The 72,089-nt window shown below is 35.0% G+C and overlaps 1 protein-coding gene and 1 pseudogene across 1 annotated transcript; both read right to left on the bottom strand.

Moving 5' to 3' along the window:
• Positions 1-32,520: 32,520 nt before the first annotated feature.
• On the bottom strand, positions 32,521-43,166 carry LOC145119255 (protein argonaute MEL1-like; annotated as a pseudogene).
• Positions 43,167-51,576: 8,410 nt separating this feature from the next.
• Positions 51,577-57,559, bottom strand: LOC145156859 (protein argonaute MEL1-like). The gene is made up of 20 exons (XM_079076090.1): positions 56,973-57,559; positions 55,745-55,935; positions 55,503-55,655; positions 55,275-55,405; positions 55,082-55,188; positions 54,908-55,011; positions 54,690-54,828; positions 54,498-54,614; positions 54,285-54,395; positions 54,129-54,200; positions 53,930-54,049; positions 53,651-53,819; positions 53,451-53,572; positions 53,201-53,338; positions 52,915-53,120; positions 52,772-52,835; positions 52,556-52,691; positions 52,403-52,476; positions 52,211-52,337; positions 51,577-52,121 (listed from the first exon to the last, which is right to left on the bottom strand). The coding sequence occupies exons 1-20, from the start codon at positions 57,459-57,461 to the stop codon at positions 51,931-51,933; spliced, it is 2,961 nt and encodes a 986-aa protein (XP_078932216.1). The 5' UTR covers positions 57,462-57,559; the 3' UTR covers positions 51,577-51,930.
• Between the last annotated feature and the right edge of the window lie 14,530 nt (positions 57,560-72,089).

The following is a 72,089-nucleotide window of genomic DNA, read 5'->3' as shown; positions in this document are numbered from 1 at the left end:
ACCTGGGAAAATGTTGCCACTTGTGTAAGTGAGATTCTTGTCAAATGCTTCATAGGGAAGAAGCGTGTGTGATGCCACTTTTGAACTACAACAAATATGTTAAATGTGACTTGAGAATTTGGAGCATTTGGAGCACTTAGATCTCAAAGGAGCACTTAAGGTTCATGTTACAAGTGACAAAGGAACGGATCGTCTGAGATGGCTTTGGATCATCTGACAGAGGAACGGATCAAGTGACAAAGGAATAGATCTTCTAAAAGGGGGTTTGGAGAAACTTGGAGTGGCTTGGAGCAACTTGGAGCACTTGGTGCAACATGGAGCACTTGGAGCACTTGGAGCACTTGGAGCAACATGGAGCAACATGGAGCACTTGGAGCAACATGGAGCAACATGGAACATCATGTTGCACCATTTAGAAGGAAGTTGCACCAGCCTTAGGGACGTTGTGCCAAATGATAGCATGATGCACCATCATGTCTGAAGTTGCGCCAAGGAGATGTTGAGCATGAAGATGATGTTGTCACATCAAGAAGGGAAGTTGTGCAATGGAGTATATGTTGCGCCATCATGGACCATCTTGGTACATGCTATGCCATCTTGATTCCTTTGTTGTGCCATATTGATCCACATATGCTTAGAATATGATGATGCTCGAGAAATACACCATGTTGTGCCACCATGATGGATGTTGGGCCATTAGAGAGAGAAGAGAGAGAGAGAGAGAGAGAGAGAGAGAGAGAGAGATGAGCTTAAGTGTGTGTATTCTAAGGTGTTCTAGAGAGAGAAAGGAGAGAAGGTGCAAGTGTGTGTGAATCTTGTGTATTGTTCATCATTCCAATCTTGAATACATCATAGATTCATATTATTCTTCTTCTCTTTCTTCTTCATTTTGATCTGGCATCATCCAATTGATCGGGATTTCGCACCATCAATTGGATCTGATTGATACACAAGCAGATTTGGGACTTACAATTGGTATCAGAGCTTCGATTGTATCAATCAATTTTTCCAGATCTGGAGCGTATTTGATCTTATTTTTGAAGGATTTTTGCGTTTTTGGATAGATCTTTGAAAAATAGGGGGTTTGTTCTTCGTGTTTTTGATAAAAACAAGTTTTTAATCGAGTTTTGGAGCAAAAAGAGGTGAAAAACGCTGTTTTTCACGTAATCTGCGAAGGGTTTACGGCCAGTTGAAGGGTTTACGGCCAATTGAAGGGTTCACGGCCGTAATCAGTTTGCGGCTAGGGTTTCTCAGCGGCGGCCGTAATCACGAATTAGGGTTCCTCGGAGTTCACGGTCCTCGGTGTGCCGCCAGCCTCGCACGTGTTCGGTCAGGCGAGTTTGCGGTGGAGCGTCTCGTACACGGTCTCGCACGTTCCCGATCAGCCTTGTTCTCGACCCAGCCTCGTTCCCGGTTAGCAGGAGTCCTCGCATGCGTCATCCTCGCATTCGCAGCTGCCCTTATTAAAAAAAAATTGGGGTAGAGGAGGATCGAACCCGGATCTCCTGCCTACTCAACCAACACGCCTTCCAGTTGATCTAGCTTAACACACGTTACAAGCCTTCGTGATTTATCTCAAATATCATATCTTCGATCTTATTTTCGCATTTTTTACACTTTCAGCCGAAAAAATCAATTTCTTTTATTTTTAAATTTTATTTTCAACCGAAAAATTTTAGTTTTTAATTTTTGACTTTTATTTTTGACCTTTGACCTCAAATTTTGACTTTGACTTTTCAAGTTTGACCTTTGACTTTCTCGTTTAACTTTCAAATTTTCAAATTTAGCTTTTCGGTTTGACTTTTAAGTTTGACTTTTTAAATTTGACTTTTAAGGTTGAATTTTGAGTTTTCAGTCAAAGGACACTTTTGATAAAAATGAGTTCTGCATCCCTCCCGGTCAATGACGTTTCATGTACTCCATCTTGTGAAACTACTATTAAGTTTCTTCGTGAACAAATCGATTTATTAAAAAAAGAAAATAAGGAACTTAAATATGAGGGGTACCAACTTAGGAAAGGCCAGAAACCATTGAAAGAACAACTAGAGGCCAAGACTAAGGACTTTAGGAAATTACAGGCAGAGTATAGTGACAAGTGTGTCCATTATAGATATCTTAAGAAAGATTTTGATGTTGTGACTGCCGAGCTTGACACATTGAAAAACAAATTTGAAAATGTAGATTTTAATTTCAGAAAATATGATGTGTCAAGTGAGGTAGTTGCATCCATGATTGAAAAACAATTAAAATTTAAAGATAATCAAAATAAGGGTCTTGGGTACCATAGTGTTCCACCTCCCTTTAATGACAACTATAACCCACCCCTTGAGACCAACGAGGAAGAGACACCTGCTCAGTTTGGCCCACTCCCTAAACCAGCTTCAGTTAAGACTAAACTAGCTTCAGTTAAGACTGAACCATCTGGGCCTACTGAGGTTATTAAGGTGAATGTTTCTGATGCTTCTACTTCATGTGCAGGTAAAGTAGTAGAGGATGAGGACAAGGAGAACAGAACTAATTCTAGTGCTGCAAATTCTGTTGACTGTCAAACCAATGACTCTTTGAACTCTGAATCTGCTGCTTCTAACTCAGTTACTTCTAAACCTGCTGTTGGAAAATACAAGCCACCAAAACAAGCGAAACCGGCGACTTGTTGCAAGTGTGCTTGTGGGAACAACCAGAAAAGAGGCAAGAGCACGCCACCAGGGGCAGGAAGAAACAACTTCCCAGTGAAGAAAAATCCATTTTTTCACTGTGGAACACCTGGAAACAATGCCATACATTGTCCGAATCGCGCATACATTCCCTACTACGCACATGGCTGGCAGAACGCACCAAGAGGGAGATTTTCCAAAAGAAATCCCTCAAGGTCACGTTCAGACAATGGTGACTGGAATGCCACGAAGGGTAAGAGTTCAACTCCCAAGGCCAAGAATCCACATCCCAAAGTCAAGAAGGGAATGCCATCCACGAAGACCAATCCAAGAGATACTCCAGTGAAACAAAGACCGGCTAGATCAAAGTCATGTCAACAGCCGACATCAAGCTGAAAGTCAAGTGCCGAGGCACCCAACCGCTCGAACAAGAAATGGGTTAAACCCAATTACAGATGGGTACCAAAGATTCAATCTCCCAAATCACCTAATGCTTCTAACTTTTCTTCATCTTCTGTTTGTGATAAGCAGGACATGTCGTGGGAGAGAGTACCTTGCGTATATGAAAAAGGTCAACCTAGTTTCAAAATGGACTGGGTTCCTAAGACCAACTGATCCCGCTCTGTGTCGGAGCAGCTATGGAGGCATATCATCAGACTTCGGTTTGTTGGTAGTGGCTGTTCCAGCAACATTATAGGAGGCATCTCTCAACTGTACAACATTCAGAACTTTGTTTGAGAGTATGTGTCCTTTGCGGGAAAGGAAGAAAGGAAAGGATCACACATTGGGTTAGTGCTTAATGACATGAAGAATTTTCGGATATGTTCTGAGATTATGTGTGCTGTTCTCAGTCCTTCTGGATGCAAATTCAATCGGTGACTTACGGTTTGAGTTTTCTTCTCGATACTCCTGAGTTTATCTTACACTGATTCGTTTTTGAGACAATTTTTTATTTTCTTATAGTTTTTCATTTGTAGGTATTATTTGGGAAGTGATATCAATATAGAGTGATAACGGGCAGTCCAAACATGTGTAAGGGACTGAATCTGAATTGTCTAGATTATGTGTTCAATCTGTTGGTAGGCACGAAGGATTTGACAGTGTGGATTTAGATAGGATTGTTTGGACTGACCATACGACGCTCGGGTAGATTGAGCAGTGAGATAAACACGGGAATCCACGGGATACACTAAATTAATACGCATCTAGAACTGTGGCTTAACTTTTCCTTGATGTACGGACTTATGTCCTTAATTCTGGTTCTGATAGGGCGACTGGAGGGTTCTGATAAAGTAGGTCTGTAGGAAATTATTTTCTTTCTTTCTATCTGTCACTCATATATTGCTTCCTCTACGTGATTGGAAGAGATCCGACCTGGAATGCAACTCTATTTCTATGCACCTCCTTATATATGCAATTCTTTCTATCTGTTAGTCATATGTTGTCTCCTCTGCGTGATTGAAATGATCCGACCTGGAACACATCATATGCACCTATTTCTAAATCTAACTTCCTCCTTAATAATTGTCTATTCACCTAAATTAAGGAGTTCTTTAGAAGATCTTGATAACCAGGGTATATCGGGAAGTGGGGAACACGTTCTAGTGCAACTAAAATTGAACCATTTAGAGGTTGTCTGTAGATCTCGCTGCTTAATTTAAGTGGACAACAATACACGTGGTCGTCGTCAGCTGAATGGTATATTTGGAAAAGTTTGTCAATATTCTTCGTGTTTAAGTGGACCACAATACCGGCAATTGACCAGATTTATTCATGAAGGTGAAGGTACTTATAAACAAAGTTAAGATTGTCTCACAACTTTGATCCCAAATATTCTTGTTTTTGTTAAATTTGTTCATAGTTTTCCTCTATGCACAAATTTAGGGGGAGAATTAAACAAAATTCAAAAATCAAACAAAAATCAGAAAATTCAAAAATCAAACAAAAATCAGAAAATTAAAAATCCAAAAATAGTGTTATTTCTGTTTTATTTCTTGTTCAGAAAAAATCAAAAATCCAAAAATATTTTTGTTTTTGTTTTTATTTTCAGAAAATATGAAAAATAAAAAAATATTGTGTGCTAAGTTTTGTTTTAGTTTTGTTATGTCTTGAAAAGTGAATCCAGATATAGATGAGACTCATGGAGACTGTATCGAGAATTTCTGAACCAAGGCTTCGTCCGTGATCATCGAAGAATTCTCATTCGAAGGAGCAAGAAATGAAGATTATTCTTTAAACATTCAATCCTTCAACCCCAGAAGCAAGGTGAAGCTACACTTGAAGATCATGTGACAGATTGCATTGAAGCCTCCTCAATCAATTTGTTGTTATTCTTGTACTTGCTGAAGTGATCCGGAAGATTATATCTCTCTATTGTTCTCTCTGAAGATTCTCAAGCTGAAAGCGCCATCTTTCAAGAATCTTTTCAAGAAGCCTCCTCACCCAACATGCGTTCAAAGTCAAATTTTGAAGAAAAACCCAACTGCTCAAGATGAAGTCATTTATTGAAGATTCATCAAGTTCATCTTGAAGCTGTGAAGAATTTGAAGATTAATGTTGAAGCCAAGCTCCCAATGAAGATTAACAAGAAAAGCCAGCTACCTTTTTAGGGGGAGTTTGTTGGGTCAATTAGAAAAGAAAGCTATAAACCAAGGGGGAGATTGTTGGGTCTAAATTATGGTTTATACTTTGCTTTTCTAGGCAATTGTAATTCTCCGTCTAGGACCGAAAAGTGTTTACGGCCCATGTTCCCCAAGTATATATATATATATATATATATATATATATATATATATATATATATATATATATATATATAGGTGTTAGGGGTGAGGAGTGGATAATGAGTTTACGGCCAAGAGAGAGAAGAGAGAGAGGAAGGAGCTTAAGTGTATGTATTCTAAGGTGTTCTAGAGAGAGAAAGGAGAGGAGGTGCAAGTGTGTGTATGAATATTGTGTATTGTTCATCATTCCAATCTTGAATACATCATAGATTCATATTATTCTTCTTCTCTTTCTTCTTCATTTTGATCTGGCATCATCCAATTGATCGGGATTTCGCACTATAAATTGGATCTGATTGATACACAAGCAGATTTGGGACTTACACATGAAATTGTGATTGGTTCGACGCCTTCAAAGAGTGGAATGGCACAGTCAAGATGGGTGATGATTGGGTGAGCAGTATCAAGGGAAGTGTCATGGTGCAGATCAATATGCACGATGGTATAATCAGGAAACTGGATTGTTGGTTCGTTTCGAAGCTTCGAAAGAATTTGATTTCTCTTGGCACTTTGGCAAAGGAAGGATTGAATTATTCTAGAAAGGTTGACTCATTAAGAGTCTCCAAGGGTGCTCTTGTAGTTATCAAGGGAAGGATGAACCCATGAGATTTATATTATGCATGGTGGTATGGTTGGCGGAACGGTGACTGTATCCCAGTCATTGGATCGGTATGATGATTAAAGGAAGTTGTGGCATCATAAGTTAGGGCATGTGAACGAGAAGGGGTTGTTTGGTGGAGATGCAACTGGAAAAGCTAAACCTGGTGAAGCTTGTGTTCAAGAGATACAAAGCAGGGTGAAGTTCAATTCGGTTGAACACTTAAGCAAGGAGATCCTCAATTGTGTTCACTCTAATCTATGGGGTCCCTCTCCAATAAAGTCTCATGGTAGATGATTACTCAAGGAATACATGGGTGTACTTTTTGAAGACAAAGGACCAAGATGAAGTGTTTGGGAGGTTCAAGGAGTGGAATATGATGGTTGAGAAACAGATCGGGAACCATGTCAGGTCACTCAGAACAAAAAACCAGGTTGGAGTTCTGCAAGGTTTCGTTTGACAACTTCTACAAAACAGAAGGTATAGTGAGGCATCACACTGTACGGATAACACCACATCAAAGCGGAGTGGCAGAACAGATGAACCAAACATTGGTGGAGCATGCTCAGTGCATGCGATTATCTGCTGAGCAAATTTGGGCGGAATCAGTCAAGACTGCTTGCTATCTGGCGAATAGATCTCCATCAACTACAATTGATTGGAAGACTCCTCAGGAGGTGTGGTTTGGAAAACCCTATGAAAATTCTGGTTTATGAATGTTTGGATGTCTTGCTTACGCTCGGGTGAATGATGGTAAACTAGAGCCGAGGGAAATGAAGTGTATATTTCTAGGATATGCATCTGGAGGGAAAGGTCATCGTCTATAGTGTACAGAAGAAGGAAAGTCACCAAAATTTGTTATTAGCAGATATGTGACCTTTGAATATGCTATGTGTAACCAGAGAGGAGGTGGTACAAGTATTGCGGGGAACGATCAGGGTGCTAGCTAGAAGGTGGAGTTTGAATCAAAAACACCACACAGTTTTGTGATAAATATGGAACAGCAGGGTGGCATGGATCAGCATAGGCATGAGGAATCTCTTGATCAACCCATGGAAGAAGTTTCTGGTGATTCTGATGCCAGAAAAGGCAACTTGAAAAAGCTTCTGGAAAATGAGCTTGTGATGAATGATTTAGGAGCTGAAAAGAAGATAAAAAGGATGGAGATTCGGAGTAATAGAATAGCAGGATGGTTATACATTTCTCACTACATTAAGAAAGTCTTGCGGTCGTTCTATCGTGATCAGTCCAAATGTGTTGGTACTTATTTGGCGGTTCGAGGAAATCGGGGGAAAGCTCATTAGAAAGTGGTCAAGTGGATCTTGCGACACCTGAAGGGAATTCTTGATGTTTGTCTGGTGTATGGTGCAAATGTACGACATATGGACTTGGTTGGATTGTTAGACTTGGACCATGAAAGTGATCTGTAGATAATGAAAGTGATCTGGAGATAAAAAGATCATTGGCGGTTGGTCTTGTTCAGAGTCTTCTTTTGAAGGTGGAGAAACCTATCATGTTCTATAACAGATTATGCATTCAAAAGTTTGGTGCCAAGGAGAATCCGAAAGACATAGTGACAAGGACATTGCCTAGAGAGAAGTTCATGATTTTCTACGACTTAGTTGATGTTCACAGGAGGTAAGCCCCTTCGACGCTTGATAGCAGGATGGGAGAGGAAGTTCTTGTTCGAGGTGGATTTCAAAGGATGCTCAAGTCAATGTGGAGAATTTTAAATGTGACTCGAGCATTTGGAGCATTCTCATGGAGCATTTGGAGCACTTAGCAATGGATCACTTAAGGTTCATGGAGCAATTAACAAAGTAACGGATCATCTGAGACGGCTTTTGATCATCTGAAAAAGGAACAGATCTTCTAAAAGGGGGTTTGGAGCAACTTGGAGTGGCTTGGAGAAACTTGGAGCACTTACAGCAATGTGGAGCACTTGGAGAAACTTGGAGCACTTGGAGCAACATGGAACATCAGGTTGCGCCATGTAGAAGGAATTTGCGCCAACCTTGGGAATGTTGCGCCAAATGATAGCATAATGCACCATCATGTCTGAAGTTGCGCCAAGGTGATGTTGAGCAAAGAAGATGTTGAGCCAAGGAGATGTTGAGACATGAAGATGATGTTGCTCCATCAAGAAGGGAAGTTGCGCCATGGAGGATATGTTGAGCTATCATGGACCATCTTGGTACATGATGCGCTATCTTAATTCCTTTCTTGTGTCATATTGATCCACATATTCCTAAAAGATTATGATCCTCGAGAAATACACCATGTTGTGCCACCATGATGGATGTTGGGCCACTAGTGATCATGATGCTCCACCTGTGCATCATGTTGCTCCACTATGGTAAAGATGGTACATTATGTGTGTTATTGATGCTCATGGGTTGTATGACATGGAAGAATTTTCTAGAAGATGCTGCATGCCGGAATATGATTGGTTGTCACCTTTCATGCGCCTATGGGCCAATGGGCTTGGCCCATTAGGGTTTTAGGTCTAATCCCTCAACTATAAATAGGGATGCATGCTTAGTCATTTGATGTGTCTTGTATCTTGAATTCTAGAGTGTTAGGCGAATCTCTGTGAAAATTGTACTTGTAACTTATGTTTGAGAGCTCTAAAATAAAGAATAGTCCCCTCCTGCCCGTAGGCGTAGGTCACATTGACCGAACCACATAAATATTGTCGTGTGTGCTTATAGTTTCACTAGTTATCTATTTTACTTCCCAACAAGGGTCATCAGAACTTGGCAAGTGACATCAGATTTGTTCTGAGTCTTGACAAGTATCGTCTGATTTCCTAACAAAATGTAACAGGAGGCAAATACTCTTCCCCCAATGATGAACAGGCATGAAACATTATTACAAAAAAATAGTTTTAATACACAAACACAGAGACACAAAGGGTTCAAGTTTTATATCATAAAAATTAAAAAGTAAAATGCCTTTTTGTCCACTTCGCTCATCAAAACCTCATTGAATTGTCCTTCACCCACTCCATCCATGTGATACAATTATTAGAAATGACATAATTAAAATAATAACAATTATAGCAGAAAAAGAGGAAATGTGTTTGGCATACATACCTTGATTGTTGCTGGAAAAAAAATTACATATATTGATATTAGTGCTTAACCATACAATGCCCTTTTCCGTACACACTGACACAACTCCAAGACAAAAGTTCTTAACTGCAGCTTCCCCTTGATGTGAAAAGTTGATGATAGCTCAGTAATCCAATCTACTTACTTCGAACATTTTATACACAAAAATAAAATTAGGGATCATTATTCATTACTTAAATAATGGTAAAAGTTTAAATTAAACCAAAAATGAAAAAAAATAGTAGATATTCACATGGTCACTCACTCATATTCCACCGTCCGGCCTTTATAAAAAACCAGCGATTGAGACCCCCACCCTTGACACATTTTACTCTACCAACATTGATTTTCTTTGGCAAGTGGTAAGTGGTGATTTGTTTAACGACGACAATTAAAGCGCCACCGTCAAGGATAGCTCTATATGCATAACCATGGATTCTTTCCCAATGTAATTGGTGTGAGAGAATCCCTTGGTAGCCGCTTCGAGGTCTACAAAACAAAAATCCATGATCTTAAATTGGTGATTATGTGTATTGGAAAACGATTTCTTCATGGATAAATTTTAAGAATCATTGATTATGAAGATGATGATTGAGATTGCGAGAGTGGAAAAGGGGGAATTTGTAGGTTTGAAATTCAGCATCCTAGGTAGCTCAAAATAAATGAGTTGGCAAAGAAGTAATTGATCTATCCATTTGTTTTGTCCAAAGTGACCATTTGGACCCGACAAAAACCACCTTATTTCCACCATAAAGCCAAAAAAAAAAAAGTTTAGTGACCGATTACATCAATTTCTAAAATTTCATAGGATTACAATGTCATTTTTGTTGGAAATAGTATCTAAGTTTATTAATTAAATGATAATATTTCTAAATAATAACAGAGTCCTTTTGAGTTACCCTCATGACACAAATGAGAAATTAAAAGAAATATAACTAAGGAGAAAACTAGTTTATTAATTTATTATGTATAATAAATTAATCAGAAACTATTTTCGAAGGGCATTAATTTTTTCTAAGAGTTGAATATTGATTAGTTAAAAGATTGACTAATTGAAATGTTCCAAGACCCTTAGAAAAAAAGGGAAATTTGAATTCACTAGTTTATTAATTTATTATGTTTAATAAATTAATCAAAAACTATTTTCGAATTAATTGGGCATTAATTTTTTCTAGGAGTTGAATATTGATTAGTTAAAAGATTGACTAATTGAAATGTTTCAAGACCCTTAGAAAATAAGGGAAATTCGAATTCACTCTATCCCACATGGGATGGGAGGTGAAATTCAAAAATCATATTCATCCCACATGGGATGGGAGATGAAACTTGGCAAGAGATTTAAGGCTATAAATAGGGTGCTAAGGGTTTCAGTCATCCTTGCACCTTGGCTTGAAATATCACTTACTTCTTATGTATTAACCATCTTTAGGGTTTATAGAAATTTGAACCTCTCCTAGTTTTCTTTTTGTTCTCCCTTTGGAGTCTTGGGGTGTGATTCTATTACATGGATTCTCCGTTGGATAATCTCATACAAGCAACATGGGTGGATCAAGAATGTTCAAGAAGGGTTCAAGAATATCAAGATCACGCTACAGAGATCATGAAATTGAAGAACAATGCAAGAACATAGATTAGGAAATTGAAGAACAACACATGCACACATCCTCCATAACTTCTCCCTCCTTCCTCCGTGGTCTTCCTCAAGTGCAATTTCTTTCAGTCGTTTTTACATTTTTGTTTCTTTATTCTAGCTTTCAATCGGTTTTTTTCTACCAGAACTTATATAACGAAATTAGTTTTTGGAGGTAGGTAATAGGATGAACAGTTTGTAATTGATGTTGACAATTTATACAATCAAGGTAAACATAAGTATAGCACATGGGCCGACATGAAATGTCCCATTTTCACAAATAATTTTTTTATTTTTAATTAAGGTAAAACACTATTTTCAAAAAAAAAAAAAAAACTTATGTTAAGAAAACTCATTTGTTAAAATACAATTATATGAAAATCAAAATAATATAATAAATGTGGAACTCCAATGCTGCTGATGAGTGTGTATAGTCACGCCTTCGCCTTCCCACGATCATCAATAGTACCTGAAAACATTTAATCCACAATTGTAAGCCAAAGCTTAATGAGTTCCCCAAAGATACCACACACCATAATATACGTACAAGAATACACACATCGGCCTTCCGCCCATGACTGGTCTGCCTCCCACGCCTACAACATACAGTTGGTCCACACCTAGCCTTCAGCACACCATTGGCCCGCCTGTGTATCTTGGCCTACCGCGTAAAGCAGGACCGCCTCAACCCACAACAAGATATGTCGACATATATAACAAAAAAACAAACAATCCAATAACACATGCAACTACCTATAGTAGTCTACTTGTCTAACAGCCCACTACTACATACACGGTCTCATAAAGAACACTACACCACCACTGGAAGATCACCAAATGAATGCATAGTTGTATATAATTAGAGGTGAGATAGATAGTCGAAGAGGTCATCCCACTCTAGAGCCACAACCAAACAAGGAACAAGCAAGAAAGCCTAGATCAAGAGTTCACAGGCTATCCTACATGACTAAATACAACCCCTAGGGCACTCGAATTGACGATCACCAATCTATTGGTACTCTAATAATCATATCACTAACCCTTATATCCTACCATGCAAGGATATACATCATAGCACATAGTATAGTGAGGAAACTAACTTGAATCAAAGACCCGAAGAAGAACAACAACATTATCAACTCCTCACATCGATCAGAACCGTGAACCAGCTAACATTAGACAAAGATCAACCTTCGATCAACAATCCAAATCCTTTAAGTTTGACCCAAGGTTAAACTGGTTAAAAGTCAACGGTCAACAAAAGTCATTAGTCAGCAAGTCAATGGCCACCACGTCATGGCAAGCTCTTGGCCACGCCGTGGCCAAGTCAGGACAAAATAGTCATGATCCAGAGCACCACCACATCGTGGTTTCTGGTATAATGTCATTTTCTTCATTAAGAGCTTAATCCTTTCAGATCTAAGCCCATAACTTTAGACCTGATCATTTTCAATGACTTAATGGATAAAGTTTTCAACTTTATCCATTAAGACTTCATCACAAGGAAAGATATACAACCCTAAGTACATTAAGTCCTTGATATGACCAAAGTTTGTGCATGCACATAATGTAACTCCAAATACGACTCTTTTCTCATTTCTTAGAAGCCTAATGACCATTAGAGAGTCATACCAAGCCCTGAAGTTACTCAAACTCCAATAGTATCCATGAATGGACCAAAAGTCATACAAAATGAACTCAAACTTGAAAAAATAAGAACAACAGTCAAGGTTTGAGCTTTATACCTCTAATAAATCAGAAATCTGAAGGAGATGATGGATCCAAACTAGCTTCTTGCCTCCTTGCACCAAATGGACTTACATCTTCCTTAATCCTCACTAAAAGCCAAATAATAAGCCTTCAATAAAGCAAACAAGCTCTCAAATATGCATGGAGTCTAGGGTTTCAAGTTGGAAGGTTGGAGGCTGAAGAGGATGACCTAATCCAAGAGCTTAAGCCTTTAAATATGGAAAAAACCCTAAATGTCATGAACTTGGGATGCAACATTCACCATGTCGTGGTGAACATACCACCACGTCATGGTCACCAATCCCACACGATCTTTCCTTAAGCAATGTACCACGTCGTGGTCATCAGTCTACCACGTCATGGTACACCTGGGCCAACAACCCAAAATTTGATTTAAGTCTAATTCCACTCCAAGCCCAAAGTCTAATCACCAAGACCCAAGAACCTTATTCCTTAAGGTCTAAACTCAATCCTTTGAGACCCGGGACCTTTACTAGATCAATTAATGTCTGATCCTTCTATTAAGATTATCTCGAATCAGGATGTTACATGACATCAATGAAAACTACAAGAAGCTTCTTTCTTGGGAAATCTATAAGTGGTTTTAAATTATTTCTATTAAAATCAACAATTCAAACAACCAATGTCTATGTAAACTCGACATTAAGCCATGGTTGTTCTCTAAAAGAAGAGGGTATAGAAATCTAGAAGTGGGTTCAAAGTTGTTTGCTATTTACTGGGATTTATCTTATGAAAAATTCAATTCTTCACTTGAGCCAATTGAAGGTTTCTATGTTTCTATTTACATGAACCAAGAGTTGATACTTGTTTTAGGAGATATGGAAAAGGAAGTACACAAAACAATAGATGCAAAAAATTTGGTTATAAATGTTATTGTTGTTTCAAAAAGAGCATATATTTTTGGGAAGAAGGCATATTCAACTAGAGCATAGTTCATGGAAAATATCAGATTCATGATATATCAATTGAATATGATACGATGGGTAGCTACTCTCTTATTGCAATTTTGGTATGGCTGATCTATTTCTTGCTACCCTCAAAAGACTTCAACATCTTTCTTGTATTGGGGATGGGATGCTAAAAAGTAGTGTAAAAATTAACGAAGTGCACCAACTTTGCCCTTATAAAGGGTTCAAGTGTGATTTGATTGCAATTTTGGCAAACTGTTGTTACAAGAAAAAATATTTACAAACTTTACTAAGAAAGAAAGATGGCTTGATTTTGATTATGAAGCAACCTCATAATGATAAAGAAAATCATTGTTTAAAGGAGTGTGGTACACATGGGCTGCCAGAAACATGTTGACAGCCAATACAGAAAATCTGGAAATCATGAGAGAGTGGTTGCATCATCAGCCCAAGTAATCATCTATGGTAAAACATGTTGTATAAATGCATTTTTTTTGTTGGAAAAGGCATATTCATTATCCCGGGCGTGTTCTTGTGATACTATTTTTATTTATTTTGACTCTAATATAAATGTTTGTTGTTTTTATATGGTTTATTGAGGAGTTATAAAAGTCTATGACTCTATGGTTTGTTAAAATTATGAAATAAAATATTGTTTTTCATTGTATTGTATAGATCTTATTTCATTTTATTGATGGGTTGATTTGTTTTAGTAACCAATTTTTGAACTCTTCATACAATATAAGGGTAATATGGTTATTATGCATCTATGTGTGCATGTTTGTTTCTTGAGACAACATAAGGGTAATATGGTTATTTTCATCATTCACCACAGTCAGTCACAGATACAATCAAACAACATAGTTTCAGTCAAATGTAAACTCGGTCAGAAGTTCTAACTCAGTCAACACTAACTTAGTTAGCAACTATCAAATGGACCCTTACAGTTATTAAAGTAGGTTGCTATAATTAGTAAAACCTAGAACCTAAGGTGCATGTACACATAGGATTTATTTGTTAATTTTGTTGTGCTAATCTAGTATGCATAGATGTATGAAAGACCCAGCAGTGGTATCAAAGCCTTTAGGTTTTAATTATGAGCACTTATTAAAAATCGAAATCTAGAAACTTGATAATTGCATAATGCGGCACACCCATGCTTGGACGCGGCGCGTCCCTGTGATTTTCAGTTTTCGATTTTTTTTTTTGTATTTTTTGAATTTCAGGATAAGGCCTCTTATTTTAAATATTATTTAAAAGGGTTTAAATCTCAATATTAAATGGAGAAATCTACATATTCAACCTAAGATTAGTTCTAAATTTTATATAAATCTAAATATTTAATAAATAAATTTTTTAATATTGTTTAAATTAAAATATAAATATGAATATTTAATTTTGAATATTATTTAATTAGAGAACTAAATTTTAATATTTAAAAGGATAAAGATAAAATTTAAAATGTTTAAATTTACGTACATGTTAAAATAAGATTATCATATGTGTAAGAGATTATTACAAACATGTGCCCTCACATGTTTAGCAGAAACTTTATCACCGAACCATAACTAGACTCACACAATCTATAGTGAACTTGTTTTCATAATAGAGCACATGATTAGTGTGTTGGTGATGATGATGACGATGGTTGTAGCGGTGGCGATGATGGCAACGATGGTGGTGGTGGCGGCAGTGACAGTGATAGCGATATGGATGTTAGGGTAGTGGTGCTAATGGTTGTGATTGTGATGGTGGCTCGGTGATTATGGTAATGGTGGTGGGTGGGTGGGTGGGTGTGTTTGTGGGAGTGGGGGTGGGGGTATTGGGGTTTGAGAGTGGGTGTGTGTTTATATTTTAGACAAAAAATTGAATTAAATAAATGTGGAAAAGAATAACTTTCGGCTTTCTAAATATTTTTAAATTATTTGTAATTTTGCTAACGGAAAATCTTCATTTTCTGTGAAAATTTTAGAAAATTTGCTGAAATATACGTGTTTTCAAAATTGTCATTTTTTCATAACTTTTTTTTTCCGAAAAACGGTTTATTTTTCCATAACTAAACGCACCTTTAGTATCTTGATTAATTTACAAAATTGCAAGCAAATGGGGGATGGTTGTGTACCTTGAGGAAGCTAGAAGAAGAGGGCAAGCGTCCTTGTTCAAGTGTAGGTATTGTCACAGCATTCCAACAATCATCAATGAGACCATACGGGTGCAAGTTCATAGGAAAGGATTATGTCCGGGTCAAGGAGGTTAAAGGGTGGATTCATACGCATCAATGCATCATTGCGATGTGTAGGATGATGCTAACCAAGAAGATGATAGATAAGGGTCGGGTGGAGAGGCTGAAAATTAAGGAAGTTTTGTGCCTAATACTTTTTAGGATCAGTAAGAAAAGGGAGTAAAATCAAGTAATATCATGAGGAAGGAACATTGTAAACATGTACATGTACTTTAAGATCTTGACAATTGGTATGATGATATGGAAGAAAATTCAAAAACAGGGGCTGAAATGGACCTTTCAACTAGCTCCAATATTGAATAACCATGCTCAAATCCCACACACCATCTAGATTTATATTGTTTGGGTCACAAAAAGGTCCAACCCAGTAATTTGGGCCCAATCAAGAGTGGGGGGACTTATGTAGGCTTTGAAGGGCATGATGTTGGCTTAGTAGTTGCTGCCACGATAGGAAGGCATAACCAAAAAGCTCAAAATGTAGTTAATTCAGTTAGTTCAATGATGGGAAAAATAAAAGAAAAAGGGTGCACCTTTTTTTAATTTGGTCTGTGAAACCACATTGTTTCCAAACCACTAAGGTTATTGGTTTTTCAGTTTAGAAGGGTGTTTCTGTTCGATTTGGTCGTGCTCTTGATTACCAAATAGGCGGTTGTGAAAAAGACATGAAAAAAATATAAATAGGAATAGAGTTCCTAATGATTTAAAATGAATTGTCTCTCTTAAAATATTCAAGGAATTATGAATGGGAATAAACAGAATTGGATTAAATAGTTGTATTAAAAAATACTATAAATTTCATGGGTATTCAAGAAACCAAGATGTGTCGTTTGGATCTTTCTACTGTTCGTGCTACTTGGGGAAATATGTATTTTGATTATGCTTACTCTAGTTCTAGAGGGAAATATGGAGGAATTCTTTGTACTTGGGATCCATATGAATTTTTCATGATTAATTGTATTTCTAGTAATTATTTTGTGGCGATTTATGGTAAATGGTCACATTAATTTGAAATATGTGATTAATACCAGAACTATGGGCCTACCTTTATACGATGATTACTTGGTTTGATGGGGAAATTAATGTGATTGTCGACTCTAATATGGTGAGGGAGACTTGTGAAAGGCGGGGTTTGGTTTTTAATCCCCTTTAACGTATATCATTATTGGTTCTTCATAAATGGGTTTGATGAAATTATAAATGCTACATGGGACCAAGGTCGATGGTTATGGATAATATAAAAACAACCTTTGCAGTTGGGTGGCTGAAAATAAAAGTATTCAAGATGCTAAAAGATAACTCTCAAATTAATATATATATATATATATATATATATATATATATATATATATATATATATATATATATATATATATATATATATATATATATATATAGGGTGAGGTTCAATAGAGAACCATAATTAACCAAGGAACCAATTTTTTTTTCAACTTTTAGAACTTATTTTTTATCAAAAAAAAAAAACTAAAAATACAGAAATTCATAACTTTTTATCCTTTTTCCAATGATATCAAATTCAATTTTATTATTTTTTTTACATCAAATTCACAATGTGAATCTTTGAAAATTCACAATGTGAATCCGAAAAATATTTTTCACATTCACAATGTTAATATATAAATTTAGATTTTTTTAGATTTTTTTTAGATAAAGAATAAGCTCTAGAAATTGAAAAAAAGATTTGGTTCCTTGAAGAACCAATAGTTATGGTTCTCTATTGAACTTTTCTATATATATATATATATATATATATATATATATATATATATATATATATATATATATATATATATATATATATATAGCTAGGTTATTTTGTTTCTTACATTTATTGTGTGCTAGAATGCACCAATAGGAATTTAGTAAATTAAATAATTATTTAATTAAATAAATATAGATATTAAATGATTTCCATAATTATATGTATATTAAATGATATCCATAATTATAATTCTCTTTTTATGGAAACTAATTAAATCTGTCATTAATGTCAGCAATAACATTCTTTCAGAATGAATTCGCATCTAGGTTTTTATATATGAGTTCGTATTTTGTTTCAGGACTCACTCACTTGAAATACAATAAAGTTGCATGGAATATGAAGAACGAGAGTGTATTCTACTATAATACACTCTCATTCTGCTGGAATACACTGTCATTCTTCTAGATATGAATTCATTCTGAAATAAATATTATTATTGACATTAATGACGAATTTAATTAGTTTCCATAAAAATGAGTTATAAGTATGGATAGCATTTAATATACATATAATAAATACTAAATTCCTATTGGTGCATTCTAGCACACAATAAATGTGAGAAACATTTGAACCTACCTCTATATATATATATATATATATATATATATATATATATATATATATATATATATATATATATATATATATTAAGGAAATGAATCTTAGCAATAGTGAACCGGGGTATTATTTGGCAGAAATGGTCTCTTGATTATAGGTTACGTTTACTGGGCATTTTATGGAAATATTTAGATTCTTATATCGCTTCCCGATCCTTCCGACCGCATCCTTATCAAATATCTTCAGGCATCCGCTATATTCTGGATCCTTCCTCATTCCACTGTCCCAGAAACCCACCGCCTCATTCCACTGTCCCAAAACCTCCGATCGGTAGGTTTCTTTCCTTCATATTCATTTGATTAATCAAAAACCCCATTTGAATAAACTATTGTTCCGATATGCGATGATTTTTACTGGTTTTGAATTTTGTATGGGATTGGTTGTTGGGTCGGCGTCTTGCACCGGTACAGGTGGAGAAGAAGACCTCAAAATCTTCAACATTTCCGCAACACCACAATCATTGGTCAGTTTGCTGAGTGGATTTCTTCTACACCTTTTCTTCCAGGTTGTGCTGCTAGGTATAATCGATTGTTACTGTATCACCAACTTCACGATCATCGACGATTTCAGGAATGAAATTCGACTTTTAGCGAACGGTTGTGCGTCGCCACCGACTCGGCCGAAACCCGCTCCTTCCACTCGCCCGGCTACCGCCTCTCTTCTGCTTCATGAAGGTCACCGGTCGTACGCCTACAACCGCATCGATCCATGGCGGAATCCGATAAGCCCAAGGTACACGATCTGATTTGTAATTAGGTTTTTTTAAAACCTTTCCACCAATTTGTTGTCTATTCCATCAGGTTTCAAACAATTTCAAGGTTAGTAATTTTTTTTCCAATTGTATGTTTTTTTACGTATGTTGTCATTGTTTTTGTTCACACTGTCCAACTTCAAATGTATTGTGTTGATGCAGTATTTTGATAAGCTATGTCGGGACAAAAAGCTTCTGTTGTCGAGGAATTTCACATACCAAATCAATCATATGTATAGAAGGTGATCCGCACATGCCCGTAATTCAATCATACCCAACTGAATCTGAGGTATAGACAGCACATGAAACCTTACGTTTCTTTTCTGTGTCAAATACGCCTTTTATGGGTTATGAGATGGGTTACAAGGATGAGGTCGCTTGATATTCTTTTCATTCGATTTTGTTTTTTTTGCAGGTGCTAATAAGTTCAGTTCTCTGATGACTTTCTTCCTGTGCGTTTCCTCTTTCTACTATTTTTCACGAAGCAGCAAAGAGAAGGAGATTGTGGTGGAGGAAGAGAAGAAAGAAGAGGTGGTAGTGGCGGAGGAGGTTGAGAAGACACCGGAAACCACCCCAGTCAAGGCAGAAGAAGTAGCCCCAACTTACAAGCCATATCCTTGGAGCATATTTGGTTTGTATATTCTAGGTAACGAATTTTACTGGATATAGGATGTTAGAATTGATACATTTTTAGATTATACTTCTACTGTTTTTTGAGATGACATGAAATGGAAATGGAAGTAATCATACAAGCTACAAAACATGTAATAAGAGTATTCCAGTTTTTTTTTTTTTTTTTTTTTTTTTTGAAAGATGGGTATACATGGATTAGCCATGGTAAATTGACAACTGTTCAACAAATGTCATTTTGATTGTGAAGTATATCTTTATTTAAACTAAATATGTTCCATTTTTTCTGTTTTGTGACCTTATCTTGCATCCGCCATCTATTAGCTTAATCTTCAAATGGAACTCCTTAACGGACTTTGGATTTGTTCATTTTGCAGAAAGATGAAGTGCTTTAAAAGCTGTCAAAGAAAGTAAAAATATAAAGTAGATGGTATTTTTTTAAGTATTGTTTAAACTATATTTGTTTAATATCCCAAATCGAAACATGTTTCAAAAGTTAAAATTAACATTAAATACTCTTTTGATATACATATACATGTCAATTTCTGGAAATAGTACTCGCAAAGCCTCAAAATGACAGAAAAATGTGACAATATTAGTCCTCAAAATGTTTATGGTGGGTTTTCAGCAGATCTGTATGACGGATCCGGAGGCCCCATATACGGCGTTACCTCTTCTTTTCAACAGGTTTTTATTTCTTATCAAATTAGATATTTTTTGGGTTTTTTTCATCAATGTAATTTAACATAAAAAAATGTTTATCATGTAAACAGCCAATGATATGTGGAAGGGAGCCAGTCACTGGGGGTATGCAGATAGTTCCAATGGTTTTACCTGATGCTCAAATAGAATATGCCCTGTAAGTTTTGGTTTTTAAAAAGGGCATTTTGGTCATTTACTTCGTTAATTGGATTCATCATTTAAGTGGTACTTTGATTTCTTCCTATTAGTACCTTATACCCTCTTCAAGAACTATAGGAGAGTTTTCAATCCTTCAACAGGCGTTTCTTGGTTACTTTACTAGAATAATGTAAATTTGAAGCACCATGTTGCACCTTATAAATCTGATGAATCATTTTTCAAATAGATTAATGTTTTATACTTTATTTTATTGGTTAATTATTTATTTTTGGCATATTTTATAGTTGGTTGAAATGTTGTTTGAGTATGTTCTTGTTATGGTGATGTGAGTTGGACCTCCTATTTTGTTTACTTCTGTTATTTACTTGTCCGAGGTAGATTCATCTTAAAGTCTTTAACTTTATATACTTTGGTTATTTGGTTTTGATGCAGTCTATTTATTAGATATATTTATTAGATATAACAAGCTTTTATTAGTTAATTCTTTATTATATTGTATCCAGTCTGATGCAGTCTATTCAACATATGAAACAGGTCCTTCGAGAAGAGGTTGCAAGTACCTGGTGAGCAGCTTGCTCTCAACTTTAAACCAGTTGAAATGGATCAAAATAATTGACTTCAACTTTTTCTCACATTCAGGTACGAAATGCGTTATCGGTAAGAAATAATATCTACATTGATATTACATAATGAAACATTCACATTTTGTGGATGATATCTTTCAGTGATGTGACGAATCTAATAGGATAATACATTGGAAAAGTTATAAACAAAAATCATACATTTCAATTATCTGTTAAAATTATACGAAAACCGGCCATTAACATTAGGTATTTGGTTAAATTTAATAGTCTTAAATCACATTTATTAACGCTTTCGAATAATACCATATAATATAAATAAAAAAACACCATAAAATATTAATTTATTAATGGGCGTTTTGTTTTTGCTTTCTAATCGTAATTTCCTTGATCTCCCACATGCACACGCATGAAGAAAAACAAAACCACTACAATGTGGTAATGAATATGTTTTGATTTTAACAGTTACAGCTTTAGATCATGCAAATACTGAATATGCATTGCTTCATGTTCTCAATATTTTTTGTAATGGTGAAGTTAATTTTGAAGATAGTGTGCCACAAAAACAGTTTTCTATTTCTATTTATTTATTTATTTTCATTTAGCTTATTTTATTTTATTTTATATAATTCTATTCTGAAGATGAACATGATGATAGATGATAGCAGTTGTTTCATCTATGACACATGGTGATGCGTATACATTGTTGAAAGTATTCTTGACCTTGTGGTAATGAAGGTTTGTTTCTTTCCGTATGATGGAATGGAATCAGAAAATAATGAAATGGAATGGAATGAAAAATCTTGAAACCCGAAATAAAGATTTGTATGTTAAATAAACATAATTCTTTATTGTTTTTTTTTGTTACAGATCATTAGATGGACAATGCATTCTTCCATGGGTTTGCTGTTTATTAATTAATGACAGTAACTATGTCAAATCTCAAGAACCCACATCACAACTACTGGATTCATTGTACAAGGTATAATAATATTTTATAATACATTTTAAAAAATTGTTTTCATGGAGTTTTTATTAAAACATTTTTTTTAATCCTTTGCAGCTAATAAAGTTAAAAGGGTATGCGAGTTATATGTTAGAAATGAAAAAAAAACACTATTAAATTCAGCAAACATAGCAATATACTTTTAAAGTACATTGCTATAATCAGCAGCAATGATTCATGTTACTGATTTTTTGAAGAAAAAAAGTTTGAAGACTGTCATACATTTGAAATACATTCACAGTTTTTTTTGGTTCAGAAAAACTATTCCATGTTAAGACAGAGGATTTTAGTTTCTAATGGAATTGGGTCTCCTGTTCATAAATTTGAAGAACACAAAGCTCCTGTTCTTTATGTTCAGGTATCCAAAAAAAAATTGGTTTCCTGTGAATTTACTTTTTTGCACATTCTTTTTAATTTATGAGTTTCCTGTGAATTTGCTTTCCTTTATCTTGCTAGGAAAGTTGTTGGGTAATGCACACACTCATTTGCTATTTTGAATCTGTACGACTACATTAAATCGAAAGTGTTGCATGTGTTGATATGATCTTAATTTTTTTTTTGTTTTTTAGGGACCCCAACTTGCATTTTGTTGAGTCTCCTGCCCTTGCTTCACCAGAAGTGGAAACTGACATTGCTGCTCAACAACAGTAACACTTAGTTTATTCTTTTGTTTATTAAGTTCTTTATGTATAAGTTTTGTTTGGTGTGGAATGAGTGATGAATGAAAATACACACAAAAGTAACATTTTCCGCCCCGCGCAACACGCGGGAAACCTTTCTAGTTGCAGATTAAAGAAATTGATGTCCGGATTGACAATGTGGGTATAAACTCGATAGGGTGGTTGATCAGATTCAATCTATCAATGAGTTGGGTGAAATAGAGCATCTTCAATGAATGAATTTAGCTATAAAATCCAAGATTCGTTGAGAAATTGAAGGGGACGAGAATTACAAGTATTTCCATGGAATCTTAAATAGAAACCGCCGACAAGTTGCAATACGTGGGATTATGTTGGACATTGAGTGGGTTATTGATCCTACAAGAGTTAAATTAGAAGTCTTTCAATATTACTCGACTAAGTTCAACCCTTCTATAAGGGCCTGGCCCACTTCTAACTTGGAATTCTCAAGAAGTTTGAATGTTGATCAATGTGGTCTCTTGATTGCACCATTTATGAGAGATGATGTTAAAAATATAGTATGTAATTGTGGTGCTGATAAAGCTCTAGGTCCCGGACGTTTTACTTTTGATTTTATTAAAAGATATTGGAGGATTCTTGAAAAAGATGCAGTATGGAATTGTGGTGTTGGTAAATTCTCTTTTGATTTTATTAATAGATATGCCATGAAATTGATAAACATTTTCATCAACAAGTGTTTATTACTAAAGGTTACAATATGTCATTAATCATGCTTATTCCAAAGATTAATGATCCCATGGCTGAGTTTGGTACGTGGATTAGGACCGGACAAAACATAACAAAATATTTTTGTTAAGCCTTAGGCAAGGATAGTACTCTAACAAAATTAGTTGTTGACCAAGTCCAATAGAACTAATTCTCCAAAATTTAGTCTCATTCAAAACCATAGAACACAAAAACCAAAATGACCAAAAAAAAACTCCCCTTTTATCTACCATCTAGCTCTCCTTGTTTGACCTTTCCAACAAAAATTGTGATGACCCACCTTTCCACCCTTTTCTGAAGCTCATTTGATTTTTTTTTTCCGTATACATAAAATACAATGGAGTTATTCAAGAAAAAAAATATTATTGCAGGAAATTGTCGTTTGAAGTGTCCTTTTGTCATCAAACGAAAAGCTTTTTATAGGAAAAAAAATCCTAGAAAGTTTTAGTGGCCAACATAGCAGGAATTTATGATTTTTTAAGTAGGTTAAGTGCAATATGATCGTTGATATTCCCATAAAAAGATTATTGTGGATAAAGCTATAAAATTATGAGATCCTAAAGAATATTAGAAATATTTTTAAGGATAATTTTGTAATTTTAAGATTGTGTTTCATCATTTTCTAATCCTACCTAACACTAATAAGTTTACTCCAGTTCTATGAGTCCGGTCTAGTTTTGTCCAATCGATGCCTACTGTCAAACACTACCTAAGAATTACATACCTATTAGTATTATACAATGCGAATATAAAGTTACTGGAAACCATTGGCTAATAGGCTTGTCGAGGTCCTCAACAATGCCATTAGCCCGGAACAATCGACGCTCATCAAAGGTCCTCAAATCTTAGACAGACCGATTCTGTTGAACAAAATTGTTTTTTGGCACAAAAAAAGTTGTTTAAACTCATGGTGCTTAAAATTGGGTTCAAAAAGGCATATGACTCGTTATGCTAGGAGTATTTGAAATTTGGAAGAAGTTCAAAAGAAGCTAAGTTTGTTGGTGATTTGTTATCATCAATATTATTTAAGTGTAATGGGATTACTTTGTTGACCAAAAGAGATCTTGATAAATATTAAACAAGTAAGGAAGGTGTGGAGTACATACTTGATTAAGTTTGATCAAGTTTCAACGTACACTGTCATTTAGGGGCGAAGCCCCTAAACGAACGGGGGTCCGGGGGCAGCGCCCCTGGGAGCGGGGTCCAAGGGGCGGCAGCCCCTGGCGGGGTCCAAGGGGCAGAGCCCGTGGCTGGGGTCGAGTTGTCATATGACAGTTTTCAGACAAAGATCATATAGTCGGTTTGGTCTCATTTCTGGTACATACGAAACTATCTTCAAAACATTCTAAGTTCTTGTCTCTCTGAGTCTTATCTGATTAAAGAATATTGGGAGTACCACTCAAATGCTTTAATTTGAAAGTGTTTAACACAATTCTCAGAATTCCAAGCCTTTCTATACCCTATTTTTCTAACAAAGATTAAAGTATTTCTGTGATCATGGCAAGTGGTAATTCTGTGAAGGAAATGACAAGTAAGTTTGAAAATTTGAACAAGTTTGAAGGGCAAGATTTTCGTAGATGGCAGAAGAAGATGAAGTTTCTCCTTACCACTCTAAAAGTGGTGTATGTTCTGAGTACACCCATGCCAGTCTTACCAGAATCTGTTGAAGATAAACCTTTGGAGGCAACAAGAAGAAGATCAAAGTGGGAAAATGATGATTACATATGATGTGGTCATATTCTCAATGGTATGTCTGACTCTCTTTTTGATATCTATCAAAATTTCGAATCTGCAAAAGAACTGTGGGATTCTCTTGAATCCAAGTATATGGCTGAAGATGCTTCTAGTAAGAAGTTTCTTGTTAGTAACTTTATGGGTTACAAGATGATTGACTCCAGGCCTGTTATGGAACAATTCCATGAAATGTTAAGGATTCTGGGACAGTTTGCTCAGCACAATTTGAAAATGGATGAAGCCATTTCTGTGTCTGTGATCATTGACAAACCGCCCCCTTCCTGGAAGGATTTTAAACACAATCTGAAACATAACAAAGAGGAATTGACTTTGACTCAACTTGGAAGCCATTTAAGGATTGAAGAGTCCATAAGGACTCAAGAACTTGACAACAATCCTAAAGGCAAGAACCAAGTTGGTTCCTCTTTTGTGAACATGGTGGAAGGAGAAAGTTCAAAGAATCCCAAGAAGTCTAATGGAAAAAGGAAGTTTAAAGGAAAGGATGACAAGCCTTCCAACAAGAAGGCTAAGTTGGTTTGTTGGAATTGTAACAAACCGGGTCATTTCAAGAAAGATTGTCGTCTTCGCAAAGTGAATAAGGATGGTGATGGACCAAGTGGATCCAAGAATCCAGAAAAGCAACAAGGTCAGATTTCTGTTTTCATGCAGAATTCTAAATATATTCAGAATTATATTTCTGTGATTTCTGAAGCATTTTATGTGCAGGATGATAATGTTGCATGGTGGGTTGATTCGGGAGCAACAAGTCATGTTTGCAAAGATCTATATTGGTTCAAGGACTTTCAACCAATTGAAGATGGATCTGTTGTGAAGATGGGAAATGTTGCAACTGAACCAATCAAGGTCATAGGATCTGTTTTACTTACTTTTACTTCTGGGAAATGTTTGTGTTTGAACAATGTTTTATATGTTCCAGGAATTCGTAAGAATCTCGTGTCTGAAATTGTATTAAATAATTGTGGTTACAAACAAGTGTTAGAAAGTGACAAGTATATCTTGTCAAGACATGGTTCTTTTATGGGATTTGGCTATGTATGTAATGGAATGATTAGGCTTAATATTAATTATCCTTCTAGTGATAATTTTGTTTGCATGGCTTCTAGTAGTACTAGCAATAATTTTCATAAATCTGAATTATGGCATGCTAGACTAGGACACATTCATTACAAGAGATTAAAAGACATGTCTAAAATGAGTTTAATTCCTGCTTTTGATATGCAAAATAATGAAAAATGTAAAACATGCATGCTAACTAAAATCACTGGACAACCTTTCAAAGATGTTGTTACGAAAAGCAAGGTGTTGGATCTTATACATAGTGATTTATATAATTTCCATGCAACACCTTCCCTTGGAAACAAGAAGTATGTTGTTACTTTTATTGATGATGCATCTAGATATTCTTATATTTATTTGCTACATTCTAAGGATGAAGCACTTGATAAATTTAAAATTTATAAACAACAAGTTGAGCTTCATAAAAATGAATTAATAAAAGTATTGCGTACTGATAGAGGTGGTGAGTATTATGATCCAGTTTATCTTGAATCAACTGGAATAATACATCAAACCACAGCTCCATATACACCATAACAAAATGGTGTAGCTGAAAGGAAGAATAGGACTTTGAAAGAAATGGTTAATTCCATGTTGTCATATTCTGGTTTAAGTGAAGGGTTTTGGGGTGAGGCAATGTTAACTGCATGTTACATCTTGAATAGAACTCCAAATAAAAGGAGTAAGAATACTCCTTATGAACTTTGGTGTAAAAAGGTACCAAATTTGAGTTATCTCAAAGTTTGGGGTTGTAGAGCAGTTGTAAGGCTCACTGAACCCAAAAGGAAAACATTGGGTGAGAGAGGTATAGATTGTATCTTTATTGGATATGATGAGCATTCCAAAGCATATAGATTCTATGTTTTAGAATCTAATGACTATGTGTCTGTAAACACAGTGATAGAGTCAAGAGATGCTATCTTTGATGAAGAAAGATTTACATCTATACCTAGACCAAGGGACATGATTCATCAATCTTCCAGCAAGAGTACTACTCAAGCTGAAGATGTTTCTGGTGGTGCAAGTTCTGTACCTGAACCTAGGAAAAGCACTAGAGCTAGAAAAGCTAAGTCTTTTGGATCTGATTTTCAACTTTATCTAGTTGAAGGAACAAGGAATGAGACTATATGTCAACATCAATATTGTTTTAATATTTAGGAGGATCCAAAGACTTTTAGTGAAGCTATGGCTTCTAGGGATGTTCATTTCTGGAAAGAAGCAATTCAGGATGAAATTGATTCTATCATGCATAACAATACTTGGGTATTGTCTGATTTACCTCCTGGTTGCAAGGCATTAGGATGTAAATGGATCCTCAAAAGAAAAATGAAGGTGGATGGCACAATTGATAAGTATAAAGCCAGATTGGTTATCCAAGGCTTTAGACAAAAGGAAGGTATTGATTTCTTTGATACTTATGCTCCTGTTGCCAGAATTTCCACTATTAGATTATTATTAGCTCTTGCAGCTATACATAATCTTGTGATTCACCAAATGGATGTGAAAACTGCATTCTTGAATGGTGACTTGGATGAGGAAATATACATGAAACAACCTGAAGGGTTTGTGATGCCTGGGAATGAACACAAAGTGTGCAAGTTGAAGAAATCATTATATGGTTTGAAACAAGCACCAAAACAATGGCATCAAAAGTTTGATGATGTTGTCTTGTCTAATGGTTTTGCATTAAACCAAGCTGACAAGTGTGTATACAGCAAATTTGATACTTCTGGTAAAGGAGTCATAATGTGTTTATATGTGGATGATATGTTGATTTTTGGTACTGATTTAGAAGAAGTTGATAAAGCCAAGAAATTCTTATCATCCAGTTTTGATATGAAAGACATGGGGGAGGCTGAGGTAATTCTTGGTATAAGAATTAGAAAAGGAAACAATGGAATTTCAATTTCTCAATCTCATTACATTGAGAAGATATTGAAAAAGTTTAACTTTGACAATTGTTCTCCTGTTAGCACTCCTATAGATCCTAGTCTTAAGCTTCTACCTAATAAAGGATCTCCAGTGTCTCAACTTGAATACTCAAGGGCTATTGGTTGTCTCATGTATGCCATGATTAGTACTAGGCCTGATATAGCTTATGATATCGGAAGGCTTAGTAGATATACTAGTAATCCCAGTACACATCATTGGCAAGCTGTGAGTAGAGTATTCAAGTACTTAAAAGGGACTATGAATTATGGTTTAACTTATAGTGTATATCGTTCTGTTTTGGAAGGTTATTCAGATGCCAGCTGGATTAACAACTTAGAGGATCACTCATCTACTAGTGGTTGGGTGTTTCTTCTTGGAGGAGGTGCCATTTCTTGGGCCTCTAAGAAACAGACTTGTATGACTAACTCAACCATGGAGTCTGAGTTTGTTGCTTTGTCTGCTGCTGGTAAAGAAGCTGAGTGGCTAAGAAATTTGATTTATGAGATTCCATTGTGGCCCATACCGATATCTACCATTTCTATCAGATGTGATAGTGCTGCAACCTTAGCTAAGGCTTATAGTCAAGTGTAAAATGGAAAGTCTAGACATTTAGGTGTTAAACATAGCATGATTCGTGAGCTCATCATGACTGGTGTGATATCTGTGGAGTTTGTAAGAACTCAGTTGAATTTAGCCGATCATCTAACCAAAGGATTAGCAAGAGATCTTGTGCATACCGCGGCTGTAGGGATGGGCTTAAAGTCCACTTAAAATCTTTTATATTGAGATACCCAATTCCCATCTAATGTGATATTAGATGTTGTATTCAATGTGGAAAGCCTGATATTTGAAGATTGGAACACATTATTATCATCATCCCAAGGTATGTGTTCAGTACTGCAAGTAAAGGAGGTTGAATTTATATTCTTAATAGTTCTTTTGAAAAATTGCATTTGCAGGTGCAAGAATAAAAGGACTACCTATATAAGTATGAAGTTTAGCTGCTTCAAGAAGTTAGGACTTGACTTTGATATGCTTATTGAAGGATGGGACACAAGCTAGTAAAATATAGTGTCAAGTTAGAACTTATGAGAATGTAAACTGTTGTGTGTATTATCTTCATGTATTCACTATGGATAGAAAGGGTTCAATCCTTAGTGACACCCTGATATTCGAATATTTAGATTGTCTAATATACTAATGTGAAATTCAATCGTCACGACATTTCATTTATGCATCAGTTTGTTGGTGTTATGTTTCATTTTAAGTTAATCAAGATTACACTTAAATGGGGGAGGTTTGTTGGTGATTTGTTATCATCAATATTATTTAAGTGTAATGGGATTACTTTGTTGACCAAAAGAGATCTTGATAAATATTAAACAAGTAAGGAAGGTGTAGAGTACACACTTGTTTAAGTTTGATCAAGTTTCAAAGTACACTGTCATTTAGGGGTGAAGCCCCTAAACGAACGGGGGTCCGGGGGCAGCGCCCCTGGGAGCGAGGTCCAAGGGGCGGCAGCCCCTGGCTGGGGTCGAGCTGTCATATGACAGTTTTCAGACAAAGATCATATAGTCGGTTTTGGTCTCATTTCTGGTACATACGAAACTATCTTCAAAAAATTCTAAGTTCTTGTCTCTCTGAGTCTTATCCGATTAAAGAATATTGGGAGTACCACCCAAATGCTTTAATCTGAAAGTGTTTAACACAATTCTCAGAATTCCAAGCCTTTCTATACCCCATTTTTCTAACAAAGTTTTCGTAATGAATGGTGTAGTTAGGTTAAAGCATGTCTTCAATCTCCTATGGCGTCGATCCCCTTTTTAACGGGTCACCTACATCCGAGTTCTAAAAATTAAACAAGGTGATACTTTTCACCATTTCTTTTTTAATTTAGCTATGGACGGTCTCCGCATAGTTATTCAAGAGTCGATTAGTAAGGGTTTATCGGGGATGTAAAGTTGGAGGTATTTTGATGGAAGTCTCGTGTTTTTCTATGCATATGGTTAATGGTCAAAAGAAAATATGTGAAGTATTATTCAGCTACTTCTATGTTTCTTTCTTGCTTCGGGGATCAAAATTAATTTAGTTAATAGTAAATTAATGGAAGTTTGAGGAAATGGTCACAGAGTGAAACAATTAGCCCGACTATTGGGTGTTCGGTTATGAGGATGTCGTTTATCTATGGAGGTCTCCGATGTGAGCTAACATGTCGACGGGTGAACGCTGGAAAACAGTTGGTGATAAATTTGTAGCCAACTTTCCAATTGGAAGATGAAATTGTTTTTTGTTGGGGTAAGGATGACTATGCTTAAATCCATCTTTGAGAGTATATCAACTTATTACTTATCTATTTTTCGTACTCTGAAAATAATAATTAATAGGTTGGAATCCATGAGAAATCACTTTTATATGGGTGGTCAAATTGGTTAACGAAAACTCACTTGGATAAAATGGAAAAATCCTTGAGAAAACATTTTTATATAAATGAAATAAGAGTTTCTTGAATTCTCCCAAGTTCTATGGGTCTGTTTGATTAAGATCGTTTACAAGGACAGTGGGTATTTAAATAGTTGAGTTTTTCAAGGGAATGCCTTAACATCGTAGAATTGTATTCTTGGATCTGTAAAATAATCTAAAAGACATATGTATTGATCTTGATGAGTTTTGCGTTAAAAAGATTGGGAATGGTAGGTTAATGCGTTTTTGGGAGGATACGTAGCTTGGACTCACGGATTTAAAAACTCAATTTCGTAGGGTCTTTAGTCTTTGACCCATATCAATCGTGTTACATAAAATATCATTTCCCGCCTCTTGTGTGGACCAATAATTTGCGCCGCAGCCAAGTGAAGGGGCTGAAAAAGTGAAAATCGAACCATGTCCTCGCGCTTGTGGATCTTTTGAACCATGTCACATTATCCAATGGTCTTGGAGTTTAGACGGTTTACGTGAGTTCTCGATTTCTTCGCCTCGAAGATATATTGATAAAATCACATTCATTATTGAACAATCACCCATGAGATGAAATAATTTGGTTCCTATTAAGGTGAACGTGTTAGCTTCATGTTTTCACCTTAATAAAGTTTTGAAGAAAGAAAATTTGGACAAGAAAGGAATTGAAGTGGATAATTTCTTGTGTGTTATTTGAGTTGCATGTTTAGATTTTACATCTTTTTTTCTTGTGTCCAGTGGCAAATTCTATTTGGAACCAAATTGCTAGATGGTGGAATATTGATAAACCGACTCTTTGTAGTTTATAGGATCTGTTTCTTACAATGTTGCAGAAAAAAAATGTCTTCTTTTGATTTACAATTTGTGGGTTTTGTGAAGCATAAGAACGACCAAATGTTTGGAGATGTCAAGCCACGAAAAGCTCTTATATTAAGGCTAACCGGAGTGGGAGAACTAACCCACGCGTCTTGCTGATTTGTCCGGCCTAAGGACGTGTGAACACCGCCCCTAAGGTCGGTGGTTTGTGTGTGACGTGGGTGCAAGGACGGACAAAGAGGACGAATTAGAAAGCAGCAGCAACAACAATCACGTATTTGACCCTTTTTTCCCTTTTCCTTTGTATCCACCGAAGTAAAAAAAAGTGGTATTAAGCAATGACCCGTTTTTCAGAAACGGGTGAAGAAGACAATTCATATAGTTATAAATTTGGTCCCTGAGATAGTGTTTTTTAATCTTATTATACATTCTCACTTTTCTTTCAATTAAGTTAAACCCTCAACTATATACAACTATATATGTTTATTTAATTTTAAAAATTAATAATATGTTTATTTGATTTTTTAATTAGTAAATGATTACTTAAGTTTATAATTATGTTTTTTTATTTAAACTAACGTTAATATATATATATATATATATATATATATATATGTGTGTGTGTGTGTGTGTGTGTGTGTGTGAGAGATATGGAGTGGTAATCATTTCCAATGTCTAGTGAGTTGGTGGTGGAGCTGACGTGACGCTGAGTTGGCAGCGCTTTTCCGGTGGCTTGGATGTGACTATTCCCCATAACCTAATTACATTGTAGCGCAATCAAGACATTTCATAAAGTGTAAAGGAAACCAATGTTTATATCTCATATGTTTTATTTCAAAACTTTTTTATTCACATATAACACACCAATACGTTGTTTTTACTCTGGTGTAAAAGGATTGAAGATTATAAAGTTAAAAGGATATAGAATTCATGCATTGATTCAAGCAATAACATTGTTCAAGATTAGATGTAAACATCCCAAAAACTAATGAAGCCATGTGAAACCAAAACCTTAGGCACTTTAAAAACCAACATATCTACATGAGCGCGTACTTAATTACTTGACACAAAAATAAAAACCCTTTACTGCTTGTCTACTTCCATTGTATTATTTAATTACCCAAAAACAAATATGCTACTTACCATTATCTACCCGAAAGAGCTAAACCCTCCAACAAGTTAACAGTAGTACATGACACTCTTGACATTCTCATGAATCATAGGGACAAGATGCACCTCAGCAACCCGGTCACTATCAGACAACTCACCACCTTCCATGTAGCAGCGTGCATGAATCGCAGCCAAATGTGCATAGTAAACAGCTAGGAGTAATAGCAAATTAACACACAAACAACTTTAATTTATATATGAATGAATGATCATCAGCTGATGAAAAACATCATACCTATGGACACAGATCTTGTACACCTTTGGTACCTGAAGTTGAAAACCCAGTTATGTTATGTTAGGAGGAAATTTATCAAAATGGTTAATAGGGTTAGCTGGTTGGTTGAATTACCTACGTGAAGCATAAGTTAGATGTAAGATTCTGCAACCCATCTGCAGTTAACTTGTTTTCATCATAGAGCACGTGATAATGTGTTGGCATGCTCGTTCCCTACAAATAAACACACCCAAATTGAATTATCCAACGCAATACACCTTTTAAACTCTTAAAAATTACTTAATATATACATGTAATAAGTACATGACATTTCACCTGAATAGCAGCATGGCTGCAGAAGTAGAAGTCAAATTAAGTTGGGTGGCATATCTTGGTATCAACCACAGTCCCTGCAAAAATTAAATTAAATTTAACAAGAAGATCAGTTGAAAAAACCCATAATCAGTAACCATGAAACCTGTAAAAATGTTGCCATTGGTATCAGTGTGATTCTTGTCAAAATGCTTCATAGGGAAGAAGCGTGTGTGATGTTGGATTTAATCCAACGTGTTCAAATGAAAGAAATTCACTGCAGGGGTATTTTCGTCCATTGCTTTAATTTGAATAAGTAAAAGGCCATGTTGGCCATAAAGTCCTTTTCTTTAGTAGACGTAACTAATGGGTAGTTCAGTTGCTAGTTTCTAGGGATTTACTTTGTTAAGTAGGAAGTTTTCCTTTTTCGTGAATGTATGCACTGGAATAAAAATCAGAAAATTTGGCCCCAAAAGCTTCCCCTGTTCTTTACTCTTTGTGCTCTGTTTACTGTCTTGCATCAGGTTAATAGGGTTGATTCCAACATTTGGTATCAGAGCCCGGTTTATGCCCAAATATCAACCCCGACAAACAACTATGGGTGATAGAAGTGACAAGGAAGGCCAGATAACTCTACACTACCCTATGCTCTCAAGAAACAACTACGCTGCATGGGCCATCAAGATGAAGGTCTTCATGCAAGCCCAGGGTGTATGGGAAGCAGTCGAGCCCAGAACGGCCAACACCGTAGTTGAAGTAAAGAAGGATAAACTAGCGATGGCTGCCATCTATCAAGGGATTCCTGAAGATCTCTTGTTATCGTTGTCAGAAAAGCAAACGGCCAAGGAGGCATGGGATGCCTTGAAGACAATGTACTTGGGGTCAGATAGGGTTAAGACAGCAAGGGTGCAAACATTGAAGACTGAATTTGAAGCTTTGAATATGAAAGAATCAGAAACAGTTGACGAGTTTCCTGTCAAGATCAACAATATTGTAAGTAATATTCGAGCCCTTGGTGATAAAGTTGAAGAAGCATATGTCGCGAAGAAAATGCTTCGTGCAGTACCATCCAAATTCCTTCAAATTGCATCCACCATTGAACAATTTGCATACTTGGATGTGATGACTATTGAAGAAGTAGTAGGCAGATTAAAAGCTCATGAAGAGAGGATTAAAGGGCATGGTGAAGTAGAAGAAAAGAAACTCTTGCTCACCCATCAAGAGTGGTCTGACAGGAATAAGAAGCAAAGTGAAAACTCTACTAAGAATGCTAACAAGTCGCATAGAGGAACTTCTAGCAATCCAAGGGGTCGCGGAAGAGGTCGCGGTAGAGGTTCTAGTAGTCGAGGAGGCCGACGAAGAGGCGGCGGTTATCAACAGCGAGATGGAAACCGGGGTAATTCAAGTAATCTGGATAAGAGTACAGTTCAGTGCTATAACTGCCAAGACTTTGGGCATTTCGCTGCAGAATGCCAAAATCCTAGACGTGAAAGGAATCAAGAAGTCAATTTAGCTCGAGAAATCAATGATGACGAACCAGCACTTTTGCTATCTGCCTCAAATGAAGAGAATAAGTTTCTTGAAGTGAATCTAAATGAAGAGAAAGTGAATCCAAATTTGAGATCAGCAGGTGATGAGCAAAGAAGATCAAACATGTGGTACTTGGACAATGGTGCAAGTAACCATATGACAGGTGAAAAAGAAAATTTTCGCGAACTCAATCAATCCATCAAAGGTTCAGTGAAGTTTGGTGATGGATCAAGGGTTCGCATTGAAGGAAGGGGTTCAATCGTGTTCTGGTGCAAGAACGGTTAACATCGTGTACTTCGTGAGGTATATTACATACCGAGTTTGTGCAGTAATATTGTAAGTCTGGGACAATTGGCTGAGTGTGGTGATCGGATCGTTATGATTGGATCATTCCTGTGGATTCATGATAAAAAGGGCAAACTTCTCATGAAAGTTAAAATGTCTTCTAATCGTCTGTACAAAATTATATTAGAAGACATTAGTTCAAAGTGTTTTCTTGGGGCTAAGGAGGAACCAGAAAAGTTATGGAATGCACGTATGGGTCATGTAAGTTATCCTACACTAAAACTCATGTCAGATAAAAGCATTGTTCAGGGATTGCCAAAGATGATTAGTCCCACAGCATTATATGAAGGATGCTTGGTGGGTAAGCATGCTCAAAAACCCTACCCATCACATACAAATTTCAGGGCACGCAGGAAACTGGAACTAATTCACGGGGACCTCTGTGGTCCAATCTCACCACCTACACCTGCAGGAAACAAGTATTTCTTTCTGCTCGTTGATGACTTTAGTCGGGTGATGTGGGTCTACCTGGTGCAATCAAAAGATCAAGTGTTTGGTGTGTTCAAAAAATTCCGGGCAATGGTAGAAGTTGAAACTGGTGAAAGGATGAAGGTGTTCCGGACAGATCGTGGGGGGGATTCCTCTCAAAAGAATTCACCTCTTATTGCGAAGAAACGGGTCTACAAAGACACTACACGGCTCCGTTTTCTCCCCAACAAAACGGAGTCGTGGAGAGACAGAATCGGGCTGTTGTTGAGATGACAAGAAGCTCGTTAAAAGCTATGCAGGTACCTGATGTTTTGTGGGGTGAAGTTGTATGTAATGCAGTCTATATCTTAAATAGGGTAACCACGAAGGGCCTTGAAGAAGCAACACCTTATCATATGTGGACCAGGAGAAAACCAAATATAGAGCATCTAAGAGTTTTTGGATGTGTAGCACATGCAAAGGTAAAAACAGGTTATCTCCACAAACTCGGTGATAGAAGCAAACCACTAGTCCACCTGGGAACAGAAATAGGGACGAAGGCTTATCGTTTGTTTGATCCGGTCACAGGATCAATCCGTATAAGTAGAGAAGTTTACTTTGAAGAAGATAAGATGTGGTCGTGGGATACTACAGAAAAGTTTAAACATACTCCAGGTGTCACGTTCACAGTTGAGGGTCTAACACCACAAGTAGAAGACCAAATTGATCAGGTTGAAGATGAAGTTGCCAACACAGATCCACTAACACCTGATGTGGGTGATGGTATGAACTTCCAAGGGAACGAAGATGTAATCGAAGACACCTCATAAGGAAACACCATGCATCCGAGCCCACAGGAAGCCCCACCTTCTCCCATAACCCCTATGAGCTCAACCGGTTCAACAAGCGTTGTTTCTAGTTCAACTGGTGGAGGAGCTCCCAAAAGGTACCGACTCTTAACCGACTTATATGATGAGTGTGAACAAATTTTACTCTTGAATGAAGACGAAGAACCAGTCACATATGCCATGGCTAGCAAAGAGAATCATTGGATTGATGCTATGAAGAGTGAAATAGAAGCTATAGTAAAGAACAAGACTTGGAACCTTGTAGACCTTCCACCTGGTAGAAAACCAATAGGGCTCAAATGGGTCTACAAGGTGAAAAAGGATCCAAGAGGACAGGTATTGAAGTATAAGGCGCGCTTGGTCGCGAAGGGGTATGTACAAAAGGCAGGTGTCGATTTTGACGAGGTGTTTGCCCCTGTAGCTCGAATAGAAACGGTTCGGATCTTACTTGGACTCGCTGCAAAGAACGGTTGGAAAGTACACCACCAGGATGTGAAATCAGCATTCCTAAATGGGGAACTAGAAGAAGAGGTGTATGTGATTCAACCGGAGGGATTTGTGAAAAAAGGTCAAGAAAATAAGGTGTACAGGTTGTCCAAAGCCTTATATGGCTTGCGCCAAGCACCTAGGGCTTGGAATTCGAAGCTTGATGGTTGTCTAAAACAACTTGGGTTCAAAAGGTGCCCATACGAGTATTCTGTATACACAAGAAACAAGAATGGAAAGTTATTGATTGTTGGTGTGTACGTTGACGGCCTCATTGTAACATGTGATTCTAATCTAGAAGTGGAACACTTCAAGGAGCAGATGAGAAAGAAATTTGAAATGAGTGACCTGGGGATGCTCTCTTATTACCTTGGTATTGAGGTAAACCAACATGATGGTGCAGTCACTTTGAAGCAAGTTGCATATGCAAAGAATATACTTGTGAAGACAGACATGATAGATTGAAATCCTTGCAAATACCCTATGGAGCCTAAGTTGGAACTAACAAAATATGAAGAGGGAGAAGAAGTAAATGTCACAGATTACAGAAGTGTGGTTGGTGTACTGAGATACTTAACTCATACTCGACCTGACATAAGCTATGATGTTGGTTTAGTAAGCAGATTCATGGAGAGACCCACACTTCAACACATGAAGGCTGTCAAACATATCTTGAGGTATGTGAAATGGACCATGGACCACAGTCTAGTTTACACTAGAGGCAGCAAAGAAACCATCATCACCAGGTACACAGATAGTGATCATGCAAGAGATGTAAATGATGCAAGAAGCACGGGTGGAATGGATTACTACCTAAATGAGAACCTGGTTACCTGGGGATCTCATAAACAATGATGCGTTGCTCTATCTTCGTGTGAGGCGGAATTTATGGCAGCTACTACAGCCACATGTCAAGGAATCTGGATCAAACGCTTACTAAGTGAAATTACTGGTTCTAACATCAAGGCACCTGTCTTATACATTGATAACAAGTCGGCCCTGCATCTAACAAAGAATCTTGTCTTCCACGGGAGAAGCAAACATATACACACGAGGTATCACTTCATACGTGAGTGTGTGGAAAGAGGAGACATAGAGGTCCAATACATATGCAGCAAAGAGCAAAAGGCAGATATCCTCACTAAATCAATGGGAAAAGCACAGTTCCTAAAATTGAGAGACCTGTTGGGTGTAAAACAGGTAATAAGTTCCGAAGTTGGAAGGATGAACTTGACTTGAACACTTTGGATTAAGGGAGAGTATGTTGGATTTAATCCAACGTGCTCAAATGAAAGAAATTCACTGCAGGGGTATTTTCGTCCATTGCTTTAATTTGAATAAGTAAAAGGCCATGTTGGCCATAAAGTCCTTTTCTTTAGTAGACGTAGCAAATGGGTAGTTCAGTTGCTAGTTTCTAGGGATTTACTTTGTTAAGTAGGAAGTTTTCCTTTTTCGTGAATGTATGCACTGGAATAAAAATCAGAAAAATTGGCCCCAAAAGCTTCCCCTGTTCTTTCCTCTTTGTGCTCTGTTTTCTGTCTTGCATCAGGTTAATAGGGTTGATTCCAACATGTGATGCCTCTTTTGAACTACAACAAATGTAACAGGAGGCAAATACCCTTCCTCCAATGATGCACACGCCTGAAACATCATTACAAAGAACTAGTTATAATACACAAACACATAGAGACACAAAAGGTTCAAGTTTTATATCATAAAAAGTAAAACCAAATGCCTTTCTGATTTTGTCCATCTCGTTCATCAAAACCTCATTGAACTGTCATTTACCAACTTCATCCCTGTGATACAAGTATCGGTAATGACATGATTAAAATACTAATAATTATACCAAAAATGGAGGAAATTAATGTGTTGTCATACATACCTGTAGAATATTATTCTATGCGGTTTATGACTTGTTGAATTATAGAATGAAATCAGAAGCTCTATAATTAGTCCTGAATGAACCACACCACCCGTTTGCATCGCTAGTTGTTGAGTAGAGATCCTCAATGATGTAAGAGAATCGGGATAAAATAGCCTTGGAAATTCTGAGAATTGTGATTTCACTACCAAATCAAACTATTGGGTGGTACTCCCTAATCTTTGATTGGATAAGACTCAGAAGAGAAAAAGAACAGAGAATGAGATATATGAATTTCGTAAGTACCAGAAAAAACTGACCACAATTGGTTAAATACCTTCTTTGTCTGAAAACTGTCATAAAACAGTTTGGCAACAGTAAAAAAACGGTCATAAATCCGGGTTTTCTATAAGGATTAATACCAAGTCAAAAAACGGGTCAAATATTCTAAATTTGGATTTCTGATGCATTTTCGATCCCAGCCAGGGGCTGTCGCCCCTTGGACCCCGCTCCCAGGGGCGCTGCCCCCGGACCCCCGTTCGTTCAGGGGCTTCGCCCCTAAATGACAGTCTACTTTTAATCTTGAATAAACTTAAACAAGTGTGCACTCCACACCTTCCTTACTTGTTTAATATTTATCAATATCACTTTTGGTCAACAAAGTAATCCCATTACACTTAAATCACATTAGTGAAACAAATCACCAACAAATGATCTCTTTTCTTTCTTTATATTTAGGTTTTGTTTGTTTTTTGTCTGCAGATCTTCTTGACCTCTTTTGTCTGCGTCGTACAGACTACGCGCAGAAATTAGCGTTCGCAGACTGTTTGTTTTTTTGAAGACTACAGACCTAAAAATGTTTGCCCGCCCTCTTCTTAGCGCAGATGTGGATCAAAGTCTTCTAACATTTTCAGACATATTCTAGCCTAAAAAACACATATATCTTTATTTTTTAGTTTTTTTAATTTATATTCATTTCCAACTTTATTAATGATAAACAATTTTTTTTTTAAAAAAAATACTTTATAAAAAATGTTTGATGACACAAACATGATACTTTTGACAAATTTATATATAAAGATTTATTACAATAATGGTCGTTAAAGTTGTTTATATAAATGTGAAAAAAAAATCATAATATATTCTTATACTTTTGTGTCAAATTTTATAAAACATTATTTCATAGAGTATCGTCAATTTCTTGGGAAAATATTTATGGTACGTTTTTAATTGATTTAATTGAGAGAATCGAAGTTTATATCCATCCATTTATGTATCAAAGTCTTTGATTCCTAATTACAATGTTTAGGTATAACTTTGCAACCAAAATTGTTCGTTTTTATCAAATATATACGTTAATTCGTACCATTTTTATTTTCACTTTTTATACAATAATACATAAAAGTTGATCTAGTTTTGTTAATTATTTATAACAAAGTCATAAAAATATTAAAATCACTTTGAAGTTTAAAAAAATCAGTTTAATTAGATTTTAGTTTATTTTAATAGTTTGCATATGTTAAAAAAACAAAGTCATAAAAATATTAAAAAATCACTTTGAAATATTAAAAAATCATAAAAATATTAGATTTTAGTTTATTTAGATTTATAACAAAGTCATAAAAATATAAAAAAAATCATTTTGAAGTTTAAAAAAAACAATTTATTTAGATTTTAACTTATTTTAGTAGCCTGCAGATGTTAAAAAAAAATCTTCTTTTTTCAGACTGCAGACGTTTGGTCCACCTCGTCTACTGCAGAGGTCTACGGATGTGGTCCGCAGACTGCAGACATTTTGTCTAAAAAAAAACAAAAAGCACCTTAGTAATTCTTGGCCTAACCGCAACTTCCCCGTGACGTGAAAAGTTGATGACAGCCCAGAAATCCAAACTACCTCCTAGGCGCATTTTCTACACAGAAATAAGAATCATTATACATTAAAGAATGGGAAAAGTTTAAATTGTCCAAATGCAACATGGTCACTTATGCCATCGTCCGGCTGCTGGAAAGACATTTGATAAAGGCCCACACCCTTCATACTTCATACTTGATCTGAAAGATAAAATGAAAATTTATAAAAATAAAAATAAGAGATAAATGCTTGTAAAAAAAGGTGTTAGAGAAGTTAGTTACATATGGAGGTGGAATAATGTGTGCTTCAATTGAAGTAAGCTGCTCGTGTACATATGCATTCCAAAACCTTTGACTACAAGCTTATTTTATTGTAATTATTAGTTTATAACTCTTGGAAACCGTGGTTACAAAATTAATTAAACTTTCGTAGTAAAAACACAAAATTGTTAATCAATTATTTTAAATAAATTATTTTACATAAATTATTAATTAAGAGATATTTTTTAGTTATATAAAATTATAATCGTTGGTTTAAATAAATATATGAAATTATATCACCTTATAATTTGTATTAATTTTATTTTAATTTTTATTCTAATATTATTGATTTAATATAATTAGAATGAGAAATTTAAAATTTGAAATGGAAAATCAATAGGTTGACAAGTGGCATAACATTAATTAGAAAGTATAATATGATGACACATGACAAAAGGAGAATAAAATTATTCTTTTATTAGAATACTAGGTTATAACCCGTGAAAACCACAGTCGGTATATTTAAAATTTCTATATAAATAATAATAATAATAAATGTAAAAAAAAACCAAGATATTGTGGATTGTAAGTAATTATGAATTAATTTGTTAAGCAAAATAAAATAATAATGTTATTAGGATAAGATTTTGTATTTTCAAATTTTGGATTGAATTTGATTTGTTACCAAAAAAAAATAATAATAATAAAAATCATAAAAAAATGTCACGTGTCAAAAATGCATTTTAAAAAACTAACACATGTCATTTTTAAGTTTCATTTATTAAAAGAGATAGATATGAAGATGAAGATTACTCTCCATGGTCTGCAAATTAAAACATGTGCACCAAATTATAAATAAATAAATGGATTTCAATCAATGGTTGGAATTTATAGAATACCTTATGGATGCTTTGCTCCCTGGGCGCTAACACGTGGCCTTAAGAAAGTTGATTACTTGTTTTCCATTCAACTTCTCATCATATCGTACACCACTTACAATGCTACAAATCTTTACTCCAACAAAGTTACATTTTAATTTACAATTATTTTTAATTAATCCTATACAAAAAGAATGTGATTTTCCATTCAAGAAATTGATTTATCCACAGTAGAAATCAATTTCTTAAGTGGAAGAATCATGATCTCTCATAAATTATAACAACAGACCTCCATTGGTAGATAGATCGGTTTAGTATTTGTGCCAGCTTGGATTGCTGGAAGGTGTGGAAACCGAAGATTAATGTTGTATTTCCCCCAATAATACTCAACAAGAGATATTGTCGCTCTAGTGTCATGAACAATAAATCTAACAAGATTTAATAACAAAAAAGTTAAAAAAAAAAACACAAAAACTTTAAAAAAAAATGTTTATTTGAATTGAAGCTTACGTTAGTTGTTTAGTTGGTTGGACTGTTAACAAATGAACCTTGTAATGTCTCATGTAATCATGTCTCCTAGTTGGTTGAACTGTTAAAGAATCAACCTTGTAATGTCTCATGTAATCATGTCTCCTAACTTCCACTCTTACCCCTCTCAATGTTGTCTTTACTTGAAAGGGAAATAATAAATTATCACTAAAAAACAACTTTTTAAGATTGGTAAAAAAAAATACTTTCCTTGTTTGTACCTTGATACGATCTTGGTCCGATAGTGGTCTCGATATATCCTTATGTAGAAATTCACCAACAAACTCAGTAACTAACTTAGGTTCATAAAAAGCACAAGCTAACATATATGTAAGATTTATATTAATTTAGAATGGTTGATGATTAAAATATATACAAATATATAATCAAAATATATACAAATACAAATACATACCCAGGTTAAGTGACAAGCCCATTTGAGTTGGTCTTAGAGTTTGATAAAACCATTTTCCAAAACTCAACACCATCACCAAGAACATTTGTCCCAAATTCTCGACTAAACAATGATCTATCAAGTGCTTTCCTCCTACAAACAATTCATGTAAAAACAATTAGAACCTATTGAGAGTTTAATGAGAAAAGATATATTATGACACTTAATTGTTACCCTTGTAAACAATCACTTAAAACAACATCAAGAGCTTGGATAGTTTCATGGGGATTATCATGGTGTCCACGACTTCAAAATTGTTTCAGATGGTTCATATCCTTTCTAGCTGCAAATTTGATGTTGATTTTGAATTCCTTTTCCCACCTACAATATATGTGTATAAAACAAATTACAATTTGAAAAGAAGTATTTAAAAAACCTGATATTGGAAAGAAAGTAATACTTATACCCGTTTTGTTGGGTGAGTTTAACAGAAAACTCTTGGGATTCAAATGGTAATAGCCCTGCAGAAAACATGCGATTTTGTTTCCATCATAAGCTAACAGCATGTTTCCGAGATGTGATGCTCCATATGAAGGGAAAATGACTTATAAGCCCAACGAAGTTACCAAACCGTTCAAAAAAACCCCAATTATGTTTTGTTTGTTCAAGACAACCCAACGAACTTAACCTTTTGTCTAAAAATCCTAATTCACTTACACTTTTGTTCAATTCTCATTAGCGTCAACCGGCTAATGAAAATCAACGAATGGCATGGCTTATGACGTGGACTTAAATATCGAAAAAATGACTTGTAAGACCAACAAAGTTTCGAAACCGTTCAAAAAACCTCAATCATGTTTTGTATGTTCGAAAAAACCCAAAGAACTTAACCTTTTGTCTAAAAAACTAAACGGGCTTACACTTTTGTTCAATTCTCATTAAAGGCAACTAGATTCATTAGGTATACAATTAGTTGGCAAATGACATGGCATTATATTTAATGACATTGAATAAATATATTAAAATTGCTATTTATATATCGGGCTTGGAAAAGAGAAAAACGAACGATGTTTGTGTTTGATCTCTCGTAATGGATACTTATTCTTCTTCCTCTAAGAAAATATTTGAAGATACAAACCCTTGTGAATGTGGACACCCTTCTTAGACTTTGACATCTAGAACGGAGGATCATCCAGAGAAAAAGTTCAGGGCTTGTTCGAACAGATTGATAAGTATAATTCAAAGCTTTATCATGTCCATTTTCTATTTATTTGGTTAAATTTTGAAGACCACAAACTTTTGTAATAAGGGACCAAAAGTATAAGAATGGAAAATTTTAATGGCAAATGTCTAAAACAAAAGAACTTTATAATTCCTTAAGCTTTTGAGAATATATATATATATATATATATATATATATATATATATATATATATATATATATATATACAAACGTTACTATTCCTTAAAATAATTTAATACGTTCAAATAATTAAGCTAATAGTACAAGTATCACAACTAAAATAGGATTAAATTTTAACCCATATTTTGAATTCTTATATTTCCCAGCAAATCTTATTTCCTTCCCTAAATTCCGACTTTATTCAAAATTTTAAAATTTGAAATCATCCAAACCTACAAGTTAAAAGTACAACTAATCCATGCAAATACTTCTTTACCCAGTGGAGGAATTTTGACCCACCCTTTAATCCCTTGAGTGAGTCAACTGAAGCCAAGATTTAAAGGGATTCGGTATTTTGTAGTTCAATACCCAACTCCTGTTCTCTCTGACCCTTTATCCCGAACCGCATTTCACCACAGTCACCACCTCTCCAAAACCCCACGTCTCATTTGCAATTGTCATCGTCGCCACCCTCATCTCCAATAGTGAAACCCCACACTTTCATTAGAAAATCCTCTCTTTCTCTCTATTTTATCGTATTCCCTCTAGAAAGATACCCATTAGTTGTCACAACTAGCATTTTTGCTAGGGAATTCTACTCTCATGTAAACATCATCTATTTTAAAACTTGTACTCTAAGTGTATATCATATACGATGCTCAATCAAAATCATTCATTTGAAATCCAAACACACTCAAGAGGTTCAAGACCCAATACTCCATCTTAGCAATTTTTTTGGGCTAAAACACTCTTAATGGACCGAACCCTTCTTATTGGGCCACAAGAAATTATTCCAAGTTATTGGACCGAGAACGCTTTCCTTAGGCCTCATTGGGCCGAAAATCTCGTTGGGCTTTTCCTTGGGCCAAAGAATCTCCTTGATTTGGTTGGGCCTTTATATAAAAAAAAAAAGAAGAATTATGGTGGATAAAGAGGTTGACACCTCAATATTACACCACAAATAAACATGAAATAACCTTCATACATCTAGGCAATAGGGTATTACCTCACATGTTTCCAAGCCACACCCTCCTCTCCCCTCTCCATATCTCGGCCCAACCCTCCCCATTTCACCTCATTCTTCCCTTCAAACAACAAAAGAACTCTCTCATATCCCTCTCTAGAACACAAAGAAGTTCTTCCTTTTCTCATCTAAAAATCGTGACTTTGGTGGGGGATTTCAAGAGCTTTGCATTAAGTATTATCATCTTGGTAAGTTCTAGGTTAAACTCAAGGTGCTTTATTTCAAGATTATACTAAGATCATTCTTCTTACAACCTCATTTTCGTGTTTATGGCCCATTAGAACACCCACATTTCAAGAATCTCACCAAGAACTCAAGTTAGGTTCAAAAAAATCTTTCTTCTTCTTCATCTACATCTCAAAAACCCCCAAGGTGAGTTCATACCCCCTATTTTCGATTTTTACTTTGTTTTGGGGGAGAATACAAGTTGTATTGTGTAGATCTATGTCTGTATGCATGAATATGTGTGTTTTTCATGATTTATTTGGTGATTATGTGTTATTTACTTCATAAATCTAAAAATATGTTAAGAATATGAAGTTTATCACTTGGATCTACATGAAAACCAATATGTTAAGAATATGAAGTTTATCACTTGGATCTACATGAAAATCTTGAGAAAAGTATGTGTTATCACATATAATACATGTAAACTAGTAGATCTGGGATTTATACACTTAAAATAGTAAAAATGAGTGTTGTGTTTCAAGATCTATAAACTAAACTCAAAAATCAGCCCTTCACAGAAACGTTTTGGTCCAATCTCGAACTGTTTTGACCACCTAAATGATAATATGTTTCAAAACTGTTTTACATGCAAAAAGTTCAAGTTTATACCTTTAAAATGACTACTCTCACGTTTTCATACGATTTTTCTACAATTTTTGGTGAATTTTTCAAAACTGCCTATCAGATTTGAAATAATTTCGGACCAGCCTGTGAAGGTGAGCAATTTCACGCTTGTTAGAAGCCATTAAAAATTCTTAGAAAAATTTTGAACAAAGTAGACAAAATTTCCAAACTTCCAGAATTTACGGATCCAAATTTCGACTTACGATGATTTTTCTACAAATTTTCCAACAACTAGGTCCGAAAAGCTCAAAAACAAGAAAAATGTGTATTTTCACAAAAATGAAGCCAAAAAGGATATTTTTGACAAAAATGGGTTAGAAAGGTTATTTTTACCAACAACTAGCCATAAATACAAGTTTTGAATAAAATGGGGACTAAAGTGTTATTTTTACTAAGATTGGGCCTTAACTGTAAATTTTTGGCTTATTGAGCCAAGAACGTCATTTTTACAAAAGTGGGCTTTTATGCTATTTTAGTGAATACTTGAACCAAAACCAACGATAAACTAACAAACGGATTAATTTGATCATTTTCTAGGTTATTGGGCCTTAGTGGCCCATTTATATGTTTGATAGGTCTTGTATATTATTTATATGTTTATTGGGTCTCATTGACCCATTAACATGTGCGACGAACCTTGGATACTATTTGTGTGCTATTTGGGCCTATAAATACCTTACATGTGAAATGGGCCTTAGTTGTCATTTCATATATATTTCGGGCCCATGTTATATAATATCATTCCAAGTGGGCCTTGAAATGATTTACATGTTTAGCGATGCCTTAGTGGTTCACTTACATGGTTCATTGGGTCTGGAATGAGTTTATACTTTTCTTCGCGTAAATTCGATTAAGGATCTAGTGAGTTTTGTCGATTGACACCTATTAAGTGTACGATCGTAGCATGTAGTTATAATCAGAGTCTCTTGGAAGGAGAGCGGAGATTTGTGTATAGATCTATACGGGGATGACACCCCACACCTGAGTTGTTCGCTACAGTTAGACTAACTCAGTCTAGGGTGACGAAAATCTTATAATCAAAACTGGCGTCCAACAACGCCAAGACAGGCGAAATTGTCTTTATTTAGTATGGTTATGACGGCTCACTTAGAGGAATTAACGTTATGAAGTTTACGGAAGACCATTCTCTTTTCTCTTGGATTACTCGGAAACATACTCATACTGGTACTCAACTTCGGGGGTTGGTATGGCAGCTTTCTCTTTTACAGACAACATCGAGTTGTCTAGAAACATTCTCTTTACATGCCCTTTACATTCTCTCTACATTCTCTTTACCCTTTTAGTCAAATAAACAATAACATACATGCATTAATACAAGATCTGACACAAACATACTAAACAGTTTGCAGAAAATATAGGATTTTCTGGTGGTTTCAAAGCTATACAAATCATTTTCACAAACATGCTTATGAAGCCACCAACATTTTTATGTTGACCGTTTTCAAATTAACTTGTATTCTCAAGAAACTGTTGAAGCAGGATGAACGAAACAAACTAATGGATATTTTGTTTCATCATACTCTGACTATTTTGGCATGTAATATTCAAATACAATACTCAATGTAAACAATGAATGTTGTTATATTACATGTGTGATGATGATGATGTTATGTTTCAATTATATACTCTGTAATGATACTACAATGTTGAAAGTCACATCAAGCCCCCAGACGTTTCCGCCGTCTGGTTCGGGGGTGTGACATTAGTCGAGATGACATCAGAACCGCTACACCACCATCATAGCATCTCCCCTTCGTCGGAGCACTGCACCACCATTACACCCACGTCTCACTCCTCCCATGTTCTGCCTCCTTTCACCTTCAACCACCTACATTTGTTACTATAACAATGATTTTCACCTGTGTTACTGCTAAACCAACAACAAATGCCTTCAGGTGCTTACTTCCTCCTTCAACAAACCATAGATGCTTCCCTGACTACATCTAATAACCCTAAATAGTATAGCTATGATATGGTGGAGTTGGTAAACTACAACAAAAAGGATGATAGCTGAGGTAAGGTTTTAAAACTTTTTCTATCGTTGTACCCTTTAAAACTGTTGCTAATTGTACCCTAATCACATTTTCGGGTTCCTTAAACATAGATTTCATAAATATATTGAGGTTTTTCTTTATGTTGATTTCTATGTTTTTTGTATATAGCTTTGTATAGTGACAAAGACCCAACAAGTCCATCAGACCTAGGCTTTTCATGATGCAGTAAAAGAAAACCAGGTTGAAAGTACTCACTCAATACTATATATTATTTACCTTTTTCATCTATTAAATAATGTTTTTTTGTATATTAGTTTTTTACCATATGGATTCATTTCTATTTTAGTATTTTTATAGTTTCTCCCAGATAACGTGACTCAAAGTCTTATGATCTTGAAGCCTTTTAAATTTTTGGGTCGGTTTATTGATAGTTTGACTTTGCTTTTGAAATTAAAGGTACTTTCTAATTTACCGCCGTTGAATGATGCTTGAATCTTATCTAAATTGTTCATATAATGGCGTTTGCAAATTAACAATTAAAATCAATTGGTGATCGAAGTAAGAAGGTAGGCTGGGCTATAGTCTTCATTCTTTGGAATATACTAAAATTATCTTAACTTTCTAGCAGTTAGGTATTTCATTGACCTGAAGTGTGTAGTCACAAAAGTAACCACCGACAAACCAAAGATAGTAATTGGTAACAATAAAAAATCAATATAAAGAACTTCTCAACAAGTTGATGGTGCCAAGTAATGATTTATTAAAGTTTGACTACTTATTGCAAATACGATTTTGAATCAAAATCTTTCTTTAAGTTAAGGTATGTTAACCCTTTTTTAGTAGACTACTTTCCGCATACTATTATGTTTTTTTATTGATTTTTAAGAAATATAAATTGGTTGCTTAGTTCTTATAACAATATTGAGAGTGAATTGCATTTTGGGTCCTTCTTTGAGGATTTTATAATGTTTTGGATGCGTGGTTCAAGTTAATTAATTAATTTGGGACCAAAGTTTCACAAAGCAATTATTTTCAAGGATAAAATAATCATTTTACTTGGAGATGGAATTAAGGTAAAGAGATGAAATTGGATCAAAGTTGTAAGTATTCATGGCCGATTTCTCTGTTTTCAGGGAAGAGATGTTATTAATGAGAAAAGTGGTATTGCAAAGGTAGAAAGTGACTCTTTTTGGGTTGACATGGACTGTAGGTGAGATCATGCTTCTCTACTCAATGCGGTATGTTTTTTTTTTCTATTATGAAAGTAGTCAGTAGTGTTTGGAGGTGTGTTTAGTGTTTGATTTAATGATATTGCAAATGAATGAACATGTGATTTTACAAAAGTTAAACTGTTGTCGCCTAGGTAGGGAACCTTGACTTTTGAAAAACTGTCATAAACCCTTCTTATTTACAAGATATGGAGGAATAGGTAACATAATGTTGATGTTGTAGGTATGTTGTTGTAGTGTTTTGTATACGACTACTGAGTAAATTTTATACGATTTAGAGGATTAAAGCATGATGACTTATTATGTTTAACAACATTACTTATATTATAATATGTTTTTGAAAGGTTTGGATGGTTAAAAGATTGGTGTTTCATGTTCAAATTATGGAATGGGTTTTTTATTTTGCATTTTCCTTTTCTCCTAGATTAAAGATATGTAAAGTTTTGTATTCCAAAATTGTATCTTTTGTCGCTTACCTTATTTATATTTGGTATTTTGCTATTTACTGTGATTAAATGCAAAAAATATCAACGTACTTCAGTTTATTGTTTAACATATAATCTTGCTTTGCTTTCTGTTTCATATTTTTTTTCTTATTTTAAGCATTATACTTTGATAAAACTATTGACGAAACTATATACCGAAAGGAAACCATTCACTGTCACCACATTATGTATTTAACTATTCTCCAAATTTATGCGGTTTAACTATTCTCCAAAACGCTGAACCTTAAACATAAAGAAAACTATTTCACAAAATGAAATTATATTTGAAAATCGTCATAAATATTAGACAAAATTACATAAATGGTCTCCGTGGTTTCCAAATTCTTGGTTTTTGTTCCAAATTTTTTCATTACATATATGGTACATAGATGGTTTTCGTCCTTAATATAAACGAATTGTCAAATCATATATGTTTCCGAATTAGCAGTTTACCGTTTTATTGTCTTCTTGTCAAAGTTGGGTGTCCAATTATATATGTTTCCAAATAGAAATAATTGCCGAAAAAAACTATTCACACCCGTCGTTTGGCGCGGGTAAACGGCTAGTGTGTGTGTGTGTGTATATATATACTAGTTTATAACCCGTGGGAACCACGGCTATAAATTAATTAAACTTTCATAATAAAAATTTATAATTATTAATCAGTTATTTTAAATAAATCATTTTAAATAAATTATTAATTAGGAGATATATCAAATTTTTAAAGTTATTATAAATTCAAAGTTAACATATAATTGAAAAATGTAAATTTAAATTTTGAAATGAGTTGTTTAATATATATCTACATGACACATGACATAATATTAATGAGAAGTTGTATTAGAGTGACACTTGACAAATGGAGTTTAGAACTATTCATTTATTAGAATAAGGATTAATGCATTATCATCTGGTTGGTAATTTTTGAGGCGTCCCTAATGGCTAGTGGCTCCTTCTAGAATTTTCAGGACTAATATTTGTATGCCTTTGAACTTAATGGCTAGTGGCTCCTTCTAGAATTTTCAGGACTAATATTTGTATGCCTTTGAACTTAACTTTTTTGGATTATGACCTTCTTTTTTGGATTATATATTTGTATGCCTTTGAACTTAACTTTTTTGGATTATATAGTTGTATGCATTTGAATTTGAGCAATAGCCAAACAACACTTTTCATGCTTATCATCCAATTTCTTCCGTAGCTACTCTAGCACATAACACATACACAGGGCCGGAAGTTGTATATGGAAACAATCTTTGCACCCTTGGATGGGGGTCCACTGTCTACATTCCACCTCTAACTTACCCATTCCGATGAGACTTGGGCATTGTTATTCTTGTTCGTAGTACAAGTCGGCTTATTTATTTTTTACATATCATGTGTAACATTTTCCCGAGTAGACCTCTTTTTATGGCATACTTTGGACTGACATTACTCTTTCGAGTTTCGAGTAGCTTATAACATTTTCTTTACTTATGACATAAATTTATTATATTTCATCACTTGATTAATTTTTCAGATAAATCTTACTCCAACCAGCTTTATCAACCTGATAGAAACCATCATATCATGCTTAACAAAACCATCATATCATATATCATGCTTAACGAAGTTGAGGACACTCCAAAATCATCTATTGATGATTTGAGTATTATTCTACTTTATGATAAAGTTCCATTCAGCCAACATACATATTTTCCTCATGTGCCCTTTCTAGTAAGGTTTTCGTTTTCCATGCATATCTCCATCTTATCGTGACACATATACAATCATGAAATATCTTTTCAATAGCAACCTAGTAACTTTATTGAACACTTTAATCATAGATTCATGTTAAATCTGAAATGTGAATGCATTTAGAACGAGAATAAGAAAAGTGATGGAATGGATGAAAAGAAAGGCCATAGCCTAATGGAAGTAAGAGAAAGGCCAAAGTAAGGAATGATATGGGAATGTATAAAAAAAAGGACGAAATTGAGAATCCCTTTTATTTGAGAATGATTCCCAACAGGGTTTACAAAATATAATCCTAATGGGTTTCGTTGGGTGGGTTGTTCCATGCCAAAAAGCATTTGGGTAACATATGAGTTTGGTATAGCAACTTTGAAAGAAAGAACGCAAAAACCAGAAATAAATAACTTTGGAAGTTAAAAGATATAGAATTCATTCATTGATCCAAGCAATAACATTGTTCAAGATAGATTAATCTAAAACCAACCAACCAACCAACCACCCAAACAAAGGGAGGGAGTGGTGTTAACATATACCACAAAAACTCTGTGAAACCAAAAGCTTAAAGCCAGCTAGCCTATCTACATCCATGCCACAAAAACCCAAAACCTACTTTTACTTACTTCCTCTATTTCCTTCCACTGTTGTATGATTTAAAAACCCAAAAACTACTTACTTTACTACCATATATTGTCTGGTCTCATTTACCCAAAAACAGATGCTACTTACTTTACTTACCATATTCATTCCCAAAACAAAGAGCTAACAGTAGAACATGACGCTCTTGACATTCTCATGAATCACAGGGACAGGACGGACTTCAGCAACCCTGTCTCTTGTTGCACGCCCCCCGGCTCCCGCTCCATGTGAAGAACCACTGTCAGACAATTCAGCCCCCTCCATGTAATACCGGGCACGAAATGCAGCCAAATGCGCATAATAAGCAGGAGGAACTGCATTTTTTTTATTTGAAATATATCATTTATATAGTTTTAGCATTCATAATATTATTAATACTCAAAGATAAACAACTTATTTATACCTATGGACACAGATCTTGTACACCTTTGATAAGTGTAGCATAGACAGTTTGTTAGATTTTGGAGACCATCAGGAGTGAACTTATTCTCATCATACAACACATGATAATGCGTTGGCCTGCTTGTTCCCTGTGCAAATCAGATATATCAGCTTGCTTTTAAACTGAAAGATTTATTCAGTTGGTTCACCTCACCTGAATACCAGCATGACTACACAGGTAGAAATCAAACTCCGTTGGGTGGCAAATCTTGGTGTCAACCACAGTCCCTGCCAACATACCAACATTTAACATTCATTGTTAAATATTTATTATGTATTTACAAATAATAGTAAAAGTGTTGAAAACCTGGAAGAATGTTGCCACTCCTGTCAGTGCTAGCTTTATCTCCATGCTTCATAGGAAAGAAACGTGTGTGATGCCTCTTTTGCACAACAATGAATGTTACAGGTGGCATATACCCCTCCTCCAATGAGGCACAAGCCTGATATAAATATAAATAAACATCAAAACATAAGTTTTTTCAAAAAATCATAACCTCTGCTCAGCTCAAACAATAACTACCTTGCGGATTTTATCCATTTCACTCATCAAGACTTCATTAAACTGCCCCTCACTCACACCATCCCTGTGATAATAATACAACAATGAGAAACTTTATACAAGTTTTAGCAGGAAAAAGAGGAAAGTGATTATCTGATTGATACCTGTAGAATATGATCCTATGTGGTTTATGACCAGTTGATTTTTTAAAGGAAATCAAAAGTTCTCTGATTAAGCCAGTATGAATCACTCCCCTTCTTGCATCAGTCGTGGTTGAGTATAGATCCTCAATGATCTCTTGTCTGTGGGGCTGTGCGGATACTAGGGCTTTATACTTTGTCACTTGAGGCCAATCCATTGAAGCAACCACCTTTATTAATTATATTAATCAATAACAAAATACAAAATTAGATTTTTCTTTAAATAAACAAACAAATGAAAATAAGTTACCGCAGCAATGGAAGGGCTTGAATCCTCTCCAGGTGAAGGATGAGTTACATCAGCTCCAAAAATTATTGTTGGGCGTTCCGTGATGTAGGGAAGTCTATTAGCAAGAGCTGCAGCCAAGACTGAGTTTCTTCCACCAACCTAATTATAAATAATATATAATACAATTCACTACATTACTATTATTGTTGTTGTTATTATGTTACTAAAAGAAAAAGAATTTTTGGAGTTGATAACATAATAATACCGATACCTTAACATTGATCTTCATTGCCACATTTTCAAAGTACTGATTGCTAAGCTTCATGACATTTTTTGGCTGACAGCATTGGGAAATGATTCCCAGCTCTATCTCACATACCCGTTTGATTCTTGCTGAAAGAAATAAACAACAATAAAAAATAAATAAATAATCAATGTATAAATAAATTAATTAAGATATAAAAGACTTACGATAAGTTCCTTTTGCATCCGGAAGAATCACAAACAATAGTTGAAGTGAGTTGCCAGGTGCAACCTTCTGAAGTTGGGCTGTACACAGGGTGTGAATTTCAACCAAAGCTTTTTCAATATAGTTTGGAGCAGAGTTGTACATTGGAATCAGAGGTTGGGGATTAAACACCTTCAAAGAGTGTAACAAAATATGTTGTTAATAATAACTAATTACCATGAATCCATGTCATTTAATTGTGTTGATAATATATAAATAAAAAGTGAAAAACAAATACATACAATGCCTCTGTTCTGACACATGGTAACCAGTCCATGAATAAATCGCCCAACAGCATCTTCTCTGTGGCGTGAAAAGTTGGCAATCGCCCAGTAATTCACTGTACCTCCATTGATCATTTTCTACACAAACAGAACAAATGTGAGACAAACAATAATGAAGAGCTGTAAATTACAAAGCAAATGAGACGTACAACTTTACCAGATTCATCATGTTCCATTGACCAACTGATGGATTGATTTCTGAACCAGCCCCTGTCCCGTGGTACTTGAGCTGAATAACAAAAGTGAAATCCAAGCCTTTAAAAAAATATATGAAATAAATAAATAAAAAAGGTTAAAATGTGAAGTTACTTACATGTGGAGGTGGAAGGACCCGGGCATCTATCATTGTCAGCTGCTCTTTAACAGCCAGTCCAAAGGCTTGGCTCACAAGCGGATTGGCATTGTAATTGTTACTTACCATAGTCTACAAACAACATAAAAAAAAAAAAAAAAAAAAAAAAGATAACATTTTTTAATCTAAGAATAAAAAAAAAATTATAAAACTTTTAGTTTATAAAATTCATACATTCTTGATGCTAGTTTCCCTGTCAAGTGGACGCTGGCATGTAGCCCTAAGAAAGTTTGTCACTTGTTTCTCATTAAGCTTCAGAGCATATCGCTGTCCACCAGCAATCCTACATATCTTTGATCACAAATTGCTGTCAGCACAACTTATTTATTCATTCCAAATAAATAAATAAATAAATAAAAAACATACCTCCATTGGCAAATATGTGGGTTTTGCATCCGAACCAGCTTGGATTGCAGGAAGATGTGGATACCGAAGTTGAATGTTGTACTTCTCTCTGAAGTACTGAACAACAGACATGGTTTTTCCAGTATCATCGACAGGGAAACTAACAAAAGAAGAAAATTGATTAACAAAACATAAAAACTTTTTTAAGAAAAGTAATTAAATGATCATTTGAAGCTTACGTCAGTTGACTAGTGGGCTGGACTGTTAATGCTTGAACCTTGTACCTTCTCATATAATCCTCACGCCTCACTTCCACCCTCACACCTCTCAAAGCTCTCTTCACCTGTAATTATCATAAAAGACACTATTATCCCTTTTGCTAATAGAATGTAATAGTAACAAAGTTTTGCTACCTTTATACGCTCTTGATCCGAAAGGGGTCTCATTAAATCTTTCCCAAGAAACTCCCCAACAAATTCAGTGACTAGTTTTGTTTCATAGAATGCTCTAGCACTCATGTCTGCAAAATCAGACAATTCAGGATGACTGATTATTTTAAAATTTTAAGAAAAATAAAGAGAAATATAGAAAGAAAGAAATGCACACCAATATTTAGAGATAAACCCATTTGTGTAGGGCGCAGGCTCTGATAAAATCCTTTCCAATACTCAATCCCATCACCAAGCACGCCTTTCCCAAATTCAGCACTAAATAGAGACCTACCAATGATTTGTCGGCTGCAATTACAAGAAGATATTAACAACCTTAGAGAAATTTTAAGAAGTAGATAATAGAGAGAAAAAATTATATAGAAATGTAAAATAGATGTGTTACTCGTTTATTGAAGCTGCCTCCCTTAGAACAACATCAAGAGCTTGAATTGTCTCTTGTGGGTTATCATGTTGTCTACCACTTAAAAACTGTCTTAAATGGTGCAGATCTTTTCTGGAAACAAACTTAATGTTGACTTTGAACTCCTTTTCACGCCTACAATATACATACCAACATTAACATAGGACAATTGTTTTTGGAAGAGCAAGAATTAAGAAACAGATAGTAAGAAATATAAATTATACCCATTACTCTCACTGAGTTTCACCACAAATTCTTTTGATTCAAATGGAAGAGGTCCAGCAGCAAATGCACTCTTCTTCCCATCATAGGCTAATAACATGTTTCCCAGATGAGATTGCTTGTATAACTCACTGAGAAGCTTCAAAATCTCACGGCTTCTAGTCTTTGAAATAACCTCAGGAGTAATTGTCACCTAAAACATTGCAATAACAGAACACAAAGTTCATTATAACCCACATATCTCGTGTTTAAAATAACTACGTTGCATTTCAAACCAGCAAACAAGAGAAAAAAAAGAATATACAGTAAAATGGCATATAATAAGTAACCAGATAAAACAACTGTGTTATGCTTACATTGCAACATCGAAAACGAGGGTACTCTGTCTGGAATAGTAGTATAAACTAAACCCAAATATGGTAATATGTACGTAGAGATTCTATAGAGAGACACAAATACATTTACACACTGTTTATCAATTTACTAGAGTCTCAAAAAGAATTGAAATATTTTCTTTAAATAATAAACAAAACTGTTGTGGAATAATGTGCTAAAAAGGTTACAGTGGTCTGAAATCACTGTGATACTATACTAGTTAACCTTAGTCTAAAATCGGTGATAAATGGGGACCTGACTCAGACAGACATGTGAAAGCCAACAGATTAATGAACGAAATGGAAAAAACAACGAACAACCCTACCTGAAGTAGGAAGAAGACAATACAATGAAAAGAGAAAGAAAACTGAACCTCTTTTATTATAAGCCTAATTGATTAAATGAAGGATGAAATGCATAAAGGATTAATGTATGAAAATAGAAATCAAAATAAATGATGCAACATGGAGATTCTGGTTCTCTAATGAGATCCGTACAGAAACAGAACCACAAAAAATGAATGCACATACCGATGAGTTGATGAACCCATTTTCTGATCATAAATGAACAAAATGAAGAACGATGTACATTTTCATTTAACATGTTAAAAATAGAGTTGATTTGCTTTGAGAAAATAAGTTTTCACTGTATAATTGTTGACGACATCAATAGATACGAAAATCCGGACAAAAATACACATAATATATCTCTGTAAATGCTTATGTACGATTCTCCCTAAAATTGAATACACAATGACGTGAGTATGTGCATACACGCAGTCTAAACATGTAGTGAGAACACATACCGTATACGACTGAGGAATAATTAAAAGTAATCTATAGAGAGAAAACTTACATCATACTGATATGGATCCTTTTCGCCGAGATCGACGAGAAAATGATTCGCTCGGATAACACATTTCCGACCTAGAGTTCCGTACCCAGTCCTTGGCGGTGCCTTAATGATTCTCGATGAAGTAGGAGCCGCCGATGAAGCCTGCGGAGGTTGTGCTGCTTTCGCAATCGGTTGCTGAGCGGAAACCACCGGTGCAGGGGGAGTTTGAACCGGATTTTGTTGCATTACCGGTTGCTGCGGAACTGTACCAGCAGCAGTTGCCCTAGAGGCGGCGGGTGCGGTTGACGGCGACGGCGCCGATGAACCTATAGAAAGGTTTCCGAACTGAGTCACAGTCGAAGAGGAAGCAACCGTCTGTGGAGGCACTTGAGGGGCGGCATTTCCTCCACCGCCGGCGTCTTGAGAATGCGATTGCGACGGTTGTCGGCCGCCACGCCCTCGCCCACGGCCACCACCACCGCCACCGCCACCACGGCCCCTTCCAGACATCGGAAAACAAACTTCAGAGACGGTTTTAGAGAGAGAAAGTGAAGAGACGAGATGTTGATGAGCGCGTACAGTGTGATGGTGAGTGGGAGCGGAGGAGTTGGTAGCGCGTGTTATATAATCACAAAAAGACGGAGGGTAAATTGGTAAAAATCGTTTACCAGAAACACGCGAACGTCAAATCTTACTGAACATGCCGCCCGTTTGATTTCTTTTCGCCTCTTTTGCCCATATCATGTACCCGATATGTGGTCCGATATTTTTTCTTCCCAACTTTAAAAGGATTATCTTTTTAAAAACTATTAATATGAGAAAATTATTCATAAAATTACTCATAATAAGATAAATATCTAATTCATTGATTATGATTTGATTATCTAAATCGTAAAAGTTTGTTTTATTGTGCATATTCAAACAAATATTTTGCAAATATGTCTTTACATTAAAACAAGTCAGAAATTATGGTATTTTTATAAATAAAAGCCGTTAGATTCTGATATTACCGATATAAATCGTTCAAAATAAATTTTAAATAATATATGAACTATATTACCGAATGAAATATAGGAAAATATTTTATTAATTGTCTGAAAAAAGTAAAGTTTATAAAGTTAATTACTAAAATAACTAATATTGATGAGTTATTATGATATAATGTCATTTTTTTAATTAAATAATATCTTTGCTATGAAACTTTATATTACTGGTTCTCACTGTTGAAAATTTAAAGAAATTTTTTTTGCTTTAAATTAGGTGATTAAAAAAATGAGTTTGAGTTTGATTTTACAAAATCTTGGTGTGAAATGAGATAATTCTTTTATAAAAGATGATTATTTTGTTGCAAACCCATCTTTTTATCATCTATTGATTAACATATTGGGTATATTTTATAAACTTAAATCATATCTTAAGTAAGATTTGAATTATGTTTCATAATATCTATATAAAATCTGATAAAAAATTATAAAAAAAAAATACGTATTTTCCATATTTAATATTTAAATTGTAATTGTAATTTATATATATATATATATATATATATATATATATATATATATATATATATATATAAAACAACAAAGTGGCTATCGTAATCCCAAACCATGATGATGAGATATGTTTTCCACATTTAATATTTATATTCAACATTAGGCTCATTATTTACTCATTTACTAGCTTTTACAGTGATTTATCACATGACATAACATTATTTTACTTTTTTTTTTATTACCATTTCAATCATGTTAATGGTGATGCGGTTATGTTTTCCACATCATTATATATATCTTTTGACAAATGCTGTAAGATTTTGATTATACTTATTTTAAGCAAAATCTACCAATTTAAAGCTAACAATAATATTAAGGAATTTTTGGCGGGTTATGGAAGCAACGTACAATTGAGGCGATGCGTTTTATATGGATTCTCTTACCCACGTCCTTATCATGGACATGCCCACATCATTCAACTGCCGCTCAGAACAAACTGTACCCAAAATCTCGCTGCCATATATTGCAGTATCTTTTTTAAAAAATATTTTGATTTTTGAAAATATAATTCATGAATATGGTCTCAATTTATTTATATAATTTATCTAATTTTTGTTCATAGACAATTATATACCTAATTGCCTATCAATAATCATGGAAGTGTAATTTGTCAATTACCTTTGTGCTTTGTAAAGCACATGGAATATGGTACAAGTACAAAAGCAAATGCCCGGAAATTTCGAGGTTTCCAAAAACTTCTTGGGTAAGTTAAGCATCACAATGGGTATTTCCGTCATTTAAATGTGGGGACCTACATAATGTTTAATTTATGTTGATTATTGCATGACGCATAAAATGTTTCATTTATTTTGGATTAAAACATTAAATATGATATTTAAGGTGATTGTCATGATATTTAGTTGGCGATTTTAATTAACAAATAATATTTTTTTCAAAGAGTTAAGTCATATGTGTTGTTTGTTTTTTCGAAGAAAAAATTTATGAAGTCTGCGGACCACCTCTGCAATCCTCTGTAGCAGAAAAGGTGGAACAAACGGCTGTAGCCTATAATAAGAAGCATGTTTGTTTTTTAACATTTGCAGATTGCTGCAGTAAACTGAAATTTAAATAAATTAATTTTATAAACTGAAAATAGTTCTCAACACCGAAACTTTAATAATTCTACTCTTAAAACATTGAAAGAATATTAAAAAAAACATGTAAAAAAATAAAAATATAAAACTTTATAAAAAAAACTTAAAAAAATATAAAAGAAGCTAATAATTTTATTCTAGAAAAAAATTAATTTTATAAAACATAAAAAAAAAATAATAAAAAAAAATTAAGAAAGTATTGCAAACGATGTTTACGAAATTCGTAAAAAATTACACAGGTTAAAAAAGATACAACTGAAACTGAAAATATTATTAACAGAAACAGTAAAAAAATTAAAAAAATCAAAGTTTTTTTTTAAATCAAGTTAAAAAAATTTATGGAAACTATAAAGAGAAATTATATCAAATCCGTAAATAAAAGCTTAAAAAAATCAAAGTTTTAAAAAAAAAGTTATACCAAAATTCTATAAAAAAATCACTTGGAAAAAATGAAAGCTAAAGACGTTTGAAGAGACAAGTCAAGTGTTACGCCACCCAGCACACGCGCGTGTGCTGCGCCGCGCAGCAAAAAGTGATTTGAAGAGGTTTTAAAAAAAAAACAAACAACACCTTAATAATGACATCCGGTTTTTATATAAATTTTAATTTGATAATAGAAGTTTTAAAAAAAATAGCAAAAGGTAATAAAAGTTAGAGTACACTATATAGATTGTTTGGTATGTCCAAAACTACATATCATCGACTCCCTTACTAGAAATTTTAATGTTTTCCTTCCCTGTAATATATTTGTAACTCTTATCATTCAATGGTCATTTAAATTAACATCATTATCGATTTATCTTAGTAAAATAAGTTTTCTTTCCTTGCATATACGGATTACGTTGGTTTAGATTGAATCCTTTTATTAAACACTAGGCGAATGCCCGCGCATTGCGCTGAAACACCTATATAGTTGAAGTCTTTACAAATATATGTTTTTTTTAAATATAGCAATAACGTTGTTGTTAAATTTGATATAATATATTTATTATTTGGAATTATATGATAATATATATACATCTGTTATAACTGCATAATCTTAATCGTTTGAATGACTTCTATCCGCGAGTTACACATGAATAAAATTAAATATAATATATGGTTTTTATGTTATTTATAGTTGTTGTTATTGTCAATTAATTTTTTTAAAATTTATTTGCTTAATGTTTTAATTTCTATCAGTATAATTATTTAAAACACAAAACATTGTTTTTTGATTTTAAAGGTAACAATATAATCATTTATATAAAGTTATTTTTCACTATTGTTATTGTAAATTATTTTAAGCTACTTATTTGAAAACTTTTAACGATTATAAAAATATTTTTAGAAAATATTTTAGTTTAATTGAAATTACAATTTAGTTTTTGCATTTATCACTACAATTACCACTTTTAACTATTTACAAAATATTCTTTGGTTTTTTAAATGGAACTGAAATTTATATTTAAGTTGACATTGTAATGTTATATTCAAATTAATAACTTAAATATTTTAGACAAATTGTTCCAAAATTTTATCTTTAAAATGATAATGGTTTACATCCGACAATATATTAAAACTAATAAATTAAGTATAATATGTTAAAACTTAAAAACATAACTTTATAAATAGAAGTAAATATATTATTTTAATATTGAAATTTAGTTTATATATGATTACACTTTAAATTTGATATTTATTCAACCTTATTAACCAACTTATAATTATTATTATAAAGAAATTGAAAAGTCATGAGAGTTTCAAATAAATGTGATGAAATGAAAAATGCATAGGAGTTTCAAATTATTGTGGTGAAAGGAAAAATGTTTCCTTTATAATATAATATGATATGATATGATGATGTTAAAAATCTCAATTTGAAATTCTAAAGAGTTCTATTAAAAAACAATTGAAACTAGACGAATCTATGCGCTTTGCGCGAGAATATATTCATATAGATAATTAATAACAAATATATTTTGTTAAAAGTATTTAAAGCGATATCATTAACTATGAAATAAATATTGTCAATTAATATTATAAAAACTAAGTTTTGTTTTTAAATCATATTACTTTAATTCCTATAGGATAAGGGTGTTTTTATGAAATTTGGTTGTTTCTAATATATATATATATATATATATATATATATATATATATATATATATATATATATATATATATATATATATCATTTAAATAATTTGGATGATATTTATCATAATAAATTTAATATCTCAATAATCCATTAAAATATTGAAGTCATTATATATATATATATATATATATATATATATATATATATATAATAAAAGAGAACCCCTTTTATATGAACAGTACTCTGTTCTGTATATATAATAAAAGAGAACCCCCTTTGTGAACAGTACTCTCTTCTGATTGGTAGGTTTTTTATTTTATTTTGTTTGTTGGGTTTTATTTTGGTTAGGGTCATCATAAAGAATAGTTGAGTGTTATACTACGTGTTATGTTCTTGTCCCACCTCCCATTCCTTCCAATAATAAACCGACAGCAGATGATCTACAATACGCCTTCTTTCCCCCGCCGCCTCATCTCACTCGGTTGATACTTTTGTATATTTGGTCCCTCCACCGCCTCGATTCTCTTTCTTTATACAACTTTCCTGCTATGTCTGCTTCCACTTTCTCGCCTTTCTCTGAGGATCTAATCTCTTGTGAGATGGAGATAGCAGTGACCAACCCCCGACGCATCGCATACGAGACACCCCCAACGCAGCACCATCGACCTCCCTTCACCACCACGTACCACCATCGTCGTCGAAGTCGTACGATCACATCAATCGATGTGCGAGTGCCGCCTTTTTTCTTCCTTCACAGCTCCCGTAATAGCCCTAAAGTGAAGTCTACGTGTTATATTCGTTCTTGATCAGGTTTCTTATTATTATTATTAACTCTTGAAATACAATGTTGAAATTCGATGAGTGGCAAAGGGGTATCCCAAGCTTTACCCAAAATCTATCACACAAGCTCTCAACATGTCTTCCAGCGTCTGAATGGTTCTCTCGCTTTGCCTATCAGTTTGTGGGTGGTAGGCTGTACTTATGTCAAGCCGGGTTCCCAAGGATTTTTTTTGTAGTGACTGTAAAAAATGTGAGGCGAATCGACTGTCTCTTATCCAAGACAATAGATATTTGCACACTGTGTAACCCCACAATCTCCTTGTGATACGTTCCTATCAACCTTTCGATTTTATTTGTGGTTTTGGCTGGTAGGGAGGGTGTGGGTCTGATTAATTTGTTTATGATCGCTCAGGTGGTGGCGTGTCCACCCTACTTCTTCCATCATCGTTTCATGTATAAAAGTCGTATATAATCAAAATCGAAAAGACAGTTGAATAAGCAATCCTACTAGGCATGGGTCCTTAGTCTCTACGTAAGTGAAGTAATTAATTTGGGTGAAACCGTATTTATAACTACCTTTTCCATAGCTATTGTGTTATAAGTCGATTTTGAACTCGACTCGTCATGCGGGGTGGTATTCCCGAAAGGTCTTCTGGGAAAATAACTCGGGAAGGTTACAGACTTCTGGAACATCCTTGATGTCTTTCGCTTCTTGTTTCACATCAACATCGTGGGGTAGGAAGGCGTGGTACTTCTTGCGTAGATAGTTCTAAGCCTTGACATAAGAGATGATTTGAAGGGTTGTCGGGTTTATCGCCATAATTGACGAGGGTTTCGCTACTTGGCAGATCAAGGCTAATGGCTTTTTCATAACACATGATATCGGCATGGTGAGGATTAAACTAAAATATACTGGTGATCACGTCGAAGTTTCCTATTGTAGCTAACATTAGGTCAATTTGAAAGAATTGGTTGTTTTAGTGTTAGAGTGCATACTACGTATATATCTTTAGTGCTTTCTATTCTACCGTTTGTTAATTCTATTGTGGATGTTTTGTTGATGGATTGTAGATTTTGTCTGAATATGTTTTTAAATTGGTGATTCGCGAAACTCCTCTTCGCACCACTACCGTAAGGTATGCATGTATATGAGTTATTTGATGAGGAACGTACCGGTAGTCGCAGCGGGGTTCCTTGTTGCTTCTTCATGTCCTGTTGTTGGAGATCCTGCAACGCCTCCCATATTTTTGTCTCTAGTCTTTGGGCACTCCCTTTTGAAATTCCCCGCCTCCCCACATCTATAGGAAGTTTGGCTTACTCTGGCATTGGTGGCTTGAGTGGTTTGTTGGGCTGGTGTCCTACAGAAACGGACGGTGTGCCCCTTTCTGTTGCAATTTTTGCAGTGCATCACCCGGCAGGCTCCACGACGATGAAAGTTGCACTTGTTGCATTTTGGAAAGTTTCCAGTATACAGTCTTGTCGACACTGAGGCAGTAGGGACATTGGTGGTATGGGCTGCCACAGTTTGTTGTCTTTTGGCAGGTCCTTGAGTCAGATGACCCTTTTTCTTGTTCCAGAACTTTCTTTTCTTGGGTAGTACTCCTCCATTATCGTGGATGTTCTTAAGTTCGTAATTTAGGGAGTCCTTGCAGGAGCACACTCGCTGGTGTCCTTGGTTGTTACCTTGATTGGGACTGTAGTTACCGTTCTCGTTTTCGTTCGTGTTGTTAGCGCTAAACTGTGTCATGACGTATGTCACGGCGGCTGCTACATCGGTTTGGAAAGTGGCGAGTTCCATTTGTATAATGAGTGTTGCGTCGGTATGCTGGTTGCCTCCACGTGACGACATGATTCTTGATGTATGGTATAAAACAATTTCGTAAGTGGCTATGGTCGTTGCTAGATGTACACATTAATTTACATGTTTAGATTTACGACTCCATCATCGAAATGTACTTATGGTGGTAGGTAGTGGTAGGTATTGCACAAATGTTAAGTTACCAAACTAGAACATATTAAGTTGATTCGGGTTACATCAGTCTTTATGGAGGGCGTATCCCGCTTGATTTACTACTACTAGTTATGATGAAAGATGTAATAAGTCCACCACATAGTGTGAGTAGTATAGTCGCTAACTCACTAGTCTATACTAGTCTACCATATATCAAAATGATACCCAAGGCGCCCTGCCATCTCACACATCTAGCGAGTGGCTTCCTTCGTTCCCGACTCCGTTATGACTTCCCTAATTTTAGCTGCAAGGATTTGTCGTCTTATGGCGGTTATCTTTTGCTTTACCTATTTGTTGGTTGTCACTGTAGGGTAGTAGGGGTCTTTGTGGAGAAATCTGTCCATTTCGTTTGTGCGAGAATGAAGGTACATAAAGAATCTAGGTATGTGGTTCTATAAAATACTCCTATAGTATTTTAAACTTGGTGTTTGATTTTTAGAGTTTCTTGGTATATAGGGTCGGTAAGTTTTAGATTCGTTGCCCACCATGACCATTCCCAAACACATGTTGGTTGTATCTCAAATAAATATAGTTGATCAGACAATATTTATCCCATATATGATTACATAACTATTTAGGCTTAACCGCAGCGTCCAACTTATATAAATACTTTTATGTAGTTCTTACCGTGATACTGTTTCTGGTATGTATGCATGTATGTATACTTTTTATAAAATGCTTATATTTTAAAAGTATACTTTTAGTCATAGCTTTTTAGCCTATTGTATTTATAGTTGTATATCTTATATGGTTTGATATACATAGTTCACTATAAACAATGCTCTGATACCAATCTGTCACACCCCCAAACCAGGATTACGGAAACGTCCGGGGGTGGATGACTTTCATGTACAGTATCATAACAATTGAATATAAATGATCAAAGCAAACACAACCATCATATATATAATTGAATAAGTTACATCATTGTAAGTGTTACATGTTTCAAAAGTCAATTACAATATGATGACAAAAGATTTGTTTAGCGCCTTAGCGTCCCATCCTCAAAAACTGGTAGTTACCTGTTTTAATGATTCCCTGAGAATACAAGTTGTTTTAAAAAAGTGTCAACAATTAAGTTGGTGAGTTCATAAGAGTTTGTATGAAAAATAGTAAGCCTTTCCGTGAAAAGATATCGTGTTTGTTTCAAGAATATCCGATATTTTCTAATAAATGAGATGTAAGTCATTCACTTGTAAAATGATGGTGTTTATTCCAGAAAATCTAATATATTCCGTAGAAATGAGTTATAGTCTTTAATGTTCCAAGATCGAAATGTACAAGAAATTTTCCATCCTTAAAATAGTAATATGTAGTTTTATTCGTATATAAAACCATTTGAAGAAATGTGTTTTCGTGTAAAAATAAACATATTGTCGTTTCCCCATGCGAGTTTTCATAACCGTGCTAAATTTGAATTGTTTGTCGCGCCGTTCTCCAGGCGTCGAAACGTTTATTACATTTGTCACCCATAATCTGGCTGTCTGACGGTAGCTAACAGTTATGGTGTGAGATCATTAGTCCCGTATAGATCTATACACAAGTATCACGCTCTCTTATGGGAGATTCCGGTTATAAAACATGACTTTTGTGTATACCTCAGTTAGGTACGATGAAGACAATGTCTCACAAATTTATTCAACGAGAGTACGTGTTTTGTAATGAAAACGTTTGTATATGTAATTATCCCATTTTTCCATAATAATTAAAGAATGACGTAAAACAATTATATATGTACTTTATATAATTACACCATTTGTTCAACGGGTTACAAAGGTGATAAAGTTTCGTAAACTATACGTTATATAGTTTATTATAGTAAGAAATTTGTACCCAAAATATATATGTTTTTATCAAAACTTTGCATGTAATAGTATACGAGTTTGGTAGTATAGTCGTTTCACGTATTTATCACTTTTCGTAAAAATAGCAAATAAACATATTTAAATGTTTGCGTTTTAACGTAAATTTTCTTGTGTTTTACTTGTATCCCCCCCCCCCCCCCAAGACATAGAAAAAGTCTTGAAAAATGTAGAGGTATGAACTCACCTTATGCGCGGTTGCGGTTTGATAACGAAGTCGGGGTGATGATATTTACGTTAGAATGCTTGAAGGTAGTCGTAATCCTAATAGTTTTGAACACATAAGTGTGTGTGAATTAGGTGAACTAACATAAAAGTGTTGGATAATCACTAGATTATATAGGAAATACTTACCACAAATCTCTTGGAATAAATCTTGAGTAATAAACCCTGAAAGGTTTGAACTTGATTTTTGAGAGAATGTGTATGAAATATGTTTAACTGTGACGTGTTTTGAAGGGGGCTTTAAACGTGATTATATATGGAAATAAAAGGGTAAGGTGAAGTGACATTTTCCTTGATATGTGTAATTATCTTCTTGTGAAATTAATTCTACCAATCAAGTGGCACAATATCTAGATATTTAAGAGGATTTCGGCCAAACCAAGTGTGATTTCGGTCAAGGCATGGCCGAAATCACCTTGTACACCACTCACAATGTTGATTTCGGTTTTGGTATCACCCAAGAAAGGGATTTCGGTCCAAGAATAAGGTGATTTCGGTCCTAATGGGCCTTAAACATGTGTTTTCGGTCTTGGTGCTATTCCATGAAGGGATATTTCGGTCCTACTCAACCGAAATCCCAAATATGGTGGACCTTACAACCGAAAACCCTCCGAGCAAAGCATAAATCATGCCTTAAGTCCTAACTATTTGAATTTTGTTGACTCCTTTGATTCCATGATGGCTTGTTTACTTTATTTGACTTTCAAAGGTTCATTACAACATGGCTTTCAAAGTATATATATATATATATATATATATATATATATATATATATATATATATAACTTATATAAACATGCCCTCTTGGTTTTCAAAGTTCTATTGCATCAAGTTACGTTGTGAGTTCACTTGTACACGGTTAAAATTTAGACCTTGTTTGTTCTAAAATTTTCCAGTTGTCACATCATCCCCCGTTAAAGGGAATTTCGTTCCAAATTTAGTTCTATAGTAGGCACTCATGAACCAGGGAAAAGATATGGGTACTTTTGTTCCATCTGGTCTTCTCGTTCCCAAGTGAATTCAGGTCCTCGCTTGGCGTTCCATCGGACCTTCACTATGGGTATGCGACTTTGCTTCATTCTTTTGACCTCCCTGTCCATGATTTCCACAGGTTCTTCTACGAGGTGTAGACTCTCGTTTACTTCAATTTCAACGAGCAGGATTAGAGAGTCTCGTCGGATAGACACCTCTTTAGATTGGATACGTGGAAGGTGGGATGTACGTTGCTGAGTTCCTATGGTAGTCGGAGTTTATAAGCCACTGGGCCGATTCTAGCAAGAATCTCGAATGGCCCGATGTACCTTGGATTTAGTTTCCCACGTTTTCCAAAACGTATCATTCCCTTCCAGGGTGAGACCTTTAACAGAACGCGGTCACTAATCTGGAACTCCAAGGGTTTGGTTCGCTTATCTGCATAGCTCTTTTGTCGGTCCCTAGATGTTTTCAGTCGTTCACGGATTTGAACAATCTTCGCCGTAGTTTCTCATATGATCTCGCAGCCGGTGAGAGTGTTCTCAGGAACTTGCCTCTTTGCTAGTTGTGTGTCACCCACTTTAGCCCAACACAAAGGTGATCTGCACTTGCGTCCGTAGATGGCTTGGAATGGTGTGACCTTGATGCTAGTGTGATAGTTGTTATTGTATGAGAATTCGATGAGTGGCAAAGGGGTATCCCAAGCTTTACCCAAAATCTATCACACAAGCTCTCAACATGTCTTCCAGCGTCTGAATGGTTCTCGCGCTTTTCCCGTCAGTTGGTGGGTGGTAGGCTGTACTCATGTCAAGACGGGTTCCCAATAATGTTTTTTGTAGCAACCAAAAATGCGATGCGAATCGGCTGTCTCTTATCCAAGACAATAGATATTGGCACACTGCGTAACCTCGCAATCTCCTTGTGATACGTTCATGTCAACCTTTCGATTTTCTTTGTGGTTTTGGTTGGTAGGAGGGCGCGGGTCTGATTAATTTGTTTATGATCGCTCAGGTGGTGGCATGTCCACCCTACTTCTTCCATCATCGTTTCATGTATAAAAGTCGTATATAATCAAAATCGAAAAGACAGTTGAATAAGCGATCCTACTAGGCATGGGTCCTTAGTCTCTACGTAAGTGAAGTAATTAATTTGGGTGAAACCGTATTTACAACTACCTTTTCCATAATTATTGTGTTATAAGTCGATTTTGAACTCGACTCGTCGTGCGGGTGGTATTCCCGAAAGGTCTTCTGGGAAAATAACTCGGGAAGGTTACAAACTTCTGGAATATCCTTGATGTCTTTCGCTTCTTGTTTCTCATCCACATCATGGGCTAGGAAGGTATGGTACTTCTTGCGTAGATAGTTCTGAGCCTTGACATAAGAATTGATTTGAAGGGTTGTGTCGAGTTTATCGCCATTATTGACGAGGGTTTTGCTACATGGCAGATCAAGGCTAATGGCTTTGTCGTAACACATGATATCGACATGGTGAGGATTAAACTAAAATATACTAGTTATCACGTCGAATTTTCCTATTGTAGCTAGCATTAGGTCAATTTGAAAGAATTGGTTGTTTTAGTGTTAAAGTTCATACTACGTATATATCTTTAGTGATTTCTGTTTTACCGTTTGTTAATTCTATACTGAATGTTTTGTTGAGTGATTGTAGCTTTTGTCTGAATATGCTTTTAAATTGGTGATTCGCAAAACTCCTCTTCGTACTGCTACCGTAAGGTATGCATGTATATGAGTTATTTGAGGAGAAACGTACCGGTAGTAGGAACGGGGTTCCTTGTTGCTTCCTCATGTCCTCCCTACATCTGTAGCAAGTTTGGCTTATTCCGGCATTGGTGGCTTGAGTGGTTTGTTTAGCTTGGTGTCCTACAGAAACGGGCGGTGTGCCCCTTTCTGTTGCAATTTTTGCAGTGCATCACCCGAAAGGCTCCACGGTGATGAAAGTTGCACTTTTTGCATTTTGGCATGTTTCCAGCATATGGTCTTGTCGACACTGAGGCAGTAGGGACAGTGGTGGTATGGGCTGCCACAGTTTGTTGTCTTTTGCCAGGTCCTTGAGTCGGACGACCCTTTTTCTTGTTCCGGAACTTTCTTTTCTTGGGTAGTACTCCTCCATTGACGTGGATGTTCTTAAGTTAGTAATTTGGGGAGTCTTTGCAGGAGCACACTCGCTGGTGTCCTTGGTTGTTACCTTGATTGGGACTGTGGTTACCGTTCTCGTTTTCGTTCGTGTTGTTAGCGCTAAACTGTGTCATGACGTATGTCACGGCGGCTGCTACATCGGTTTGGAAAGTGGCGAGGTCCATTTGTATAATGAGTGTTGCGTCGGTATGCTGGTTGCCTCCACGTGACGACATGATTCTTGATGTATGGTATAAAACAATTTCGTAAGTGGCTATGGTCGTTGCTAGATGTACACATTAATTTACATGTTTAGATTTACGACTCCATCATCGAAATGTACTTATGGTGGTAGGTAGTGGTAGGTATTGCACAAATGTTAAGTTACCAAACTAGAACATAGATGTCAAAATATTAAGTTGATTCGGGTTACATAGGTCATTGGGGGCGTATCTCGTTTGATTTACTACTACTAGTTATGATGAAAGATGTAATAAGTCCACCACATAGTGTGAGTAGTATAGTCGCTAACTCACTAGTCTATACTACTCTACCATATATCAAAATGATACCCAAGGCGCCCTGCCATCTCACACATCTAGCGAGTGGCTTCCTTCGTTCCCGGTTCCGTTATGACTGCCCTAGTTTCAGCTGCAAGGATTTGTCGTCTTGTGGTGGTTATCTTTCCCTTTACCCATTTGTTGGCTGTCGTTGTAGGGTAGTAGGGGTCTTTGTGGAGAAATCTATCCATGTCGTTTGTGCGAGAATGAAGGTACATAAAGAATCTAGGTATGTGGTTCTATAAAATACTCCTATAGTATTTTAAACTTGGTGTTTGATTTTTAGAGTTTCTTGGTATACAGGGTCGGTAAGTTTTAGATTCATTGCCCACCATGACCATTCCCAAACACATGTTGGTCGTATCTCAAATAAATATAGTTGATCACACAATATTTATCCCATATATGATTACATAACTATTTAGGCTTAACCGCAACGTATGCATGTATGTATACTTTTTATAAAATACTTATATTTTAAAAGTATACTTTTAGTCAGGGCTTTTTAGCCCCGGTGTATTTATAGTTATATATCTTATATGGTTTGATATACATAGTTCATTATAAACAATGCTCTGATACCAATCTGTCACACCCCCAAACCAGGATGGCGGAAACGTCGGGGGTGGATGACTTTCATGTACAATATCATAACAATTGAATATAAATGATCAAGGCAAACACAACCATCATATATATAATTGAATAAGTTACATCATTGTAAGTGTTACATGTTTCAAAAGTCAATTACAATATGATGACAAAAGATTTGTTTAGCGCCTTAGCGTCTCATCCTCAAAAACTGGTAGTTACCTGTTTTAATGATTCCCTGAGAATACAAGTTGTTTTGAAAAAGTGTCAACAATTAAGTTGGTGAGTTCATAAGAGTTTTTATGAAAAATAGTAAGCCTTGCTGTGAAAGGATATCGTGTTTGTTTCCAGAAAATCCGATATTTTGTAATAAATGAGATGTAAGCCGTTCACTTGTAAAATGATGGTGTTTATTCCAGAAAATCCAATATTTTCCATAGAAATGAGTTGTAGTTTTAATGTTCCAAGATCAAAATGTACAAGTAAATTTCCATCCTTAAAATAGTAATATGTAGTTTGATTCGTATATAAAACCATTTAAAGAAATATGTTTTCGTGTAAAAATAAACGTATTGTCGTTTCCCCATGTGAGTTTTCATAATCGTGCTAAAAATGAATTGCTTGACGCGACGTTCTTCAGGCGTCGAAACGTTTATGACATTTGTCACCCATAACCTGCCTGTCTGACTGTAGCTAACAGTCAGGGTGCGAGATAATCAGTCTCGTATAGATCTATACACAAGTATCACGCTCTCTTACGGGAGATTCCGGTTATAAAACAGGACTTTCGTGTATACCTCAATTAGGTACGATGAAGACAATGTCTCACAAATATATTCAACGAGAGTACGTGTTTTGTAATGAAAACGTTTGTATATGTAATTATCCTCCTTTTCTAGAATAATTAAAGAATGACGTAAAACAATTATATATGTACTTTATATAATTAGACCCTTTGTTCAACGGGTTACAAATGTGATAAAGTTTTCGTAAACTATACTTTATATAGTTTATTGTAGTAAGAAATTTGTACCCAAAATATATATGTTTTTTTCAAAACTTTGCATGTAATAGTATATGAGTTTGGTAGTAAAGTCGTTTCACGTATTTATCACTTTTCGTAAAAATAGCAAAATAAACATATTTAAATGTTTGCGTTTTAACGTAAATTTTCTTGTGTTTTACTTGTATTCCCCCCCCCCCTCCCTAAAACATAGAAAAAGTCTTGAAAAATGTAGGGGTATGAACTCACTTTATGCGCGGTTGTTG

This window comes from Lactuca virosa, chromosome 1, assembly GCF_052849685.1.
Source record: "Lactuca virosa cultivar CGN04683 chromosome 1, Lactuca_virosa_CGN04683_v6, whole genome shotgun sequence".
Classification (NCBI taxonomy): Eukaryota; Viridiplantae; Streptophyta; class Magnoliopsida; order Asterales; family Asteraceae; genus Lactuca; species Lactuca virosa.
This window is presented reverse-complemented; position numbering and strand designations above follow the sequence as displayed.

Excerpts from the sequence above, each read along its gene's own strand:
- LOC145156859 (XM_079076090.1), bottom strand. The coding sequence starts at position 57,461 with ATGTCTGGAAGGGGCCGTGGTGGCGGTGGCGGTGGTGGTGGCCGTGGG. Across the intron at positions 54,615-54,689 it reads CCACATATTTGCCAATGGAG|ATATGTAGGATTGCTGGTGG; the intron begins GTATGTTTTTTA and ends TTGTGATCAAAG. Across the intron at positions 52,836-52,914 it reads CATAGGATCATATTCTACAG|GGATGGTGTGAGTGAGGGGC; the intron begins GTATCAATCAGA and ends TTATTATCACAG.